This window comes from Gossypium arboreum, chromosome 7 (genome assembly GCF_025698485.1).
Source record: "Gossypium arboreum isolate Shixiya-1 chromosome 7, ASM2569848v2, whole genome shotgun sequence".
In the NCBI taxonomy this organism is placed as follows: domain Eukaryota; kingdom Viridiplantae; phylum Streptophyta; class Magnoliopsida; order Malvales; family Malvaceae; genus Gossypium; species Gossypium arboreum.
The window spans coordinates 13,033,157-13,105,245 of NC_069076.1; the positions used below are offsets into that span (position 1 = coordinate 13,033,157).

Here is a 72,089-nt window from a genome sequence, read left to right on the forward strand (position 1 = left end):
AGTCATCCGCGAATAATCAAAATGAAGGGGCGAAACAAGCCTTCTTCACCATGATGAACGAGTGGGTCGCGCAATATGCCCGAACCAAACCGGCTGTCCAACCATTCCCGAATTTAAATACTCCGCCCCAAGAGTCCGCAATGCCTCCGATTCTCGATCCTGTAAGGCTAAGCAAACCACCAGAGACTTGATTAGGAAGCGGGGCCGAGGAGTTCAAGGCCATAGTCATGATGATGCTTTGAAAGAGCCGATTCGCTCGATAACACCATTCGAGTGTTAGATGAACTGCCATGCACACCGATGAATGTCTTAAGTGTGCTATATCCTTGTTAGAGACTCGACTTACTATTGGTGGAGGACTTTAATTTCCATAGTCCCAAATGAACGAGTTACTTGGGATTTCTTTCAATCCAATTTCAAAGAAATACATTAGTCAACGGTTCATCGATCGAAGCGTAAGGAGTTCTTGGAACTCAAGCAAGGCCGTATGATCAGATCTCGAATCTGAACATGAGTTTGTAAGACTTAGTCGGTATGCTCGGGAGTGTGTGGCTGATGAGGTTGCTATGTGCAAAAGATTTGAAGAAGGATTGAATGAAGATTTGAAGTCGCTAGTGGGTATTTTGGAGATAAAGAAGTTTGTAACACTAGTCGAACGAGCTCGCAAGGCGGAAGAACTTGGAAAGGAAAAGAAGAAGGCTGAATTTGAAGCAAGAGATTATCGTAAAAGATCGTGAGTAAAGCTCCATTCTCGGCGGTAAAGAAGTTCAGGGAGGACACTAATAAGTCGAGGGCGACTGCGGGAATTTCCATCAGAGCCCGATCATTGACGGACTCCCGAGATACATCGGTAGCTAGTGTGGGCAATAATCGTCAAGAGAGACCTGAATGCCCCCAATGTGGAAGACGACACCTAGGTGAATGTTGGGGTAAGTCTGTTAACAAGACTCATACGGATGTGGTTCAAGGACCACTTCATTAGAGATTGCACGGAGCTAGATGAGAAGAATAATATGCAAGGTGCAAGATCTAGTGGGGCGACGGCTAGAGGTAGACCCCCAAGGATTTCAGGAGGTAGGGGTGGTAATCAGAGAGGAGCCACTGATACGGCTGTTCGATCCGAGACCCGTGCTCCTGCTAGAGCATATGCCATCCGCGCATGAGATGAGGCATCCTCCCCCGACGTTATCACTGGTACTTTTACTCTCTTTGATACTAGTGTGATTGCATTGATTGACCCCGCTCTACTCATTCATATGTATGTGAAACTTTAGCATCCAAGAAGACTCTACCGTTGAGTCTCTCGAGTTCAATTCAGTGTCAAACCCTTTGGGTCAATACGTACTTGTTGATAAAGTGTGCAAGAGATGCCCCTAATAATTCGAGAATCTGTTTTCCGCCGATCCGATGCTTCTACCATTTGATGAATTCGATGTTATTCTTGGTATGGATTGGTGACCGTACATGATGCAATGGTGGATCGCAAAAGGAAAACCATTGATTTGAGGAGTGCAAATAATGAGGTAGTCCGAGTCGAGTCTACTGATTTAAAAGGAGTGCCAGCGATAATATCTTCTATGACCGCTCGGAGATATGTGAAAAAGGGGTGTGAAACATACCTTGCGTTTGTGTTTGAAAGTAAATTGAAAGTAAAGAGACGAAAAAGAAACTCGAATCGGTACCAGTGGTTTGTGAGTATTCAGATGTTTTTCCGGAGGAGTTACCGGGATTGCCACCGGTTCGAGAAGTGGAATTCAGCATCGAAGTTGTACCGGGTACTACGCCGATCTCAATAGCTCCGTATCGTATGGCATTAACGGAGTTAAAGGAATTGAAGGTTCAATTGCAAGAATTGACGGATAGAGGTTTCGCTCGACCGAGTTTTTCTCCATGGGCGACTTTGTATTGTTTGTGAAAAAGAAGGACGGAAGCATGAGGTTGTGCATCGACTATCGTCAACTCAATAAAGTGACGATAAAGAATAAATATCCATTGCCACGAATTGACGATTTGTTTGATCAATTAAAGGGAGCCTCGGTGTTTTCAAAGATAGATTTGAGGTTGGGGTACTATCAGTTGAGGGTCCGAGAATCGGACATACCCAAAACCGCTTTTAGAACAAGGTACGGTCACTCTGAATTCTTGGTGATGCCGTTTGGGCTCACTAATGCCCTGGTGTTTATGGATTTAATGAATAGAATTTTCAGGCCATACTTGGATCGGTTCGTAGTTGTATTTATCGATGACATTTTGGTCTTTTCGAGATGAAATCGAACATGATGAACACTGAGGCTAGTGTTGCAAATCTTACGAGATAAGCGATTATATGCAAAGTTCAAGAAATGTGAATTTTGGTTGAAAGAGGTTAGCTTTTTGGGGCACGTGGTGTCCGCATCGGGTGTCAGGGTGGACCCGAACAAAATTTCAACCATAGTCGATTGGAAACCACCAAGGAATGTTACCGAAGTTAGGAGCTTTTTGGGGCTTGCCGGATACTATCGACGATTTGTGAAAGGTTTTTCGATGATAGTCTGCCGATGACAAAACTACTTCAAAAGATGTTAAGTTCGAGTGGTCGAAACGTTGTCAAGAAAGTTTCGATCGACTAAAACCTGTTTAACCGAGGCCCCAGGTACTAGTACAAATGAGTCCGATAAAGAGTTTGTCATATACAGTGACGCATCCTTACTTGGGTTAGGTTGTGTGTTGATGCAAGAAGGTCGAGTTGTGGCTTACGCGTCGAGACAACTAAAGCCGCATGAGAGAAAATATCCGACTCATGACCTTGAACTAGCCGCCATAGTGTTCGCCTTGAAGCTATGGCGGCATTACTTGTTTGGAGAAAGGTGTCACATTTATTCGGACCACAAGAGTCTAAAATATTTGATGACTCAAAGTGATTTAAACCTGCGACAAATACGTTGGCTTGAGTTGTTGAAATACTATGAACTCATCATTGATTATCACCCGGGAAAGGCCAACGTGGTGGCCGATGCTTTAAGTCGTAAAGCACTGTTTGCTTTGAGAGCGATGGATGCTCACCTATCCATTTCACCCGAGAAGGTGCTAGTAGTCGAATTAGAGGCCAAACCATTGTTGATTCATCAAATACTTAAGTCTCAGAAGGTCGACGCAGAATTGGTCGCTAAGCGAGCCGAATGTGTTTCGAATGAAGAATCGGAATTTCAGATTGACGACAATGATTGCTTGACGTTCAAGGGTCAATTATGTATTCCAAGGAATTCGGAACTTGTTTCGATGATTTTGAGCGAGGCTCACAGTAGTCAAATCTCAATCCACCCGGGGAGTACGAAGATGTACAACGATTTGAAACGTCAGTTTTGGTGGCATGGTATGAAACGAGACATCTCCAACTTTGTTTCGAGATGTTTAATATGTCAACAAGTGAAAGCGGAACATCAAGTGCCTTCAGGATTACTTCAGCCGATCACGATACCCGAGTGGAAATGGGATGGAGTCACCATGGACTTTGTATCCGGACTGCCATTGTCAGCGAGTAAAAAGGATGCAGTTTGGGTCGTGGTAGATAGATTGACTAAGTCGGCTCACTTTGTCCCCGTACGTACGGATTTTTCAATGGACAAACTAGCCGAATTGTACGTTTCTTAGATTGTGAGATTGCACGGGGTGCCTATTTCCATCGTGTCGGATAGAGATCTGAGATTTACCTCGCGATTTTGGAAAAAGTTGCAAGAAGCTTTGGGTACCAAGTTGCATTTCAAAGACCGCCTTTCACCCCAAACCGATGGTCAATCCGAGCGGATAATTCGGATACTTGAGGATATGTTGAGATGTTGCATCCTCGAGTTCGATGGTTCACGGAGGCGGTATTTGCCGTTGATTGAATTCGCTTACAACAACAACTTTCAATCAAGTATTAAGATGGCACCCTACGAGGCTTTGTACGGTCGTAAATGCCGTACACCATTGTTTTGGTGAGCTCGGTGAAAGCAAAATTTTCGGTGGATTTGATTAGAGATCTTTGAATGAAAAGTGAAAGTAATCCGTGAAAGTCCGAAAATAGCCTCCGATCGTCAAAAGTCGTACGCGGATCTGAAGCGTAAAGACATCGAGCATCAGGTGGGAGATAAAGTGTTTCTCAAGGTTTCACCTTGGAAAAAGATACTCAGATTCGGCCGTAAGGGCAAGTTGAGCCCGAGGTTCATTGGGCCATATGAGATATCTGAAGCGAGTCGGTCCAAATGGCATATCGTCGATTTTGCCCCGAACTCGAAAAGATTCACGATGTCTTTCATGTTTCGATGCTTGACGCTATAGATCTGATCCATCGCACGTGATTAGTCCATCGAGGTTGAAATTCAAGCCAATATGAGTTATGAGGAAGAACCGATTCGTATCCCGCACGTGAAGTGAAAGAGTTGCGAAACAAGCGGGTTCCGCTAGTGAAAGTGTTATGGCTCAAACACGGGATAGAAGAAGCTACTTGGGAAACAGAGAACTCTATGAAAGAGCGATACCCAACCCTATTTACCGGTAAGATTTTCGGGGACGAAAATTTCTTAAGTGGGGGAGAGTTGTGACATCCCAAAATTGGCCTTAGTCGGGAAGTGGTTTCGGGACCGCTAAACCGAGTCACCGACATGCTCAAACGTAATATTTATTGTCTAGAATATGGGAAAATGCATGTGTGAATTTTGAATTCTTTGATTTAGTTAATTTGATTGTGAATTGAAAGAAAAAGGACTCATGTGAAAGGATTTAAAAATATGTAGCTAATTTTAAGAGGTTAATAAAGGAATGAAGCAAAATAAATGGAGTTGCATGTCAAATACTCCATTTATTTTGGATGAGTGGCCGACCATGTCTAGATTATGGGCAAGGGACATGTTTCCAACATGTTTAGTTAGTGCATTATGTAGAAAGAATTAAGAAATGAAAAAAAAAAAAAAAAATGAGCATGGATGCCCCCATGGTGCCGTAGCTAGAGAGAAAGATAGAAAAAAAAGTTGTCATTCATCCTTTCTTTGAGCAAAGACTAAGAAAGAAAAACAAAAAATTGTTCATCTTTTCCCTCCTTCCATTGGCGAAATTCCTAAGAGGAAGAAGAGATTTTGCTTCATTTTCTTTGTTTAGAAGAGATCTAGAAGGAGATTTGGCTAAACTTGCATCAAGATTAAGGTATGTATGAGGTTGTGTCATGAGATTCATGCATGTTTTAGTTGCTAACTTGATGTTCATGTTAGCCATGGTTCAAATCCTTGTTATGCCATGGAAATGGTGTTTGGCCAAGGTGGATTTTGTGTTAATGCCATTGCATGTTAAATATGAAGCTTGTTAATGGTATATGTGATGGGGATTGATGGCTCTTGGACTTTCTTTTTAGTATTTTTGAGTAAGACATTAAGTTCTTTGCTTAATCATGACCAAAATGATGGTGTTGTGATGTATTCGGTCATGGTATATCCACAAGTATGATTCATGCATGTTGCATGGTAGGTAAGATTTGAGCTTTGGATATGTGTTTATATTTGGATATAAACAACTTAAGATTCGCCCTTGCACCTACATGAATATGTGTTTGCACATGATGAATTGGTATGACATATATACTATTTCAAGGTGTATATTTGCTTGTGATGATGTTTTCGATTATGTAGTAAATGAGAGATGTGCATTGAGCTACAATATGTAATCGTTAGTTAGTAAATGCATGCTGTTTTTTTGTGTGTGGTATTAAGTGTAAAATTGGCCTCAACATAGACATGCATATTCGCCAAATGAAGTAGATTGGTGTGCATGTTTTCGGTTAGAGGCAACCGTATTGAAGCCTTATCTTGGCTTAGATAATTGACTAAATGGGTAATAAGTGAGGATGGTTGCGAATATACAAACATACATATGCATGTGTAATTGAATTATGAATGTTTAGCAAGATGGTTAAACTAGTTAATTTATTGATTAAGCTCAAGGAGTTAAAGAAGGAGAATCAAGCAAGGGAAAGACGAAGGTCATCGAGTAGCCGACTTGGACTGTTTTACCCAACACAAAGTAAGTCATTAAGCGTATATTTGGTGTTGATTTAAATGATCATAATATATATACAAATGTGTTTAAATGAGTTGATGTGTAAATGGAAATGTATGTGTATGGAATGATGCCATTGTTGAATGTATAAAGGCAGCAAAATACATAAGGTATGGGTCTCGGCACTAAGTGTGCGGGTATAAATGGACACGGTGACAAGATTGGCTCTAAGTGTGCGGGTTTAAAATTGTACAGCACTAAGTGTGCGAGTTTGATTATATAGCACTAAGTGTGCGAGTTGAATACATAGCACTAAGTGTGCGGATTCACTATATGCTCTTGCATTACAATTGGCACTGAGTGTGCGACGTTATCGAACTAATCCCGGACAGCGGATCGGGTAAGTACCTTGAGCTCGTGACGAATAGGCAATATGTTCATGCTCGGGGTTGAGCTTGGTAAGCTTTAAATCTATGTGATGATTGAAATTGTATGATTGTGCTGGAAATGAGTTAGTGTGTGAAAATGCCTCAAATATCTTGTTGTGTAGAATATGAAATGTGGATGTATGACTTGGTATGAGATTGAACCGAAAGGTCCGAGGAATTATGGTATAGATTCGATATGGATGAGTACCTAGCCTCGTTTATTGTTTCATGTTGTAGTAACTTTATCAATGGATTGATGAATGCTTATGACTTCTTGAGTTATAAACTCACTCGGTGTTTTCTTGTCACCCATTTTAGGTCTCTCGGACTCGTATTGTTTGCGTGATCGGAACCGTCGTTGAAGTCATCACACCGGCTGGAAATCTTTTGGTATTATCTTCGTTGTTGAAGAACATTTGGCATGTATAGGCTATTATGTTTTGTTGAACTGTGGGTTGTAAACTTTAAGCCATGTGAAAATGGCCTATGTGGTCGTCGAGTGGGATGCTAGAACCTATAGCCACGAGTCTTAGAAACTTTAATTTTGATAAGGTGGCCATAATTTGTGTCATGTATGATGGATGATTAAGGCCAAGGAAAGATTCATGAAATTGGCATAGTCTACTGCAGTAACTGTTGCGGACAGCAGCAGTGAGATGAGATTGAAAATCACTAAAAATAGTAGAAGTAGAATTAAATAGTGAATAAATTATGAAATTGAACCTTGATGAATCTATTTTTATATGGACGAAACGAAACGACCATATGAGCAGTATACTGAGAGATATTAAAGTTCTCGTGAGACAGGGCCAGAACGGTTTCTGGGTCCCCTGTCGCGACTTTGAAAATTTACTATAAATTATCCAGAAAGAATTAGAAGTCATCCCTTATATGTGCAGATTCCATTTTGAGTCTAGTTTCATTAGAAACAATCGGCACCAGTATTAAATCCCTGTACAAAGAGATATTCAAGTTGTAACGCGCAAAGGTCAGTGTAGTCGACCCCTGTAACATGGGTGATTTTAACTAATAAACTGTACCAATTGGCCCAACCAAAAATTCTAGAAATAAATCCATGGATGGATATATGAGTCTAAATTTAGGGAAAATTTACGGAATCAGTTTCTGAGTTTTGGAACTCAAGATATGATTTTTAAGGCGACAGTGACGCAGTTTTCCAGCCTGTCTGGAAAGGCCAATTTGGTTGGTACTTTGAGAGGATTTGGCCCGTTAACCCCTCGTGTCCGACACCGGCGACGGTCACGGGTTCGGGGTGTTACAATTTTATTGGTATCAAAGCTATGGTTTAGTCGGTTCTAGGACTACCATAGAGCGTGTGAGTCTAGCTATGCATGCCAAATTGTTAGTGCTTAATAATGTGATGACTTCTGACGGTTGAATTTTCTTTTGTTTGTTTTGATTAGCAATGGAACCCGGGATAGAGAAACCCTTGGCGGATGACGTCGAAAGTGTAGCGGCTGCTCCGCGCAAGGGACACCGCCTGTTGAGCCTCGGTCATCCGCGAATAATCAAAATGAAGGGCGAACAAGCCTTCTTCACCATGATGAACGAGTGGGTCGCGTAATATGCCCGAACCAACCCGGCTGTCCAACCATTCTGAATTTAAATACTCCGCCCCAAGAGTCCGCAATGCCTCCGGTTCTTCGATCCTGTAAGGCTAAGCAAACCACCAGACTTGATTAGGAAGCGCGGGCCGAGGAGTTCAAGGCCATAGTCACCGATGATCTTTGAAAGAGTGAATTACGCTCGATAACACCATTCGAGTGTTAGATGAACTCATGCACACCGATGAATGTCTTAAGTGTGCTATATCCTTGTTATGAGACTCGACTTACTATTGGTGGAGGACTTTAATTTCCATAGTCCCAAATGAGCGAGTTACTTGGGATTTCTTTCAATCCAATTTGAAAGAAATACATTAGTCAACGGTTCATCGATCGAAGCGTAAGGAGTTCTTGGAACTCAAGCAAGGCCGTATGATCAGATCTGAATCTGAACATGAGTTCGTAAGACTTAGTCGGTATGCTCGGGAGTGTGTGGCTGATGAGGTTGCTATGTGCAAAAGATTTGAAGAAGGATTGAATGAAGATTTGAAGTCGCTAGTGGGTATTTTGGAGATAAAGAAGTTTGTAACACTAGTCGAATGAGCACGCAAGGCGGAAGAACTTGGAAAGGAAAAGAAGAAGGCTGAATTTGAAGCAAGAGATTATCGTAAAAGATCGTGAGTAAAGCTCCATTCTCGTGGTAAAGAAGTTCGGGAGGACACTAATAAGTCGAGGCGATGCGGGAATTTCCATCGAGCCGATCATTGACGGACTCGAGCTATATCGGTAGCTAGTGTGAGCAATAATCGTCAAGAGAGACCAATGCCCCAATGTGGAAGACGACACCTAGGTGAATGTTGGGGTAAGTCTGTTAACCTGCTTTATTACGGATGTGGTTCAAGGACCACTTCATTAGAGATTGCACGAGCTAGATGAGAAGAATAAGATGCAAGGTGCAAGATCTAGTGGGCGACGGCTAGAGGTAGACCCCGAGGATTTCGGGAGGTAGGGGTGGTAATCGAGAGGAGCCACCGATCTGGTGTTCGATCCGAGACCCGTGCTCTGCTAGAGCTTATGCCATCCAGACACGAGAGGAGGCATCCTCCCCGACGTTATCACCGGTACTTTTACTCTCTTTGATACTAGTGTGATTGCATTGATTGACCCCGCTCTACTCATTCATATGTATGTGAAACTTTAGCATCCAAGAAGACTCTACCGTTGAGTCTCTCGAGTTCGTAATTCGAGTGTCAAACCCTTTGGGTCAATACGTACTGTTGATAAAGTGTGCAAGAGATGCCCCTAATAATTCGAGAATCTGTTTTCCTACCGATCGATGCTTCTACCATTTGATGAATTCGATGTTATTCTTGGTATGGATTGGCTGACCGTACATGATGCAGTGGTGGACTGCAAAAGGAAAACCATTGATTTGAGGAGTGCAAATAATGAGGTAGTCCGAGTCGAGTCTACTGATATAAAAGGAGTGCCAGCGATAATATCTTCTATGACCGCTCGGAGATATGTGAAAAAGGGGTGTGAAACATACCTTGCGTATGTGTTTGAATGTAAAGAGACGAAAAAGAAACTCGAATCGGTACCAGTGGTTTGTGAGTATTCAGATGTTTTTCCGGAGGAGTTACCGGGATTGCCACCGGTTCGAGAAGTGGAATTCGGCACCGAAGTTGTACCGGGTACTACGCCGATCTCAATAGCTCCGTATCGTATGGCATTAACGGAGTTAAAGGAATTGAAGGTTCAATTGCAAGAATTGACGGATAGAGGTTTCGCTCGACCGAGTTTTTCTCCATGGGGCGCACCAGTATTGTTTGTGAAAAGAAGGGCGGAAGCATGAGGTTGTGCATCGACTATCGTCAACTCAATAAAGTGACGATAAAGAATAAATATCCATTGCCACGAATTGACGATTTGTTTGATCAATTAAAGGAGCCTCGGTGTTTTCAAAGATAGATTTGAGGTCGGGTACTATCGGTTGAGGTCCGAGAATCGGACATACCCAAAACCGCTTTTAGAACAAGGTACGGTCACTACTGAATTCTTGGTGATGCCGTTTGGGCTCACTAATGCCCTGCGGTGTTTATGGATTTAATGAATAGAATTTTCAGGCCATACTTGGATTGGTTCGTAGTTGTATTTATCGATGACATTTTGGTCTATTCGAGAGATGAAACCGAACATCTTTGAACACCGAGGCTAGTGTTGCAAATCTTACGAGATAAGCGATTATCGCAAAGTTCATAAAATGTGAATTTTGGTTGAAAGAGGTTAACTTTTAGGGCACGTGGTGTCGCGACGGTGTCGTGGTGGACCCAACAAAATTTCAGCCATAGTCGATTGGAAACCACCAAGGAATGTTACCGGTTAGGAGCTTTTGGGGCTTGCGGATACTATCGACGATTTGTGAAAGGTTTTTCGGTGATAGCTGCCGATGACAAAACTACTTCAAAAGATGTTAAGTTCGAGTGGTCGAACGCTTGTCAAGAAAGTTTCGATCGACTAAAACCTGTTTAACCGAGGCCCCTACTAGTACAAATTGAGTCCGTTAAAGAGTTTGTCATATCTGATGACGCATCCTTACTTGGGTTAGGTTGTGTGTTGATGCAAGAAGGTCGAGTTGTGGCTTACGCGTCGAGACAACTAAAGCCGCATGAGAGAAACTATCCGACTCATGACCTTGAACTAGCCGCCATAGTGTTCGCCTTGAAGATATGGCGGCATTACTTGTTTGGAGAGAGGTGTCACATTTATTCGGACCACAAGAGTCTAAAATATTTGATGACTCAGAGAGATTTAAACCTGCGACAAAGACGTTGGCTTGAGTTGTTGAAAGACTATGAACTCATCATTGATTATCACCCGGGAAAGGCCAACGTGGTGGCCGATGCTTTAAGTCGTAAAGCACTGTTTGCTTTGAGAGCGATGGATGCTCACCTATCCATTTCACCCGAGAAGGTGCTAGTAGTCGAATTAGAGGCCAAACCATTGTTGATTCATCAAATACTTAAGTCTCAGAAGGTCGACGCAGAATTGGTCGCTAAGCGAGCCGAATGTGTTTCGAATGAAGAATCAGAATTTCAGATTGACGATAATGATTGCTTGACGTTCAAGGGTCGATTATGTATTCCAAGGAATTCGGAACTTGTTTCGATGATTTTGAGCGAGGCTCACAGTAGTCAAATGTCAATCCACCCGGGGAGTACGAAGATGTACAACAATTTGAAACGTCGGTTTTGGTGGCATGGTATGAAACGAGACATCTCCAACTTTGTTTCGAGATGTTTAATATGTCAACAAGTGAAACCGGAACATCAAGTGCCTTGAGATTACTTGACCGATCACGATACCCGAGTGGAAATGGGATCGAGTCACCATGGACTTTGTATCCGACCGCCATTGTCGTGAGTAAGAAGGATGCGATTTGGGTCGTGGTAGATAGATTGACTAAGTCGGCTCACTTTGTCCCGTGCGTCGGATTTTTCAATGGACAAACTAGCGAATTGTATGCGTTTCTTAGATTGTGAGATTGCACGGGGTGCCTATTTCCATCGTGTCGGATAGAGATCCGAGATTTACCTCGCGATTTTGGAAAAAGTTGCAAGAAGCTTTGGGTACCAAGTTGCATTTCAGCACCGCCTTTCACCCCCAAACCGATGGTCAATCCGAGCGGATAATTCAGATACTTGAGGATATGTTGAGATGTTACATCCTCGAGTTCGATGGTTCACGGAGCGGTATTTGCCGTTGATTGAATTCGCTTACAACAACAGCTTTCAATCAAGTATTAAGATGGCACCCTACGAGGCTTTGTACGATCGTAAATGCCGTACACCATTGTTTTGGACTGAGCTCGGTGAAAGCAAAATTTTCGGGGTGGATTTGATTAGAGATCTTTGAGCAGAAAGTGAAAGTAATCCGTGAAAGTCTCAAAATAGCCTCCGATCGTCGAAGTCGTGCAGCGGATCTGAGCGTAAAGACATCGAGCATCGTGGGAGATAAAGTGTTTCTCAAGGTTTCACCTTGGAAAAAGATACTTAGATTCGGCCGTAAGGGCAAGTTGAGCCCGAGGTTCATTGGGCCATATGAGATATCCGAGCGAGTCAGCCCAGTGGCATATCGTCTGATTTTGCCCCCTGAACTCGAAAAGATTCACGATGTTTTTCATGTTTCGATGCTTCGACGCTATAGATCTGATCCATCACACGTGATTAGTCCATCAGAGGTTGAAATTCAAGCCAATATGAGTTATGAGGAAGAACCGATTCGTATCCTAGCACGTGAAGTGAAAGAGTTACGAAACAAGCGGGTTCCGCTAGTGAAAGTGTTATGGCTCAAACACGGGATAGAAGAAGCTACTTGGGAAACAGAGAACTCTATGAAAGAGCGATACCCAACCCTATTTACCGGTAAGATTTTCAGGGACGAAACTTTCTTAAGTGGGGGAGAGTTGTGACATCCCAAAATTGGCCTTAGTCGGGAAGTGGTTTCGGGACCGCTAAACCGAGTCACCGACATGCTCGAACGTAATATTTATTGTCTAGAATATGGGAAAATGCATGTGTGAATTTTGAATTCTTTGATTTAGTTAATTTGATTGTGAATTGAAAGGAAAAGGACTCATGTGAAAGGATTTAAAAATATGTAGCTAATTTTAAGAGGTTAATAAAGGAATGAAGCAAAATAAATGGAATTGCATGTCAAATACTCCATTTATTTTGGATGAGTGGCTGGCCATGTCTAGATTATGGGCAAGGGACATGTTTCCAACATGTTTAGTTAGTGCATTATGTAGAAAGAATTAAGAAATGAAAAAAAAAAAAAATGAGCATGGATGCCCCCCATGGTGCCGTAGCTAGAGAGAAAGAAAGAAAAAAAGTTGTCATTCATCCTTTCTTTGAGCAAAGACTAAGAAAGAAAAACAAAAAATTGTTCATCTTTTCCCTCCTTCCTTTGGCGAAATTCCTAAGAGGAAGAAGAGATTTTAGCTTCATTTTCTTTGTTTAGAAGAGATCTAGAAGGAGATTTGGCTAAACTTGCATCAAGATTAAGGTATGTATGAGGTTGTGTCATGAGATTCATGCATGTTTTAGTTGCTAACTTGATGTTCATGTTAGCCATGGTTCAAATCCTTGTTATGCCATGGAAATGGTGTTTGGCCAAGGTGGATTTTGTGTTAATGCCATTGCATGTTAAATATGAAGCTTGTTAATGGTATATGTGATGGGGGATTGATGGCTCTTGGACTTTCTTTTTAGTATTTTTGAGTAAGACATTAAGTTCTTTGCTTAATCATGACCAAAATGATGGTGTTGTGATGTATTCGGTCATGGTATATCCACAAGTATGATTCATGCATGTTGCATGGTAGGTAAGATTTGAGCTTTGGATATGTGTTTATATTTGGATATAAACAACTTAAGATTCGGCCCTTGCACCTACATGAATATGTGTTTGCACATGATGAATTGGTATGACATATGCTCTTGCATTACAATTGGCACTGAGTGTGCGACGTTATCGAGCTAATCCCGGACAGCGGATCGGGTAAGTACCTTGAGCTCGTGACGAATAGGCAATATGTTCATGCTCGGGGTTGAGCTTGGTAAGCTTTAAATCTATGTGATGATTGAAATTGTATGATTGTGCTGGAAATGAGTTAGTGTGTGAAAATGCCTCAAATATCTTGTTGTGTAGAATATGAAATGTGGATGTATGACTTGGTATGAGATTGAACCGAAAGGTCTGAGGAATTATGGTATAGATTCGATATGGTTAAGTACCTATAGCCACGAGTCTTAGAAACTTTAATTTTGATAAGGTGGCCGTAATTTGTGTCATGTATGATGGATGATTAAGGCCAAGGAAAGATTCATGAAATTGGCATAGTCTACTGCAGTAACTGTTGCGGACAGCAGCAGTGAGATGAGATTGAAAAATCACTAAAAATAGTAGAAGTAGAATTAAATAGTGAATAAATTATGAAATAGAACCTTGATGAATCTATTTTTATATGGACGAAACAAAACGACCATATGAGCAGTATACTGAGAGATATTTAAGTTCTCGTGAGACAGGGCCAGAACGGTTTCTGGGTCCCCTGTCGCGAATTTGAAAATTTATTATAAATTATAAAGAAAGAATTAGAAGTCATGCCTTATATGTGAAGATTCCGTTTTGAGTCTAGTTTGATTAGAAACAATCGGCACCAGTATTAAAGCCCTGTACAGAGAGATATTCAAGTTGTAACGCGCGAAGGTCAGTGTAGTCGACCCCTGTAACATGGGTGACTTTAACTAATAAATTTTACCAATTGGCCTGACCAAAAATTCTAGAAATAAATCCATGGATGGATATATGAGTCTAAATTCAGGGAAAATTTACGGAATCAGTTTCCGAGTTTTGGAACTCGAGATATGATTTTTAAGGCGACAGTGACGCAGTTTTCCAGCCTGTCTGGAAAGGCCAAATTGGTTGGTACTTTGAGAGGATTTGGCCCGTTAACCCCTCGTGTCCGACACCGGCTACGGTCACGGGTTCGAGGTGTTACACCCATAATCTCAATGTCATCAAGTATCAAAGACTTATTCCAAATCATGCCAATTTCATAGTATTCACCAATTACTATATACATCATGACCCATAACTATAAGGTCATTACAAAATCATTCTCATAAACGTGACTTACTTATTTGCATCCTTACCAAAGGTGCATCATAGACCGAATCATTTCTCACGATTTTTTTGTACATACCTGTAATACTTCATGACATAATCATTCCTTATCATAGCTTTGTTATAATCTTTAAATTTCCCGTTGAACCACTTGGAATACTAAAGGATACTCGGGGAAATTCGTACACACAGTAAGATGCCAATGTCATATCCCAGATATGGTCTTAAATGGGTTCACACATATCGATGCCAATGCCATGTCCCAGACATGGTCTTACATGGGATCACACATATCGATGCCAATGTCATGTCTCAAACATGGTCTTACATGGAATCTCATATTGAAACTTTATCGAATGTCATCGAGATATCGTGAATCCATTTCTTAAAGAAAAATACATGTACATATCCATTTCATGCAATATTTAAACATTAGACATATAATAATAACAACACGTTGCATTGTTTTCATACAACTTACTTCGACACCAAATTGGTAAAAGAGGCCTAAACATCAATTTCTCATTTTTCCTCGTTCTAAGCCCGAATCTCATTTTTCATCATCTATAACATCACATTTAACTTATTAAAACAATATACTAATCAAATTAGTCGAATGACACATTTTTGGCAAACAATTTTGCCTCTATACTATGCCAAAATTACCAAATTGCCTCTAGGCTCGTAAAATGATTTTTATCACATTTTCTTACTCATTAATCCTAGACAAATCATTTTCATAACTATATCAACTCACAAATTCAATTATTTCACACATTTACACTTATTTTACAACTTTGCAATAAAACCCTTTTTAGGTGTTTTCAAGCAAATTTCCTTCATAAAAGTTGTTTACAACTTATCTAAGACACATATTCTTCCACAAAAACTCAGAAAACAACACATATGCTTTCATGGAAACCATAGACTCTTAATCATTTTGTAAAATAATCCCCTCATTTGAAAGCTCATGCTTTAGGGGTTCCAAAAATGCAAAAATTATCAAGAAAGACATTAAAAATCACTTACTAGCATGAGAGTTTCTTTGCTGAAATTTTCCAGCTTCAAAAACCTGTATTTGCTGCTTATTTCGTGGAGGAGAAGAGAAAAAGTGATAGCCTTTTTCTTTTTGATTTGTTAAAAATAAAACTAGTCAAAATTGGTGACCAAATTTAACCTAATTTTGACTTTTCAACAATTTTGTCTCCCATGGCAAGCCATGCTTTATTTAACAGTCTTATTGCACTTTGAAAGCCCCCAATTTTAATTATCTAGCTATTAGACACATTTAGGTACTAAAATACAACTTTTACATTTTACGCGATTTAGTCCTTTTTCGAAATTAAGCTAGATATCGCTAAAATAAAATTTCCAAAATTTTCATGCACCTTTATGAACATTGATCACGTGATTCGTAACAAGTAATAAATATTTATAACGAAGATCAAACCTAAACTAACTATTATCATGACAAAAAGGCAAGCGCACCTATCGAAAATAGTATAGTAATGGCAAGACCGGGATATCGTACCCAAGGGAACCAAAAGTACTAGTAATAACTATCTTTTTATTATCTAGCCTAGGAATAAAAGGGTTTTTTTATTAAACTAATTATCTAAACTAATTAACTAATTTAATTAAAACAAAGAGAAAATTTGAAAAAAGACTTGAAGAAAAGCAATTGATAAAGACGACACCCAAGGAGGAATCCACCTAGATTTCACTTGTTATCTGACTCTGAACCGGACGATTTATTCACTTGACTTGATCCGTGAGAGTCTCTAACCTATGTTATTATCCCTTTTGAAACTAATAACGTCTAACCATCAGTTGAATTAATAAAAATTTCTACCTTAATTAAAACCCCTAGGGAAGCAGTAAATCACTCTATGGACTCCCATATTAGGTTTCACCCTAATCCGGTAAAATCTCGTAACCCTATTTCTAGGCGTTCGATCAAATCCGCTTAATTATGTCAAATCTACTCATAGGCAGGGTCTATTCCTCCTCTGCATAAGCACATCAAATCATGAATTAATACCCGGAATATTAACTTAAGCATTAAGAACACATAATTAAGAACAAATCAAGTTTTATCATGCAGTTCAGATAATAATAACAAGATCCATTATAGGTTTTATCCCCTTTAGGTATCTAAGGGGTTTAGTTCATAATAAAATAAGAGTACATCTCAAAAGTATAAAAATAATAAAACATGAAGAAAACTCTAAAACCCCTGAAGGAATTCTGAAAGAGATCTTCAGTCTTGGAGTAGCTCCGGCTTTTGTGATGGATCGTCTAGCTTCCTTCAAGTAATTCCTGGCATGTGGTTCTGTATTCCAGAAAAGTTCTAGAAGAGGCCCCCCTCTATGGGTCATACTTAGGGTGTTTATATAGGCTTTGGATTGGTATTCTTCCTCCCTAAGTACCCTTTTCCATGTAAAATATAACTCTTTGAAAAAGGGACACGCCAGTGTGCCATGGCCATGTGACGTGATTACCAGGCTGTGTTCGATCCGTTAAATTGCCATGGCCATGTGGGCTCAATGGCCAGGCCTTGTGAATCGTGTAAACCTTGGTCGACACCCCCGAAGGCCACGGCCGTGTGAGATGCCTGTGTGGCAAGGCTTAGGTCGTGTGATCTTCTCGATTTGGTCTGTTTTGTCCCTTTTTAGCTCGTTTTTGGCTCCTTTTGACTATTGGTGCTCTCCTGAGTACAAAACATGAAATAACCGGATTAAGAGCACCAAAATCCACAAATCTAGTAGTAAACATCCATAAATATGCTAACTATTTGGGGTAAAACTATGTATAATTTGGTGTTTATCAAACATGCTATATCACATAAAATAACATCAAAATAATTTTCTCCGGCCTCAGAATAGTGGTTCCGAAACCACTGTTTCGACCAGTCCCAAAATTGGGCTATTACAAGCAGGGGCTGAATTAAGTATTGTTAGACCTGCAATTGCTGCAAATAATTTTTACCTAAAACTTAACACTATACAAATTATTCAACAGTTTGTTCAGTTTGATGGTTTGTAGGATGAAGACCCAAATACTCATTTGGTCAACTTCTTAGAGTTCTGTTATACTTTCAAAATAAATGGCGTTTCTGATGATGCCATTCGCCTTCGGTTATTTCCCTTTTCATTGAAGAATAAAGCTAAACAGTGGTTGAACTCGTTACCACGAGGTTCCATCACTACTTGGGAACAGATTATCAAGAAGTTTCTACTAAAGTACTTTCCATCGGCTAAGATAGCCAAATTGAGGAATGATATCTCTTCCTTTGTACAGATAGATTTAGATACTTTATACGACGCATGGGAGAGGTATAAGGACTTATTGAGAAGGTGCCCTCACCATGGGTTACCTTTACGGCTATAGGTTCAAACTTTTTACAACGGTTTGAACCCCTCAACTATGTAGTTAATCGATGCAGCCACCAGTGGAACCCTAAGTAACAAAACACCTAAGGAAGCTTATGAATTTATTGAAGAGATGTCACTGAATAACTATCAGTGGCAAGTCATGAGGGTAAAGCCTAATAAAGCAGCGGTGTTTTCAACCTCAACACGGTCATTATGTTATCAAACCAGGTAGAGCTTTTAAATAAAAAGATTGATCGTTTATGTGTCTCTATGCAAGTACATCTGGTGATGCAGTGTAACACAAGTAGAGGGGGAATGAACAATACAGAATGCCTAGCTTACGACCCTAGCACTACTAACGAACAAGTCAGCTATATGTCTAACAATTCTAGTCCTCAGAATAACCCCTATAGTAATACTTACAATGCAGGTTGGAGGAACCATCCCAATTTCTCTTAGGGTGGTCAAGGCAATCAAATACCACAACCCCCTCCAAGCTTTCAACCACCTTACCAACAGGAAAAGAAGCCGAACCTTGAAGAGATGCTAACAAAATTCATCTCGGTGTCAAAAACACGTTTCCAAAACACTAAAACAGTGCTTAAAAATTAGCAAGAATCGATTCAAGGTCTCGAGACTCAAATAGGTCAGCTTGCTAAGCTGATCTCAGAAAGATTACATGGTAGCTTGCCTAGCAACACCGAGACTAACCCAGGAGAGCAGCTTCATGCGATTACTGTTCAATATGAAGAAGGGTTAGATGAGTCCGAACCAGAACCGAGGCAAGAAACTATGGTAAGTCAAGATAAGGTGGATGAAAGCCAAAACAAACAAAGACCGGTAAGCAGAGAATATACACCTCGCATGCCATACCTAAAGCTACCAAGAAAGACGTACAAACGAAAAATTTGGTAAATTTCTTAACATTTTAAAAAGTTACATATTAACTTACCGTTTATTGAAGCTTTTTCACAGATGCCCAACTTGGTTAAATTTTTAAAGGAGCTTTTGGCAAACAAATGGAAGTTAGATGATTCGTCGCATGTGAAGTTGAATACAGTTTGCTCGGCCATTTTGCAGAATATACTACCTAGTAAATTGAAAGATCCAGTGAGTTTTACTATTCTTTATTTAATCGATAGTTTTGCTGTTAATAATGCTTTGGCTGACTTAGGGGCAAGTATTAACGTCATGCCCTATAAAATGTTTAAGCAATGAGGTCTTGGGAAGCCCAAACAAACTAGGATGAGTATTCAATTGGAAGATAAAACTATTAGATTTCCAAGGGGTATCATTGAAGATGTACTAGTAAAAATTGATGAATTAATATTCCCAGTAAATTTTGTTGTTTTAGACATAGAAGAGGACGGTGACGTTCTTTTAATATTAGGGCGACCCTTTTTAGCAACTGCCAGAACTATCATAAATGTTGGTACAAGTGAACTAATGCTTCGTGCAGGTGATGAAATGGTTACTCTTCAGGCTCGTGATTTGATTAAAATGTCAAGTAATGAAGATGACCTTATAAATCCGGTTAATAAGGCTAATCATGTAGTCCGATCCCCTTTGCAGGAAACACTTTCAAGAAACATAAATGAGCTACATCCTAGTTCATGCATTAACAATGGAGCCATCCATGAACGACGAATGCTACAGATAGATGAACTAGACGAATGGCAGACTTATGACAAGGAGGTGCAGAAGCAACACCATGTCGAGTCTAATAAGAGAACCAATCAATTCAAGGTTGGGGACCAAGTCTGGTTAGATAAAATGGACTCTCAAATTACCACCACAGAACTCAACGTTAACAGAGTGACTCCTTTTACGATACTCAAAGTCTTTCCATACAGTACAGTCGAGGTGACCCATTCGCATTTTGGCACTTTTAAGGTAAACAGTACTCGACTTAAACCTTATTTAAATAAAGGAATTGACAGCGAGAAAGAGGAGTTTCGAATCTGTGATCCACCGTGACCATGAGAATACGAGGTAAGTCTAGCTTAGACTTTAAATAAGCGCTTCACGAAAAGCAAACTGAGTACTAACCCCATTAATTTTCTTATTTTTTACTTCATATTATGCAGGTTTTTTGATTCACATGGCCTGGACACACAGCCGTGTCCTAGGCCGTGTGGCTTAACATAAGGCAATAATGACATACACGGCCGTGCGATATGGCCATGTGACCCACATGGCCGTGACACACGGACGTGTCTATGGCCGTGTGGACTTTGGGAGTTAGTTTTTAAATTACAAGAAAATTGACAGAGAGGTACACAGCCTGGTGACATGGCCGTGTAAGCCACATAGCCTGGACAGACGGGAGTGTCCTAGGACATGTGAGCCCTGAAGCTTAAATCCCCAAAAATCGACAGAGACACGAGCTTAAAAAGGCCACACGGGCGTGTGACATGGCCATGTATACCACACGGCCTGGACACACGGGTGTGTCCTAGGCCATGTGAAAACTAGAGCTAAATTTTTTGAATTTTAAACAAGTCAGAGAGCTCCACAGGCAAGGCACACGGTCGTATGTTTAGACACACAGGTGTGGGAGAAGCAAACGTGTAAACCACACGGCCCAGACATACGAGTGTGTCCGAGGCCGTGTGACGAGCGGGCTTCTAATTCCTCGATGAACACGGGCTGGAAGTTGAGCCACACGGGCGTGTGACATGGTCGTGTGACATGGTCGTGTGGCCCAACACGGACCGTTACACAATTGTGCCCCTTTTTAACCCACAAACCCTAATATTCTATTTCTTGTCTTCTTCTCCAAACCTCTCCCAAACACCAGTCGCCTCTGACCTAGCCCCTACATTTTTGGCCACTGTATCCCCTTTGCCCTCTTAGCTGTTTTTTTCTTCCCCACGACGCACAACCCCCCATCCCCACCAACCCCCTTTTCCCAAACACCCTCTACTCTCCCCTCTTCCTTCTCCTTTCTTACCCCCCAAACCCGTACTAGCCACAACTCACCCTACATTCCCTTCGCACCGTCCATCCCTGTTCTGTCTGACCACCACCACCGCACATTCAACCTTTTCCACTAACCACCACCATACCACTGTCGATTTCTTCCACCGCACATTCCCTTTCCAATTATTATTATTATTATTATTATTATTATTATTATTATTATTATTATTATTATTATTATTATTATTATTATTATTATTATTATTGTTGTTGTTGTTGTTGTTGTTGTTGTTGTCATTATTAGTCTTTTTAGTTATTTTTATTCTATTAATTTTACTGTTATTGATTCTTTATTGTCGTTTCTTTGTTAGTTCTTGATATTTTAGACATCTCTATTAATTGTGTTACTCTAAAGCTACTTAGCAGTATTGCTCATGTCTCTTGTTTTAGTAATTTGATTTTTTTTTTATTTTATCATTACGATTCTGGTTCTTCCTGTTCATTATTAGGTTATTGGTTTAGTACTAACATTTTGTTTTATCATGTTAAAAGCATGTTATTTTTATTGTTCAAGTTTAACTTAGCTATTGGTACACCCTCGCCTATTCCCTTTATGACAATTCGACATTTTAATCGCTCTTTTTTAGGTACACCATAACAAACACACGAGGCAAATCTAAGGTTGCTGTCCCCACTTCGAAAAAGTGGAAAGGCCTCGATGGAACCTCATCCCAAGCACATCTGCTGAGGCTCGCCACCCTTTTCTTTGATTTTCAGCAGGCCCTCAAGAGGAACTATACTAGCTTCATCGAGTACGACCCCTCGGTATGGGTCACTGCATTGATTAGGCTGCATTAGAGTAGGTCCGTTTGGCTGATGATGTGCGCGCAATTATTACCACAGCCCCGTGGGATAGGTTCTTCACCATCATCAAGCCCACCTACTCGAAGCTCACCTTAGAGTTAGCGCCACATTTTTGGTCCAGCAAGTCATGTGGGTCCATGATGAGCCAGGCACCATCACCTTTTTCCTTGGAAGGTTAGTGCGACACATGAGTGTCCCAGAGTTCGGTGCTACTTTGGGACTTTACACAGAGGGGTTCATGACCACCGAGGACTTTCTCCACCTTCACCGACATATTCATTACTCGCCCTCGCGATGTTGGGTTAAACTCACAGGCGGCCTGACTAACTATGATGCGAGTCGCTCAAAGGCAACACACCTCTCTCCAGCCCTATAGTATATTCACGCCCTCCTAGCTCACACTTTGACAGGTCAGAGAGAGAGCACAGGTGCGGTTAGTACTTGTGACGCCTATTTCCTGTGAAGCATGACTACCAGACATATGTTTGATTTAGCATATTTCATCGCACTCGCGTGCCATAATCAGACTGAACGCCATAAGAAGGGCCCCATCTTTCTCGACCCTTATGTGACTCATCTCGCTCGACACTTTTTTTTACTCGACACATCGGAGAAATCCTCAACACTTACCTTAGTCAGTCAGATGTCCCCTCAAGGCATCTCAAGCATGATACATATGAGGATGATTGAGCGGCAACGTTGAGTGGACTCTCCTCAGTATAGACTAGTCCAATCTAACATTCACCATGACACAGAAGACTTCACTGATGATGTTTCTCCCTATCACAAAGACCCACCACAGCCTCCACTATCGAGTCACCGACATGTTCCCTCCACTGCTAGCTCTCGAGGAGTGTCCTATGAAGAGTTCATGAGTTTCTATCAGTACTGTACTGAGCGGTTTGATAGTCTTGATGTGACTTTGCAGCAGATCTGTCAGCATTTACATATTACTCCTCCACGCCGATGATGTACACATCTGATGATGAGGACCATTGAGTCCATTTATCTTTATATTTATATTTATTTCTATTTCTATTTCTATTTCTATTTCTATTTCTATTTCTATTTCTATTTCTATTTCTATTTCTATTTCTATTTCTATTTCTATTTTTATTTTTATTTTTATTTTTATTTTTATTTTGTTTTCCTATTTTGAACTTTATTTTAATTATTATGGTTGTTTCTTAATGAGTAACCCTTTAATCTTCTTGAAATTGTGTCTATTTTCTTATCGTTGATCAGAATTTTGCTCTACCCCTACATTTATCTACAATTCTTCTTTTCACTATTCCGGGAGATTCATCTACCATTCAGGGCAGTTTCAGTTATCTCCCTACCTTTTGATATTTTGTTTGTATTATGATTTATATTTGTTTGTACATTGAGGACAATGTACATATTAAGCATAGGGAGGTTATTTATACGATTATTTGAAAATCCCTCAATTATGCCTTGTGTTTAAGTAATTTTCTCATATTACTTTTAGAATGAACTCGTATTAATTTGTGATTTTCATTGATATGTTTTAGATTAAATTCATAGACACTTGTGCATTAATGGTTTAAACTTTAAGACACTAGATAATCAAGCATGATAAGTCTATTTTCAGAATTAAAATTTTTAGGATGTTTCCCTAAATTGAGGTATTACCTTAAAGTTTGAAAATTTGCAAGATTGACATCAAAAGCCATAATTTTTGTGAGATTTTGAGCCTATAGAGCATACTTTTTTTCATGCTTACTTTATTATTGGTAATGAGTGCGTCAATATTGAATTGTTATTCTAGAACTTGCTTTGATTATACATGTCAAGACCACATCTTTGATTTGATATACTGAGATGATAAAGGCGCCTAGGTTTTAACTCACTTACCCCACAAAAAGCCTACCTTTACAAACTAACCCTTAGTGAACCCTTTTGAGCCTAACAAACTGTTTCTTAATTTATTTTTAATATTAAACCATACATTAGACTTTTTGATTCGTTGAGAAATTTACCTATTTTATTGACTCCCTTTTTGTCCAGATTTGATTTGGTTAAATGCCTAACTATGTTCTTTTATTTTAGTTGTATAATTTTACCTTATTATTCATTCATTCATTTAAAAAAAGAGCTGAAAAAAAATACATACATGTTGATTATTATTAGTTCTTTGTCTTGATCTTAAGTAGTTAATTTCATATTCTGAGAAGAAGCTATTGTTTATCTTTAATAAATTCGATTGATGTAAGTATTTAGTGTTAGTTTATTTTTCTAGTTAGGAAATTGGTCAATTCGATCTCGATTCTAACCTTCTTTTTCAGCCTTTATCCACACCATTAACCCAAACCCTGTTACAACCCTTTAAAGACCTTTTGATTTGTGTATCATCTCATTTATAGTGGTAGAGATTTGATTTTCATGCAAGCTTATGGTAATAATTTTTCATGTTTGACTTTTGAGTGCTTAAATTTTGAACCTTAAACAGTTTGAGTGATTTGAGTGAATCTTTAGTGAGGATGTCAATTATTGTTGATTTTTGAATTAAAGGTAATTATTTAGATAAGGGGGAATACATATGTTTTCATGCTTTAAAATGCTAGACTTTGATTGTTTGTGCATTTAGTGCTCTTTTAGTTGAATTATCAATGTATGATTATTAGTGAAATTATGATAAAACAATATTAATGAGAATTTAGGATTGGGAGAGTTTAATTTTAATTGTGAGTTGAGGATTGTGCTTGAGGACAAGCAAATGCTTAAGTGTGGGGATACTTGATAAACCATAAAAGTAACACATTTTAATCCTATACTTAGCATATTTTTGGATGGTTTATCATGTAATTTAGTGAATTAGATGCTCTTAATCCCTTAATTTAATGTTTTATACTCAGGTGAGCATAGGAGAACAAAAGGAGCATAAAATGGATAAAAGAGGCTGATTGAAAGATCCACACGGCCAAGACGAATTCCACACAAGCTGAACACATGCCCGAGTGAACCACACGGGCTGTCCACACGCCCATGTGGTAGCCCGTGTCGATATCACTCCCTGTTTCCCAAATACACGAAAAAAGCCAAATTGTAGGGTTTCTGAGCATTCTAAAGTCTATAGAAACACACTAGAAGAGGACCTAAAGGGACACACAGAGCAGAAAGCAGAAATTACTTAAAGGAAGCCGTTGGAATCATCTTAGAAGCAGATGCACTTCAAGATTGTAGATCTCCATTCAAATTTCTCTCGAAGTTTATTTGGTTTTTTTATGTCTTGTAGTTTTTCTAAATTTGAGATGTTTTCCTTTTACATTATGAACTAAACTCCCTAAATACCTAGGGAGGATGAAACCTAAGATGGATCTTATAATTTAATTATCTAAATTACACGATAAATACTTGTTCTTGTTCTTAATTATGTGTTTTTAATCCTTGTTTTAATATTTTCAGGATATTATTCGAAGTTTGATGTGCTTATTCAGTGGAGCAAAAGTCCCTATTTAAGAGTAGATCTAGCATAATTAAGTGGAGTTGCATGCAATCCTAGAAATAGGATGACATAAATCTACCAGATTAGAGACAAATCTAATAGGGAATCCATAGATAGAGTTAATGTGACGATAAGAGTTTTAATTAGAAAGAGATTTCAATTAATAAACCTAGAGTCAGTTGTTCTTAGTCTCGAAAGAGATATTAACATAATTTAGGGATTTCTACGGATCAAGACAAGCAAATAAATCGTTTGATTTAGAGTTAGAATAATAAGTGAAGTCTAGGTGGATTCTTTCCTGGGTATTGTCCTCATTATAAGTTTTCTTCAAGTATTTTTCATATTTTGCTCTTTTTCATGTTCAATAGTTAATTAGTTAGTTAATTTTAGATTGAAACAAATCCCTTATATTTTAGGCTAAATAATGGAAAGATAGTTAATACTAGTACTTTTAGTCCTTGTGGATACGATATTCTGGACTCACCGTAGCTATACTACCATTAGATAGGTGTGCTTGCCTTAGTCGTGATTGTAGTCTAGTTTAGTGATTCATAAAACGATCATCATTATAAAACAGAATCAAACACACACACAGAGTACGATTTTGTAGCTTAGTAAGTCATAAGCAAATAAACAACCCAAATGATATCATCAAGTCAAATAAACTAAACCAAATTACATTATCACTTCCACGCTTAGTCTCAACAAATTTCATAAATAATACATTTACATTCACAATTTTTACCTTGGCCGAATGCTCACAATATCAAATTAGCCAATTATCATTCAACTTTCAAAGCCAATATGTCATTACATAACCTAATATACATATACTCGTATACACAATGTAACAGCCCGATTTAGGGCCTAGTCGAAATAGTGGTCTAGGGATCTGAGTAAATTATTTTATAATTATTTAGATGTTATAGCATGTTTTTAAGAGTGCATGAAAAATTTTGTGAGTTAATTGTGACGTTTCTAAGCCCAATTGTGAAAAAGGACTAAATCGCATAAAATGCAAAAGAACTATTTTGATAGCTAAAAGTTCCAAATAACTAGAGAACCTAAATTGGGGGTCTTTAAAGGGAAATTAGACCCATTATGGAGGCATGGTCGGCCATGGGAGACAAACTTGGTCAAAAAGGCCAAGTTTGGTGGGTTTGGTGGCTAAATTGATTAAAATAGAAATAAAATAAGAGAAAGATGATATCACCTTCTCATCTTCTTCTCTACCACCAAAATTTTCAGCAAAGAAATGGGATTTTAAGAGCTTGAAATTTTAGGAACTTTCACACTTCACAAGTAAGTGATTTTAACGGTTTTTCTTGAATATTTTTGTACTTTTGAGACCCTTGTAGCATGAGCTTTCAAATTAGGATACTAGTTCGCAAAATGATTAAAGGTGTAGGGCTTTGCCATGAAAGGGTTTGTAATGTTTGCTGAGTTTTTATGCAAGAAAATAAGTCTTCGGTGTGTTATGAACAACTTTTGTGAAAGATGTTAAAATGAAAACACTTCAAAGGACTATACTATATAAGTTCTAAAATAGATGTTAAGTATGTGAAATAGTGGGAATTTGGAGTTGTTATAAGAGTAAAAAGGGTTCGGCTAGGCTTAAGATATGATGAAATTCGATAAAAATTGATTTTCGAGCCTAGGGGTAAAATGGTCATTTTGTTAAAGTCTGGGCCAAAATGGTCATTTTACTAAAGATATGAATTTTCGATTTCTTAATTTATTTAGTGACTATATAAGTGCATTTTTTGATTAGAGATCAAGAATCACCAAATCCAAACTTAAGCCAAGGGAAAGCCAAGCAAATCGATTAAATCGAATTGTCGCCACATTTTCCAATCCAAGGTAAGTTGTATGTAAATAATACAACTACAATGTTAACTTATGTGTTGAGTTGTAGTTGAATTTAATATAGCATGAATTGCTTGACTGTGGAATTGGGAAAGCATGATGGTAATAGAGACATTAGAGTTCCCATTTGAACCTAGGAAACAAATCGGATATTCATGCCATGACGTTTGGGTCACTTGTGTGAGCTAGTATAAGACATGTCTGGGACACGCATCGGCCACATTGTGAGAGCCAGTGTAAGACTATGTCTGGGACATGGCATCGGCATTGAGACGAGTGCTAGTGTAAGACATGTCTAGGACATACATCGGCCTCGAGACGTAAGCCAGTGGAAGACATGTCTAGGACATGCACCGGCTATGAGATGTGTCAGTGTAAGACCATGTCTGGGACATAGCATCGACACAGATATGCTAAAGCTTGTGTAAGACCATGTCTGGGACATGGCATCGGCACCTGCACCCATGTTTGAGGCTAAATGATTATCCGATAATGTTCCAAATGGTTCAACAGTGAATGTATGATTTCAAGTTAACAAGGAAAGTATAACTGTGTTGTGAGTGGTACAGGTACCTATATGTTATGTATGAAATATGAGCTTAATTATATGCTATGTGAGGTTTATTGAATATTGATAAGTAAGTTTGGCGTATGCCACTTGTATATTTTGATATTTGTTGATGGATGATAAAGTTATGCTGTATATTTATTTATGTGCAACTTACTAAGCTTTATGATTACTCCCTCTCCTTTTCATTTTCTTATAGCTCAAGGATCAACGGGAATCAGAGATATCAATCACACTATCAATCGAAGCATTCAGTATAGTTTGATTTATATTTTTGAATATGGCATGTATAGGGAACTAGACTTGTGTTTTGTGTCATTTTCAATTTGGCCAAACGTGTTGGCTTGGGATAAATCTCTCATTTTGTATTAAGCCTCGAATGATGGTTAATATTCATTTTGATTTATATACAAGGATGTTATCTTCATAAATGGGTAAAATACACACATGGAATGCGGTTTATTGTGGCTGATTTGTTTGCATGAGTTAGCCTTGTATTGGCTTTGGTTGCTAATGTGTATGTTGTGTAAGTAAGGGTGGCAAAGAGGCTTGGTAAATAACCTTAAATTGTCCACACGAGTAAACACATGGAAGTGTGTCTAGGCTATGTGTGACACACGGTTTGCCTTATGGACGTGTGGTCTGGCCATGTGTCCCCTGTACATGGAAATTTCAAGTCAGTATGCATGGTAATAAACACAACACACGGGCAGAGACACAGGCGTGTTTCTCAGTCGTGTGAGGGACACGACCTAGCACACGAGTGTGTGCCTTGGCCGTGTGTCATTTTGGGGATGTTGACATTAGAAACAGAATGTCCATGTTTTTGTACATGGGCTAGGACACGGGCATGTCATGGCTATATGAATGACACGGGCCAAGCACACGAGCATGTGCCAAGCCGTGTGAAAACCCTTGTAGGTGTGCATTTAGAATAAATTCCACACGAGTGTGTCCCTATATTGCTTAGGCCGTGTGAGCCACATAGGCCATCACATGACCATGTTGAAATGGCCACACGGGCTTGTTACCCTTTCACATGGGCGTGTGCCTTGTTTCAAAGTCAAATTTTCTATAGATGGTTTAAGGACCGGGTTGATCCCCAACAGTTTTCAATGGTCGATTTCGGGATCGTAGGCTCATAACAAGTAGTTTAAAGTAGAAATTGAAAAAGTTTTAAGTTGAACCGAGTCTTGGTGACTTGTGGACATTTGGGAGCATGAGATCTAGTTAGGTAATGCCTCGTATTCCGCTCTGACGTGGGCTACAGGTATGGGGTGTTACACACAAGCTCATGAATCATAATATAACATCATATACATATACTACTTATTTGGCCGAATATACCTAGTCATAATTACACGTAACCAAGAACCAATTCCATAATATTCATATCATTTAATCATAAAGCCAAATACTCTCACCATATTCACATACATTCTTTCATTACTTCATACAAGACTTACAACAAGTATCAAGTAACTTACTTAACTTATTTCAAGTAGGAAATAAACTAATTCATACCTGATCATTTTAGCTCAATTTACACATTCATTCACAGTTAACATTGCCTAATGAACCATTCGGAATTGGATAGGACACTCAGATAATCACACATATATCGTACAATGCCAACATCCCAGATGTGGTCTTACATGTAATTACATCGATGCCACTTTCCCAGACAGGGTCTTACTTGCACACATATATCAGAGTCAGATATCGACGCCATGGTCTTACTCACACATCACATATCAAAATCTTATGGTCTTACTCGCACATCACATATCGGAATCCTATGTCATGACATATGTATCCTAGCTATTCCTAAGGTTCATACGGGGCTTCCGGACGTCGTAACTCGGTCGAAACGAATCGAAAATAAAGTATCCAAGCTTGTATACATACGACTATTGTAAATATAAATTTGCATATTTCATTTCAGCATATGTAATTTGCATTTAATTAAAATTAAGTACGTCTATTTGCTTATAAACTTACCTCGGACGATGTAAAACTGAACGAGACGACTAGTCGACAACTTTCATTTTCCCCCAATCCAAATCTGATTTCTTTGGTTCTTTATCTAAACATATTCAAATTAAACTCATTCAAACATACTTTCATTCAATTTAGTCCAAAAACACATAAATGGGAAAATTACCATTTTACCCCTAATATTTTACACTTTTTACAATTTAGTCCCTATTGCACAAAACACAAAATATGAAAAATTTCAATATACCCATGTTTGGTCGAATGTTCCTAGTGTCCATACAAGTCCATATATTTCATTTATTTCACATTTTAGTCTCTCAATTTATTATTTTTGCAATTTAGTCTTAATTACTCAAAATCATCAAAAACTCCAATACAAAACATGTTAATCCAAAACATATCTTTCATATTTCATCATCAAACGAAAAAAATCACAAGCTTTCAACAATTTCATAACTCAAAATATTCATCAAAATCAAAAATTCAAGCATGGGTCTTGTAGATAACTTAACAACGATCTCAAAAACGTAAAAATTATCAAAAACCGAGTAAAAATGAAACTTGAATCAAGCTTGGAAGGTGGTCGAACCTAGGTTTCTTTTAATTTTCTTCTTATTTTGTTATTTCGGCAAGAACATGATAATATAAAACCATATTATAAATTTTTATGTTGTATTATACATATATTATTAACCATTTTACATTTTTACCTTTTAATAATAAATAAACATAACACATATTCTAAGGTCATTGCCGTACACACCATATTCCCAAGGTCTAATTACATCTTAGGTACTTCAAATTAATAAAATAATAGCAATTCGGCCTTTATACAAATAACCATCAAATTTTCATTTTACGCGATTAAGTCCTTTTATTTAATCGGGCACTCAAACAACAAAATTAGTATTATGATTATTATGATGTGTTTTGAATGGCTATAGAAATTGGTCATTTTGAGTAAGTAAAGGTATATGTTTATTTGAGAAAATAGTAAGTTTTGGTTATGAGATTGAATGATGTAAGTTGAAGTATTGAAACATATGCTTTGGTATAATTTTGGTTTACTTTTGGTATGATTTGGTTGATGAATTGAATATGGAAATTGTTGATAATGTAATGATATAAATAATGTATGTTTTGGTATTGAAATTGGCTGAAATTATGATGCAAATGTGCTTGGTTTGATGATTATAGTTTTGACCAAAAATCGGTGGCAAATTGACTTTTCAGATGGCCTATTTTTGTCCACACAGGAAGAGACACGGGCTTGTGTCTCAGCTGTGTGCGACACACGGTCATGTTGCACAGCCGTGTGTCCCCTGGGTTACCCTACGATTTTAAGTCAAGCTTGAGCATAGCCAAGGCACACGGGAATGTGGCTAGCTGTGTGACCCAAGTCAATTTCGACCATGGCCAAGGCACACGGACGTGTCTTGTGGCCGTGTGAACAAGTCAGTATGTATGCCCTGTTTTGACATGGCTTAGACACATGGGCATGTCTAAAGCCGTGTGAGGCACACGGCCTGTTCACATGGGCGTGTAACCTGTACAACTTTGAAAAATGCCTAAGTTTTGAAAAATTTTGTATGAGATCAGTTTAGTCCCGACCCCTTTATAAAGTATGTTAAGGTCTCGATGACCTATGTAAGGGACATTGTATTGATATTTGATCTTCAATACTATGATGTTTGTGAAATGAACATTAAATGTTTCAATATGTCTGATAACGCCTTTAAACCTTGTCCGATGACGGGTACGGGTTAGGGGTGTTACATATATTCACTTAATTAAACATATTAAGCACATCATCTCATATGAGGGCCAACAAACATGGATGAATATACATTACAATCGAAACTTTGATTTATGCATGTCATTACAATCATATAAAACTATCCGAACAATTTAACACATTTACTTAAGTTATACGAGCTTGCCAATCGTAATCATTCAAATAATTATACATGAACATTCTTTCTACCTGTATTTTTAGTAAGTTATCTAAACACATGCATTCACTTGAACAAATCAACCATATACACCATGGGATTGTCAATCCATCATATTGATAAACTGTAATTTACAAATATTTTTACCCTATGCTTAACACATTTTATGGATGATTTCCTATTAGAATTAGTGAATTTGATGCTCCTAATGCTTTAATTTCATGTTTTATACTTAGGATAGCATAAGAGAGCAAAAGGGATAAGAAACGGGCCAAAAATGGAGAAAATGAGCCAAAATACGAAATCAACACGGCCTGGACCTCCTCACACAGGCAAACCACACGGCCGTGTCAATTTGGCAGTTTCGAAGCACAATTTACACGGGAGTGTCCCTGCTGAGCCCAAGTTGAGTCCAATTTAGAAAAGGCTAATTTTGAGGGCTCTTAGGCATTCCAAAGCCTATAAATACACCCTAGAGAATGAGGAAAAGGGAGACAGAGAAGAGAGAGTAAGGAATTACTCCAAGGAAGCCGATTGATCCATCTCAGAAGTCGGATTCATCATCAAGACTAAAGATCTCTCCTCAATTCCCCCTTCAGGAGTTTTGGGTTTTCTTTATGTTTTGTATTCTTTATCATTCTAAAATGTTGTCTTATTTAGTTATGAACTAAAACCCCTAAATACCTAAAAGGAATGAAACCTAAGACGAATCTTGTTATTATTTTCTGAATTGTATGATAAATATTTAACTTGTTCTTAATTATGTGTTCTTAATTCTTGTGTTGATATCCCAGGATACTGATTCAAGATATGCTTTTACTCAGAGGAGGAATAGACCCTGTTTAAGAGTACATCTGTTATAATTAAGCGGAGTTGATTGCATGCCTAGACATAGGGTGACAAGATTTTGCCGGATTAGGATGAAACCTAATAGTGGGATCCATAGATCGAGTTAATGCAACCCTAGGGTGTTAATTAGAGAAAGGTCTCAATTTTTCAGTCTAGGGATTAGACGTTATTAATCTTGAATAGGGATAAAACATAACTTAGGGATCTCTACAGAACAAGTTAAATGAATAAATCGTCCGATTCGGAGCCAAAATAACAAGTACAGTCTAGGTGGATTTTTCCTTAGGTATTGTCTTAATTCAATCGATTTTCCCAAAAGCAATTCCCCAATTTCATTCTCTGTGAGTTCTTAGTTTAGATAATTAGTTAATTAAAACAAAACCTCTTTATTTTTAGGTTAGATAATAAAAAGACAGTCATTACTAGTACTTTTAGTTCCTTTGGGTTCGACAATCCGGTCTTGCTAAAACTATACTATTGTTCGATAGGTACACTTGCCTACATCATGATAATAGTTAGTTTCAAGAACGATTAATTATAAATATTTAAAACCTATCACGAAATCACGCGATCAAGTTTTTGGCGCCGTTGCTGGGGAACTAAGATATTAGGAACGCTCAATTTTTATTACTTTAGCCATTTATTTTTCTTGCAATTTAATTTAATTTTATTATTACTTATTAATTTATTTTTCCTTCTCTTGGCAGGTTTTTATAGTTTATGACTAGAAGAAACCCGTCAGGACCACTACTTTTTGACGAAGAAATCAATTGCACAATTCGTAAAAACCAAAGAGAAATAAGGTGAAGCTTAAGATACACAGAGAACGAGCAAGGGGATGATACTCAACCCCCAACCGAAGAGATGGCTGAGAACCAAGACAATCAGCTACCTTCTATAATTGCGGTTAATCAAAATCCTACTCCAGGCACTATGTATGATTATGCTAAACCTTCTTTAACAGGAACTGAATCGAGCATAGTTAGACCTGCTATGGTTGCAAATACCTTTGAACTGAAACCTAACACTATTCAAATGATACAGCAACTTGTTCAGTTTGATGGTTTGCAGGATGAGGATCCCAACGCTCATTTAGCCAACTTCTTAGAACTATGCGATACATTTAAAATCAATGGCATTTCTGATGATGCCATACGTCTTCGATTGTTTCCCTTTTCATTAAGGAACAAAGCTAAACAGTGGTTGAACTCGTTACCACGAGGGTCAATTACTACTAGGGAACAAATGATCGAAAAATTTTTACTAAAATATTTTCTGCCGGCTAAAACGGCTAAATTACGTAACGATATCTCTTCTTTTGTGCAGATGGATTTAGAAACACTCTACGATGCATGGGAGAGATACAAGGACTTACTGAGAAGGTGCCCTCACCATGGGTTACCACTTTGGCTCCAAGTTCAAACATTCCATAATGGTCTGCATCCTTTGACTCGGCAAATGGTTGACGCAGCTACTGGCGGAACCATCAACAATAAAACACCTGAAGATGCTTATGAGTTCATAGAAGAGATGTTACTGAATAACTATTAGTGGCAAGTCATGAGGACAAAGCCAACGAAAATAGTCACCGTTTATAACGTTGATTCGGTCACCATGCTCTCTAATCAGGTAGAACTCTTGAATAAGAAAAATGATGGTTTTCTTAGTTCTTCACAGGTTCACCCAGTGATGCAGTGCGAAGCAAGTGGAGGTGGAACAAGCCATTCAGAATACCAACCTTACGGCCACAACATGGATAACGAGCAATTAAATTACATGGGTAATAATCCTCGACCTCAAACCAATCCATCTAGTAACACTTATGATGCAGGTTGGAGGAATCATCCCAATTTCTCGTGGGGCGGTCAAAGAAATCAAAGACCACAACATCCTACGGGTTTTCAGCAACCACCCTACCAACAGGAAAATAAGCCGAACCTTGAAGAGATGCTCTCAAAGTTTATATCGGTGTCAGAAACCCTTTTTTAGAACATCGAGACAGTACTTAAAAATCAACAAGCGTCGATCCAAGGGCTCGAAACTCAGATAGGTCAGCTTTCCAAACTAATCTCTGAACGACCACGAGGTAGTTTGCCAAGTAATACTAAACCCAACCCAAGGGAACAGCTCAACACGATTAATGTTAAAGATGAAGAAGGATTTGTGGAGCCTGAACCAGAACCGAGGCAAGAAACTGTGTTAAGCAAAGGTCAAGGTGAGGTAGATCAAAATACAAACAAATCAGTGAATGTCGAATATAAACCTCGTGTGCCATACCCCAACGCAACAAGGAAAGACCGCTCAGATGAAAAATTTGGTAGATTCCTTAAACTCTTAAAAAAATTACATATTAACTTACAGTTTATTGAGGCCCTATCGCAGATGCCAAACGCAATGAAATTTTTAAAAGAGCTTTTAGGAAATAAGCAGAAGTTGGACGAGGTGTCGCATGTGGAGCTAAACGCAGTGTACTTAGCTATTCTGAAAAATAAGCTACCGAACAAACTAAAAGAGCCAGGGAGTTTTACGATTACTTGCTTAATTGGTAGCTTAGATGTTAATAATGCATTAGCTAATTTAGGGGCTAGTATCAACGTCATGCTTTATAAAAGCAACTAGGTCTCAGGAAACCCAAACAGACTAGGATGAGCATTCAATTAGCAGATAAAACTATAAGATTCCCTAGGGGTATTATTGAAGATGCGCTAATTAAAATCGATAAATTCATATTTCCCGTTGACTTCATTGTTCTAGACATAGAGGAGGATAGCAACACTCCTTTAATTCTAGGAACGCCCATTTTAGAAACTACTAAAATGGTTATTGATGTTGGCACAGGTGAACTCACACTCCGTGTGGGAGATGAAACAATCACCCTTCAAGTTCGCAATTCTGGCAACCCATCGGGAATTGAAGGTGATCGTTTAACCCATTCTCCTAAAACTGACAGTATGGTACAACCTACTTTATAGGAAATGAGTTTGAAGGAAGCGCACGAGTCATTCTCAAGCAATAGTAAAGGACCTGTTCATGAAGATCGAAGATTACAAATCGAGGAGCTAGATGAATGGTGGACGCATAAACCAAGAACACCTGAAAAACTGAATCTACGATAGAACGAGCTCAATACCTTTCTAAATCAACTTAAGGTTGGAGATAGAGTCTTATTCGCTGTCGCAGATCCCCACATTGTCGCTACCGCACCAAATGAAGAAATCCCTCTTACAGTACTCAACATTTTCCCATTCGGTACAGTCGAGGTGAGTCATCCCAAGTTCGACACTTTTAAGGTAAACAACACACGTTTAAAACCTTATTTTGATGAGATTGATAGCAAGAATAAGGAGTATAAACTCCTCAAACCACCATGATCATTCAACGGAGAGGTAAGTCGATCATAGACTATAAATAAACGGTTCTCGGGAGGTAACCTGAGCACTAACTATATTAAATTCTTTAAAATTTAGTATTCGACATCTAACTTACTAACAGAACACTTGAATATAGGTTTTCCACAGAGACACGGCCAAGCACAAGGGCGTGCTTATGGCCGTGTGAAAACAGGGCAACGGTTCCCCCAAACACGGGCTATGATAAAATGCCACGGCTGTACGACATGGCCGTGGTCGAGCCTGCCAAAACAACACGGGCGTACGACACGCCCGTGGCTAGCACCCGTGATCGAACCTGTTAGATTGACATGGACGTAGGTCTTTAGACACTGGCATGAGAGAAGCGAACAATGCCAGACACGGCTGTGCAACACGGCCATATGCACCCACACACCCAAGGAACACGGGTGTGTATTAAATGTCAGTCGCGCCCAATTTTAAAATTCACGAATCACACAGGCTGAAATTGGGGAACACAGGCGTGTTCCCTAGCCGTGTGCCCCAAGATCTATAAATACCCTACACTATTCACTTTCTTCCCCATTCAAAAACCCTAAACCTAGCCGCTGTAAGTCCACACGCCCTCCCTGCCATGCACGTGCGCCGCTTCCCACTCCATTTTTTATGCTCAATCTCTCTCCCCTAGCGTTTGTTTACTCCTTTCACTTCTATTTTACTTATTTCTAATGCTTAGTATCAACATAATCTTCATATCTTTTGAACTATTTTTCATTTTTCTCATTATTCTATCATTTAATTTGCATTCTTAGGTTAGTCATGACATTACTATGCTTATTCTCATGCTATTACCATGCCAATGTCTATCATTTAATTTACATTCCTAAGATTAGTTATCATACATTTCGTGTTAAATTGAGATTAGGAAAATACCCATTACATTTCTATTCTCATTCTCATTGTTATTATGGTTGAGTTTGCTTTATATCAGTAGTCTTGGCTGAAATAAGTTAGTTCAAATTCATGACTTTTTACTTCTTCGAATTAATTTACTTATTATCATTATTCGTTTATCTATTCTTATTATTCTTTATATTACAAGCTTTTAATGTTGTCTTCACGAGGAAAGAAGGCCGTTGTCCCTGCTTCAAAGAAGAGGAAGGAGCGTCATCCTCCGCGGGTCCAACCACGGAAATTAGTCACCCTCTCCTTCAGTTTCCCCGAGGGCCTCAAGAAGAACTTTTCCAAATCCTTCGGGCCTAACCTTTAATTGCGGGCCGCTGCATCGATTGGGCTACCGTAGAACAAGTTTAGTTGGCTGATATGATTCGGGCCCTCTTAACCACCGACCCTTGAGAGCTGTTCTTTGGGATCATCGAACCAACATACCACGAGCTCACGATGGAACTATGCTCAACGTTTCATCTTCAGACCGTAATGACGAACTACGATGATCCCTGCACGGTCTAGTTTCGTCTAGGCGGGTTAGTCTGCCAACTCAGCATCCCAGAGTTCGGTGCTACACTGGGTTTATATACGGAGAAATTCATGGAGGAGAATGACTTAGATACTCTCAACCGCCATATCCATCGTTCTCCTTCACGGTGCTGGAATGTACTAGTACCAGGTGGGGCCACCTACAATCCCAGTCGCTCCAAGACATCAGCTCTCCCTCCCTCCCTGAGGTACGTACACGCCATTTTGGGTCACACCATTACAGGGAGGCGAGAGAGTACTGGCGTCGTTAACACTCACGATGCCTACTTTTTATGGTGTATGTCACACGGTCATGTCATCGACCTTGCCTATTTTATCGCCCTCGCGATTCAGCACCAGACGGAGCGGCATAGGAAGGGGGTCATCTCCATTAGCCCCTATGTTACTCGGTTGGCTTGACACTTCGGGCTCCTCAACTCCGCGGCCCAAGAATCATCCCTTACCCTCATCGGCCCGATGTCTCCACAAGGCATCTCGAGCATGCTTAGCATGAGGATGATCGAGAGGCACCGAGGAACCTACCCTCCCCAATACCGTCTCGCCCAATCTACCGAGGAGGAGGCCTACAAGGACATTCCTGATGATGTCCCCCCACAACACAAGGACCCACGACTCAGCCACCACCACCCTCTCGTCTAGTTCATGCGGCGGCTTTATATGCTGACATCTCTGAGCGCCTCACTCGATTCGAGTCGCAGTGTTTTCAACAATTTGACAACATTGATATTACTCTATAGCAGATTTGTCAGCACCTCCACATCTCATTGCCAATCCCACCTCACGAACCATCCAGCGATGAAGATGTTTAAAAACATTTATTTATTATTTTATGTTTTTAATTTTTATTAAAACTATTTTTTATTTTTATTTTTAATTTTAGTAGATTTTAGAATTTTATTTTTAATTATCAATTTTGGTTATCTCTTTATGAGTAATTAATTTTCCTTATATCTCCTAAAAAGTTCCTTATTTTATCACAGTTATATAGAGCTCTTAAGCTCATCTTGGCATAGGAACTAAAAACTCCACCGGGAAAGGTTCTCCATGACTGCCATGTCCTGATCGACCACGACCATAGCTACCACTAGATATAATATTCTTTTGGCGCAGGACTTATGGACTAATGAACCTCTACGACAGCCAGAGTATCCTCATCCACTCTTGAACCAATTACTCTCCAAAACTCCAGTTCGAGGAATTCATCATACAGGAAGTTTCACTTCTCCCCCTATCTTATTTTTATACTCTAGTATCTACCTTTGTACATTGAGGGCAATGTACATCTTAGTTGTGGGGGGGATATTTATTTCATTATCAGAAAAATCCCTGAATAACTGCCTTGTTCTCTAAAAAAGCTCTCATATCATATTTAGGATAAATTTTGATTTATTTATGATTTTTGTTGATATATATTGAATTAAAACATAGGAATTTATGCACTAATTGTTTAAACCTCAAGACATTAGAGAATCAAGCAGGATAAGTTGATTTTTAAGAATTTAAAATCTTAGGTTATTTACCTAAAGTTTAGGTATTACTTTGAGTTAGAATTCACAAGTTTTAAACATTAAAAAGCCATAATTTTGGTGAGATTTTTGAGACTTTTGAGACTTTTGAGCATCTATTAATTCTTTCATGCTCACCTTTATTATTGCTTTGAGTGCGTCAGTATTGAACTGCTATTCTAGAACTTGCTTGATTATGCATGTCGAGACCATACCATTTGATTTGATATGTCAAAATGATTAAGGCACTTAGGATTAACCCACTCATGCCATGAAAAGCCTACCTCCATGATTAACCCCTAGTAAACCCCCTTGAGCATAACAAAGCCATTCCTTGAATTACCCATAATATTAACCCTTAACCCATTATTGTTGAAATCCCTTAAATTAATCCCTATTTTTTTGTCGAGATTTGAGTTGAATAAATTGATTATCTATGTTTTGTTCTTAATAGTTAGTCTATGTTATTTAACTTGTTCTTCAAAAAAAAAACTATATATACATATTAGTAATTCCATATTCTGAGAAGAAACTCTGTTGTACGCAAGTGATGATTAACTCCTTTTCTAGTTAGGCAATTTTTCAAGTCAATCTCGATTCTAACCCTTTCTTTCAGCTTGCGACCACACCCCCTAACCAACCCTCATTACAACCCTCTAAAGACCTTCTGATTGATGTATCATCTTAAATTACAGTGATGGAGATTTGATTTTCATACAAGCCTATGGTAATGACTTTTCATTATTGACTATTGAGTGTTTCATTTATTATCCTTAAACACCTCGAGTGATTGAATCTTTAGTGAGGATGTGAAACTTTGTGATATTCTGAATCGAAGATAATTACTTAGATGAGGGGAGACACCTAAGTTTTTGGAATAAATGCTCAACTTCGAATGTTTGAAACTTTTATGTTCTTTTAGTTGAATTCTCAATGTATGATTACCTACGGATTAATTTGAGATATTATCGATAGAAATTATAAGTTGAGAAGAATTTATTTTGATTGTGAGTTGAGAATTTTGCTTGAGGACAAGTAAATGCTTAAGTGTGGGGGTATTTGATAAACCGTAATTTATACATATTTTTACCCCATGTTTAACGCATTTTATGGATGATTTCCTATTAGAATTGGTGAATTCGATGCTCCTAATGCTTTAATTTCATGTTTTATACTCAGGAGAGCATAAGAGAGCAAAAGGGATGAGTAATGGGCCAAAAACCGAGAAAATGGGCCAAAATACAAAATCAACACGGCCTGGACCTCCTCACATGGGCAAACCACATGGCCATGTCAATTTGGCAGTTTCAAAGCACGATTCACACAGGCGTGTCACACGGGCGTGCCCCTGTCGAGCCCAAATAGAGTCCAATTTAGAAAAGGCTAATTTTGAGGGTTCTTAGGCATTCCAAAGCCTATAAATACACCCTAGAGGAGGAGGAAAAGGGAGACGAAGAAGAGGGAGTAAGGAATTACTCTAAAGAAGCCGATGATCCATCTCAAAAGCCGAATTCATCATCAAGACTGAAGATCCCGCCTCAATTCCCCCTTCAGGAGTTTTGGGTTTTCTTTATGTTTTGTATTCTTTACTATTCTGAGATGTTTTCTTATTTAGTTATGAACTAAAACCCCTAAATACCTAAGAGGAATGAAACCTAAGACGAATCTTGTTATTATTTTCTGAACTGTATGTTAAATATTTAACGTGTTCTTAATTATGTGTTATTAATTCTTGTGTTGATATCCTAGGATACTAATTCAAGATAAGCTCTTACTTAGAGGAGGAATAGACCCTGTTTAAGAGTACATTTGTCATAATTAAGCGGAGTTGATTGCGCGCCTAGACATAGGGTGACAAGATATTGCCGAATTAGGGTGAAACCTAATAGGGGGATCCATAGATCGAGTTAATGCAACACTAGGGTGTTAATTAGAGAAAGGTCTCCATTATTCAATCTAAGGATTAGACGTTATTAGTCTTGAATAGGGATAATAACATAACTTAGGGATCTCTACGGAACAAGTTAAATGAATAAATCGTCCGATTCAGAGCCAGAATAATAAGTACAGTCTAGGTGGATTTATTCTTAGGTATTGTCTTAATTCAATCGATTTTCCCAAAAATCAATTCCCCAATTTCATTCTCTATGAGTTCTTTGTTTAGATAATTAGTTAATTAAAACAAAACCTCTTTATTTTTAGGTTAGATAATAAAAAGACAGTCATTACTAGTACTTTTAGTTCCTTTGGGTTCGACAATTCGATCTTGCTAAAACTATACTACTGTTCGATAGGTACACTTGCCTACATCGCAATAATAGTTAGTTTCAAGAATGATTAATTATAAATATTTAAAACCTATCACAAAACCACGCGATCACATATATAAGCTCATTATGCCATGTACACAGTCTATTTCATATTTTTTTATATCACAAATATTTACATGATCATTTCACGAATTCTTATTTGTACTTTTCCGAGTTTTAACTCCTCATAACTGCACTTTATTAGAATACTTTAGTATCACTATCTACGTGTTCGGTATAGCTTGATTGGAGAGTACCTTTATCTAAACAAGATAGTTCTTATTCGCGACAGGAGACATCACACTATTACCAATTTGTGGCATCTATAGCTAGGCTCTTACACGTGCTAGGTTAGTTCGAGAATCGACTAAACCATAGCTCTAATATCACTAAATGTAACACCCCTTACTCGTCTCCTACGCTGGAGCAGGGTACAAGGCAATTACCAGACTTAATCATTCACAAACATGTAAAAACCGAACCATAAAATTTCATTCATATCAAAACTTTTCATACACATGCATAATGTCCCGTACACGGGCCTACGAAGCCTTAAACATGCATTGAAAATAGTTAGGGACTAAACCTAAAACTTTAGAAAGTTTTGGGAAAACTTAGAAAAATTTTCCATGACATGAGGTCATACGCCCATCTTGGCACAGGGACACGCCCATGTGCATTCGACACGCCCGTGTCCTCAGGCCGTGTAACTCTATGACAATGACGTCAGCGAATAATTTGGACCACACGGCCAAGCCACATGCTTGTGTGCTAAGGCCGTGTCCCCCACACGGTTGAGACATACGACCGTGTCTCAGCTCGTGTGGCCAACACTTAGTCTATTTTCAAAGCCTTTAAGTTACCCTTAATCCTTCACATCTTTATTTCCATATTACACATTTAATTCATGGCCTTGAGCATTTAGATTGGTCATAAAACATTCATCATACACATATTTCATAACACCAACCATATATGGCCAACAAGTATAATCACATCATAAGCATTAGAACATAGTATAGATAAATAGGTTCACAACCATAATCAATATGAGCCACCCTTCATGGCCATATACAAATAACTCAATATAGGCCAATACATTTGGCTAGTCATGTTAACACATATCAAAAAAACAAAGTCCCTATACATGCCACTCACTTGAAGGTTCTTAATATATATATATATATCAATATTCAATGGTGATGGCTTGATAGTGTGGTGCTGCCTTCGACGATCTCCAAACCCGAGCTAACCTGTCAACACTAAAGAAAAGGAAAGGAAAGGAGTAAACTTTATAGCTTAGTAATTACATATGAAATTAATAAGCAATTTATCAACTTGCTTATCAAGGTAATACAACCATATTTACACTTTTACTCATGTTTAGGTCAAGTTGTTTTCTCAAGTCACAGTCATTAAATTATTTATATCTTGAGCTATGAACTCCAAATTAAGATTCGCTAATTTTCCCTGAAACTAAACTCACATATCTTCTTACCATAAAATTTTCAGAATTTTTCGTCTAGTCAATAAGTTCAATTTAGTCTTTAAATTCACCCTTGTTTCGTTTTCTGATAGTTCCAACCCCTCTTCACTAAAAATTAATTATCTCCTCATACGGGATTCAGATGATGTTCCCTTTTGTTTCTTTTGAAAATATACTCATTAAGGATTCTAAGCATATAAATTATAACCTATAATTATTTTTTTATAATTTTTAATGATTTTCCCGAATCAGAACAGGGGATTTTGAAATCATTTTTACTTTGTCACACAACAATTCAAATATCTCATAATATGAACTTTGCTTACACCATTTCTTCTATATGAAACTAGACATAATAATATTTAATTTCATGTTTTATTCAGCCTCTAATTCGATTTCCACATTTTTTGGTGGATTTTCAAAGTCAGACTGTTGCTGCTATCCAAAACTGTTTCAATGCTAATTTTTACCCTTTATAATTATCTTTAAATAGGCTTTTATGCCAATCAATTTCTCTTTTCATATTCATTAGGCCACAAGGTGAAGGGATAAGCATATCATGTCCCAATTTAATTCGACCTAAAAGCCTCATTCATAATCATCCATCAAATTTACCACATAATTACACACCATAGGTATCGGCCTAATATTTACAAGGTCGTCACAAAGTCATTCTCATGGGTATGACTTACTCATTTACATTCTTACCAAAAGTCCAGTATGCATCGAGCTCATCACTCATGAATTTTTAGTACATACCTATACCCTTTCAACATGGTCATAAACATAGCTTACTCATTTTCATAGCTAGAACTTACTCGTATCATTTCTACTATCAAGGCAACATAATTAGACTCATATCTCATAAGTTCGAATAAAAACTTGCACCACTCACAACATGATTATATCATTCCATATCATTATCATAAGCCTTAAAATAACCCGTGAATCCTTTTGGGGTACTAATGGATATCCGATAAGTCACACACAAGAAGGTGAATTGCTGATGCCATGTCTCAAACATTGTCTTACACTGGCTCTCATGTTGTGGCCAATGCCATGTCCCAGACATAGTCTTACACTAGCACACATATCACTACCGATGCCATGTCCAACATGGTTCTACACTGGCCCACAATCACCCCGATGCCATGTCCAACATGGTCTTACACTGGCTCACATGTCACCCAAATGTCATGGCATGGATATCCAATCAATTCCTAGGTTAAACCGGGAATTTACCACATTAATTTTCATCATACATTATTCAACCATATTATGTAAAAATCATTCATTCAACATATGATAATGATAAGGTTACCTTACTTACGTACAACTTACTCGCTTCAATGGAATATCATATTCCATCAAATTTCCAATGTATTCAACCATCACATAAATGTTATTAACATTTGGCATCACTTTCTCATACTCAATATCATCATCATAGTAAGATAGATTTCAAGTCTATTAACAATAACATGGATAACACGCTTATTTAGTCACATGGACTTACCTCAAATGCAAAAACGGCTAATTATTCCCTTTTTGTCCTAAACCATGTACTTTCTCGATTTAAGCCCGAATCTCGATTTTCCTTTATCTAAAATAATAAAATTTACTCATTTAATCATTACATTAAATTAAGCATTCCAAAATTCATACTTTGACAAAATGACTATTTTTCCCCTAAATTTTCATAAAAATTACAATTTTGCCCCTACGCTCGTAAAACGATTTTTATCAAATTTTCTCATCAGCCAAGCCTAGCCCAACCTTTATTAATCTTGTAGAAACTCATAATTCCAATTATTTCACACAATTCTCATCCACTTTTAAAGCTTTACAAAATGGTCCATATTAGGTGTTTTCATGAAAATCCTTTCACAAAATTTGTTTATTTAACAACCAAGGTTCATTTTATTCCATAAAAATTCAAAAAAAAATGAATACTCTCATGGAAAAACCCTAGACTTTCAACCATTTTGCAAAATAGTCCCCTCATTAGCTAGATTATGCTATAAAGGTCCCAAAAGTACAAAAATTATCAAGAAAGGCCATCAAAATCACTTACTTGTAAGGGATATAAGTTGCTGATATTTTGAAGCTCCAAAACCCTTATTTTTGCTGGTATTTTTGGTGGAAAAGAAGGAAGGAAAAAGATGAAGTCCTTTGTTTTATTTTAATCTTATTTCTAGTCAAAATAGGTCACCAACTTCACCTAATTTTGACTTTTCTATTTCCTTTATCTCTATGGCCGGCCAAGCCTTTCTTAAAGGTCTATCTACTCTTTAAATACCCCCAATTATGGTTCTCTAGCTATTTAGCACACTTAGCTAGCAAAACAAACCTTTTTCCCTTTATGCGATTTAGTCCTTTTTCTCAATTAAACTCACAAACACTAAAATTAGTTCACCAAAATTTCTATGTATCCATATAATCATGCTATAACGCCAAAATAATATTAAAAATAATTTCTCCAGCCTCAGAATAGTGGTTCTGAAACCACTATTTTGAATAGGCCCAAAATCGAGCTGTTACATACATGGCAAACCATTACATGGCAGACTCTCCTGCAAACAGTTCAACAATAGACTGTCCTGCGGACTCCTATACTGCGGAATGTCCTACGAACTCCGATATTGTGGAATGTCCTGTGGACTCCTCTACTACTGAATGTTAAACTAAAATGCATTTAATCTTATGCCTTGTTCAAAATAACATCTATGTGGATACAACAGCATTACATGTATACATATCTAGAAATGGACTTGTGTCCCATTCATTTACAAATGTCAAAAGACAAACATAAATAACTTCAAACTTGACAAGTTTGCATAATCATATCTGTAACACCCTATACCCGATCCGGATACCGAATGTTACAAAACTTAAACACTAAGTAAAAATTTTACAACAAGCGTAAAGCCATTTTAAAACATACTTCTTATTCTTTTTTTTTACTATTCTTAAAACAAAAGATTAATAAAAGAGAATGTTTAATAATTACATCAGATTTTTGGAAACAACATATGACATTTCAACTTAAAATTTTGTTAAAGGCAAACTTCTTCATGGCATAGAGTACTAAGCGCCATGTTCCTATGGTGTCCTCTGTATGCATAATATCACAACTCAAACTGCCAACTTGGCGCAATCTTGGCTTGGTCCCTCCTGACGCGCCTACTCTTTAATCAAAACCTACATCCCAAAGAGTCACTTTTAAATTCAAACAAACTTAGTGAATTTTAATCAGGTTACATTTGAACATTTATTATTGAATTCCTTAACTTGAAGATTCTAGTTTTCCTTTCAGTCTTTGGTGGATACTTTTCTAATATCGGCGCTTACATATACGCCAATTCACTCATTAGGCAGATTACAGATTTCACCACTCAATACGGATCTCATTTCCTCTTCAAAAAATGGATGCATTACTCAGAAAGATATTCATTTAGAATCTACCTTCAACTAATTCTTACACAAATAGATGTCGTACACTTTACCCTGGATGGTGTACTCATAGATATTTTTCTTGACGGATACTTATACTAACTAATCTTTTAAGATAAACTTCATATGAATCCTACCTTTGGTAGATTCTTATTCTAAATTTGGAAATTATTAAGAAACAAGTCAGATCATATCTTAAATCAACCCAAACCACAACTTATTCTGATGGATGAACATTCTAAGTTATCCCAGGAAATCAAAGACAATCATGTTACATATCATGAGAACGTCAAAGTTTGGTGGACAACATAGACTCCCGATAACCTCTATATATAGCATGAAATATTTAGATTTGATGGATACCATAGAATTTAGATAACTTCCTTACATAGCATAGACAAACTCAGATCCAGTTAACACTTAGACCACCTATAATTAAAATACGCCAAGTTCTTTATACTGACGAGCTACTATGGCAGATTCACTCTTTAGAAACACTACTGAGAAATCTTTCAAGAAATACCCCTAGGGCAAATTCAAATTTCACCACAAGGCTATCCAAACAAGGATATTTTCAAACTTACCCAGATCACTGCCATAAAGTCAACTAACAGAAAAGTCTCAAAGCGTACCCAGATCTCGCGACAAATCTAGTTAACAAGATTTCACCTCAAGGGTGTTATAGAATACACCAAAAAGGCATCACAGAATTGATCTTATCGTATTGATTTTCTGAGAAGTGCCACGGCCATGGTCTTTCCACATGTCTACCATACTGGCCTCTTCTCGTGTTTATTGTCCCGACAGATCTTATGTTTCTGGTTCCAGCGGACTACATTCTTGCCATAATGGCCTTCGTGTTTACTATTCTGATGGACTTCACTAAAAACACCATGAGGTCCATTATCATATCACATATTTTCCCGACACTCCGCCAAACCCCTGATCTCCAACAACTTAGTCGTGCATTCTCATTTAACACAAAACACACTTACATAGAATTCATTTATACTCCTAACAGATTCATGCTCTCAAATACCTAATTTCACATACACACATACCACACATCATCTTATTTATGTTGCACATCATATACCTCATTTGTAAACATGGAGACACTTTATGATACTTCACACACACATATACTTATCAATTATCTAAGAAGATGTCAAAATAAGAATAACCATTGTAAATAAACATGTATAAGGTAGGTTAAAGACTCGCATGAACCTCACGTTTACTTAAGCTTAAAGTTCCTGTTCTGATAGTCCTACCCGAACCAGCAGCACCAACTGCTTAAAAGATCATGGAACTTCCATTAAAACTCCATTTATAGACAATTTACCAATATATCAATTTCATGTGACCCTATTACAGGGCCTTTCACTCATATTCTACTGTTCTTGTACCTTATAACATCCTTATTCTTCATAAATCTCAACATAAAAAGTTATAGAACTTACCAGGAGATTGAAACATCATTGATAAAACCAAAAATCTTAGCTTTCAGTCCTAAAGAATAAGAAGTTAGGATGAAGAACCAGAACGTAGAGCAGAAGGAAAAAATGACCATCTAAAATGTTCCCTTCCTATTATATTTATTTAGTTTCCCCTTCAGTAGGTCTTGACAAATGTCAAATACATACTAAAATTGTCCTTTAAATGCCTACCAAAACCGGGAAAAATATAAAAAGGAAATCTGGATGCAAATATTGTTTGACAAGTCAAGTCCATTCAGTTATCTCTTAACCAATCTCATTGCAGGACCAACTTGCACAGTGTTCGAGCAAACTGAGTGTACCATACCCATAGCGATAACTAGCATGTGGCGTGGTCTTAAAGACACTTTAGTCTTATACAGCTTTCTCATATACTTAGTAGGCACTTCCAACTCAGCCAAAACTCTAAGGCGTACTCTCTATTTGTCGTACTCTTTATTCAATTGAAGAATACCCCAAGATGAAATCCTTAAATACTTCTATAGGCAGATACTTTATGTACCAAACTAGTTTTCTAGAAGTCTATAAAATGGTGAACTATGCTACCATAGTGCGCCAAAATAAGAAACATGCATGCCTACTAGCCCTTTTCATGGATCCGCCGATGTTGGAGTGTGACAATATCCACATATATTCATACCATGACCCAATCTAAATAAATTAAAGTCTACCAAATCTCTAGGCAGATAGTGTGAGCTTCTTGGGATCCAATCGATACAACCTGAACGTATAAAATTTATAGGAAATGAAACAATGTCGGACTTAGTATTAAGAAAACTTAGTAAGCTCATACAAGATCAATCATTATCTTACCTCATACAGAATTTAAATGTAAATCTAATGTGTTATCAATTTACCTATCAAATCAACATCATTTTCAACATATTAAGTGTGAACACTTTATGTACATACAATATATCAAGTATGCAACATAATATGTTAACACTTTCATATCTGATTCATTCCCATTCCTCTCACTGGCGTGGACTCAAAATTTAACAAATCTTCCATTACCTCTTATTCCATAATTCATAAATTTCACACCTCGCATGTTTTATGATACCCGATGAAACATCGTAAAAGAACTCAAAACACATGTACACTTTACATTAGAGGCTCATCCGAGCTAATCATATACAAAGGTGTCAGGTTACCCATTTAGGCTAAACTTTATCGACACAATAATATCCTAGCCAGGATTGTATATACATATAAGGTTATCAATCCAGGCTAAACCTTTAAAACGACATCAGATTATCAGTCTAGGCTAAATCTATGTCACATGCATCTTCGAGTCCACAAAAAATGTTGGATCTCAGAGTCATCTAGAAATAACATGTAACCTTGTGTATGAGTCTTTTACTAAGTTATCGGGAATATTTCATTTTATAACGTCGTCATAATTCCTTTGTATCATAATTAAATATCTCCTTTCTGTACTCAATAAACCAAATTTGACTTACCAAATTTTCAATTATACAATTAAAGAACAAAAAAAATTAAACAATGTTTATATCGTATGAACTTACCTGGCGGAATAGTAACATGCATGGAAGAGTTTATCCAACGATTTCCCCTTCTCGCGATCTTCTCTCGGTGGGTTCAAATATTGATCTATATCATAATTTAATTCAACTTTGTCATTCATCTGTTTATTATACATATAGGTCAATTCTATTCCATTAATCGTATTGTTCATTAACCTTATATTTTAATCCTTATACTTAAACTAACAATTCTTACTTTATATAGATGGTCCTTTTCACCACTACACTTCTCATGTAACCATTTAGCAATAAAACTCCAAGCATGCATCCATGGCCACACTTTGAAACTTTAACCGTTTTGAAAAGGACACACGGGTTAATTTATCTAAGTTACAATAATCACAAAATGTAAAGTTTATGAGAAACAGACCACAATTTGCTTAGCAAGAAAGGTCGAAAGCTAAGGAAATTCTTGAAGCTTTCCTTTCCTCCTACAGTGGTGAAGTTTTAGTGGAGAAGATGAGAATGAAAATCATTATCTTTTTTCTTTCCACTTAAATGCCTACTCGCACAATTATCATATTATTATTTTACTAATATTTTAACATATGTTACATCCAAATTTATGCATCAACCGTACACTAATATTAAAAGTGGATAATTGCCATATAAAACCTTTTAACTCATAGAGGTCAAGGACGACTAACTTTTACCATCTTTACGATTTAGTCCCTATACTAAAATTAATTATCTAGTCAATTGAATTACCAAGCAAAGATTTCATATAAAAATATAATAGACTAGTAAATATTAAATATTAAAACTTACAGACTCAATCATTGATAAACAGGGTTTTGAAACCACCGTTTCTAGTTCCACTAAAATTTTGTTACATTTACCCACTATATGCATGCTACGGCTTAGAAGAATAACTCACATTGGCTCAAAAGATTTTGGCTTAGTCCCTCTCCAGCATCTTGTATAGTCCATCTTACTAGAAAAGCACAACAAGAAGCTAGGTAAGTTTGAATAGACCTCGTTAGTTATTAAAATAACATACCCAATCTTGATATCATTATAATATGGTATGACTTCAATGGCTTGGTCTCATGTTTGACATCACTTGCATGAGGGTGGACCATGTGTCATCATGATGCATTCTTGACATCATTCGCCTTAGCGCAACTTGCAAATTGGCACATTTAACACATTGAAACGATTCTCCATTTTTATCATTTATGCATTAGTATATCTTGTAGCATGGTTCCTCTTACACATATACATTGATTCTATACAAGACAGCTCGTTATCAATGCTTAGCAGTCAATCATGTGCAGAGTACCTTGACAGAATAATACTATTGTGAACTAACACTTAGTGGTTGGTCCCTGAAGACTCAAGCATAAAATTTCATGTTTTGAGGACTTTTACATGTGGACCCACACATGGTAATTTATACATACGGATTCAAACTTGGCGGGTTCATACCTCTGGATTTCTACTTGCGGATCCCTATTTAGTGGACATGCTCTCACGGACCCACACCTGTGGACTCACATGTACAGATTCATACATGTGAACTCATTCTTGGCAGACTTAAATTTGTGGGATAATGCCTTGGTGAACTTATACTTGAGGATTCATATTCATCGATTAGTTCTTGTGGACTCTTGCTTGAAGAATAGTCCCTGCAGACTCCTGCTTAAAGAATAATCATTACAAACTCTTGCTTGAAATATAGTCCATATGGACTCTTTCTTGAAAGATAGTTTATGTGCACTCTTTCTTGAAGAATAGTCCTTACTGACTCTTGCTTGAAAGATAGTCCATGCGAACTCTTGTATGGCAGAGACCTACATATAGCCTTGGCATGGAAACTTGAGGACATACTCAACAGATCGAAATAACTTGAAACATGGGGACAAGTCTTACAGACTATCATAAATTGTGTATGTCCATGCCCATGGGACTTGCATACATACATGATGCTTAAAGCCTTAGACTCCACGAAGTCTCATACTTGAGAAGAACCCTCGTAGGGTCATCACATGCTTGTGCGCATATATCCTTGTATAGTCCATCTGAACTTTCGTAAAGCCAAATAACATGCATATACATTCTCCGTACCCTCCAACCAAACTTCTGCAAAGCCAATTAACATGTGCTACAAAGTGCACAATACGACATCTCCTTATTCATTTATCCATCATTACATCCCTCCATACTCTGCATATCATTCATTTTCACCAAAATAACACATATCAAGCTTTCAACAATATAACATAATCAATAGTACTTTACCCAATAATAACTTATCAATACAACAAGCTTATGCTTACAATCGGGCATGCATTTGATGTGATAGCCCTAAAGTGACCCTAGTAGGAAAGCGGTTTCGGGACCGCTAAACCGAGTCACTAAATTATTTGAATATGATATTTATTGTCTAAAATAAATGTGTGAAAATTCTAAGCTTCGATTTAGTAAATTGCATGTGAATTTAGTCAATAGGACTTATGTGTGACATTTTTGAAATGTGATAGATCAAAACATAAGGACCTATTAGTGCATGTTGAAAAAGGGGAGACTTGCATGTCAATTCCCCCCCATCTAGTAGTGGCCGGCCATGACATTAGGGTGGACAAAGGATGATGGGCAAAACATGTCATAGACATGTTGTGTTGGTGCATCATGGGAGGAAACAATAAAATAAAGTTAGTAATAAAGAAATGGAAAAAAAAAGAAAGGAGAAAGAAAATGATGAAAACAAAAGAAAAAAAAATGTGTCCATCCTTTTTTCATTCTTCTTGACCGAAAATTCAAAAGAAAGAAGGGAGGAAATGTTGAAGAGATTCGGCCATGCTTGTAGCTAGGTGAAGGTAAGTTTGATGTTGTGCCATGAGATTCATGCATGTTTTTTGTTAGCTTGAGTTCTAACTAGCCCATGGTTCAAATCTTTACTATGTCATGGAGATGATATTCGCTAAGGTGGATTTGTGTTGATGTTATTTGCATGCTAAAGGTGAAGCTTGTAATGATGCATGTGATGGTGGATTGATGACTCTTGAATCTTCTTTTTAGCATCCTTGAGTGAGACATTAAGTTCCTTGTTCAACCATGACCAAAATTGAAATGGTATGGTGTTGTGATGCATTCGGCCATGGTAGGAAGTAGAAGAGAAATATGTTGTTGTTCACGTTATTGGATGAGAAATGGTAGTAAGGTAAAGTGCAAATGCTAGTGTTTGATTTACTAGTGTATATGCGTGTATTAGCCAAGTTTTGATCTTGAAACAAAATGGTGTTTAGTCAATACAAGTGACCATACTTGTAGAATGTATTAAGTGTTGCAATCGGCCCCAACATAGACATGTATGTTCGGCCACATGAATGAGTACATGAGTTGATGTGTATGTTCGGCCATAGGTAGCCTATTGATGGCTTTAGCTTGACTTAGAAAATTCAGCTAAGGGGGAAATATTAGCTAGTATGTTGAATTCGATTTGTGATTTCGTACATATGTGAACCTAATGTCTAATGTATATATGGGCTAAGTACCTTGAGCTTCTCTTTTGATGTTCGAATGAATTGTATTAAATTGCTTGATGTGATTAAAAATGCGTATGATCATTGTGTATTTGAGCTAAAAGGTGGCCATATGACCTATCAAACTCCTTTTCATATTCGGCCATAAGCTAGCAAAATGAGACTTTAATAAGTTAAATTTGTTTGAATTAGCTCAAGAGCTTAGAGGACCACAGTTGGATAAGGAAAGGAAAAGTGATCGAATAGCCGTTGAAGCCGTTCGACAACATCCGAGGTAAGTTTTGAGTAATGGAACTTGGATTATGATTTGATTAGATCATGTTTTAAACAAATCAAAATCATGCTCTTTGTGTGTGGCTATTGAGCCGAAATTGCAAGTGTGATAAGTGCCTTGTGTTAGAGTTTTGCTAACGAAAATGAAATACTGAATGTGTCATGATTTATTGATAAATGTGCATGGTTATTGAATGATGTCCGGCTAAGTCCCGAAGGCTTTGTGCTAAGTGACTAAATCCGAACTAAGATCCGAAGGCATTTGTGCGAGTTACTAATTCCGGGCTAAGCCCAAGGCATTGTCGAGTTACTAAATCCGGGTTAAGTCCCAAGGCATTGTGCAAGTTACTAAATCCGGGTTAAGTCTCAAGGCATTTGTGCGAGTTACTATAACCGGGCTATGTCCCAAGGCATTTGAGCAGTAGCTATATCCGGTTAAATTCAAGGTACGTGATTCGAAATGATTGATCTTGCTGTAAAATTTCAGTTAATACGCTTGTAAAATCCCAACAATGAGGTATGTTTGAATGTGCTTTGAATTAGTTGAGCCCTTGCAAATAAGTATTCGCGGTTGATAAATGAGCTACCGCCTTTGGCTAAGTTGATCTTCTGTATGAATATAAGGGTTGGTAATGTGAAGTAAGTATGATATTGAGAATTTGTGCATATGAAATTATCTGTTTAGCTACATGAATGCTATACTTTGGTTGTGTCTAAATTCACAACTCAAACTTACTAAGCATTAAATGCTTACTCCGTTTCTTTGATTCTCTGTTTTATAGATTTTGGTTCGTCAGCTATCTGACTCGGGATTTTGAAGTTGAAGTCGCCCACACTATCAAAGCTCCTTTTGGTATACTTTTGGTTGAACTTTGAAATGGCATGTATAGGACTACCCTTCTTGTTATTGGTCACATACCCCTTTGGTTTTGTATAAATTTGGATAGCCATGCGAAAATGGCTTATATACACTTTGGGCATGGTATTATAATCATTTGTATGTTGATCATTAAGAGGTATGGAAATGTTTGGAAACGATTAGCCATTGGGATGGTTAATCATGATCTTATTTTGTGCTATATATGTAAAAGGGCTAGTTGAATCATGGAAACTATGAAATAGGTAAAGCCTACCTTAAAGACAGATGCTGACAGCTGCAGTGACGTGGATATGAAAAATCACTAAAAATAGTAGTAATGGAATTAAATAGTGAATAAATTATTTAAACGAACCTTGACGAGTCTATTTTCATAGAAAAGTAACAAAACGATCATATGAATAGTATGTTAAGAGATATTTAAGTTTTCGTGAGACAGGGCCAGAACGGCTTCTGGAGTCCCTGTTCCGACTTTGGAAATTCATTATAAATTGACCAGAGATAATTAGAAGTCATGCCATATATGTACAGATTCCTTTTCGAGTCTAGTTTCTGTAGAAACAAACGGCATCAGTATTGAAGCCCTGTACAGGGAGATATCCAAGTTGTAATGCGAAAAGGGCAGTGTAGTAGATCCCTGTAACATGGGGGACTCTAACTAATAAACTGTACTAATTAGCCCAACCAAAAATTCTAGAAAAAAATTTGTAGATGCATATATGAGTCTAGTTTCTGGAAAAAATCACAAAACTGATTTTCGAGTTGTGGAGCTCAAGATATGATTTTTAAGGTGACAGTGATACAGTTAGCCGGCTGTCTGGAAATTTTTTTTAAAATGAACTATGCAAGTAAGTGGATTAAGCCCGTCAACCCCTCGTGTCCGACTCCGGAAACGGTCTCGGGTACAGGGTGTTACAGTTTTATTGGTATCAGAGCTACGGTTTAGTCGATTCTAGGACTATCGTAATACGTGTGGGTCTAGCTATACATGCCATTTTGTGATTATTTGATAGTGTGGTGATTTCTGACATTTGCAAATGTGTTTATTTATAGTAATGGATCCCGATCCCGACCGAGCGGTAGTGATGATCTTGAGAGTGTAGCGCTGCTCCCGCACAAGGGACAACAAGACAGACTCTCAACCTATTGCTAACAATCCGAATGATGAGGCTAGGCAAGCTTTTTATAGCGTGATGAATGATTGGTTCAACCAATACATTCGAACTAATACTGGTATTCCACAACCTCCATTCCCGACAAACACAACCCCGCACCTACAATACCTCCGTACTAACCAAATAAGGTCAAATAAGCCCCAGCTGATGAATCCGAAAACATGGGGCTCTTGAATTTAAGGCTACGACAAGAATGATACCGAGCAAGCTGAATTTTGGTTGGACAACACTATCCAGTCTTGGATGAGCTATCTTGCACACCGATGAGTGCCTAAAGTGTACTATCTCCTTGCTACGTGATTACGCCTACTATTGGTGGAATACGTTGACTTCACAGCCTAGAAAGCAAGTAACTTGGGAGTTTTTCCAAACCGAGTTTTGGAAAAAGTATATCGATCGAGATTTATGGATCAAAATGGAAGGAATTTCTTGAACTTAAACAAGGTTCCATGTCGATTCACGACTATGAACGAAAATTTGTGAGGCTTAGCCAGACGCATGAGAATGCATTTCCTCGAAGCGTAATGTGTAAACATTTCGAGGATGGACTAAATGATGATATAAAGTCGTATGTTGGCATCTTGGAAATCCGAGAATTTGTGGTACTTGTTGAGCCACTTGCAAAGCCGAGGAGCTCAAGATGGAGAAAAGAAAAGCGATATGGGAGCAAAGGAGTTTCGTAAGAGGTCTTGGGAAGCCCTTTCAACACCATCGAAGAAATTTAGAGAGGATTTGGGGCGATCTAGAGACACATTGGGTTTTTCTAGACGAGACCGTGATCGACCCCTGTGAGTGCACGAGTCACTTGATCGCCGATGTTGGAAATGATCGTCGAGACGAACGGCCCGATTGCGGTAAATGGCACTTTCGGGAGTCTGTAGATTCCATGACCGCTCTGTTACAAGTCGGGTCACCGACCACTTTATCAAAGATTGCCCGAGATTGTCCGAATGTAATGTAAATCGAGTGGGAAACCGGTGCTACCACCGCCGGGGTAGACCATCTAGGAATACGGGCAATGCTAGTGGCGGTCGAGAGGATCTAGATATGCTACCACGGATCTCGAGGCTCGTGCTCTGCTAGGGCTTATGCCATCGCCGCACGCCGAGGATGCTTCCTCGCCGGATGTTATTATCGGTACTTTTACTCTCTTTGATACTAATGTGATTGCTTTGATTGACCACGGTTCTACTCATTCTTATATATGCGAAACCTTAGCATCCAATGAAGACTTTACCTATTGAGTCTCTGAGTTCGTAATTCGGTGTCAAATCCCTTGGGTCATTACATGCTTGTCAACAAAATGTGTAAGAAATGTCCCTAGTACTTGAGGTTCTGTTTTCCGTGGACTTGATGTCATTGCCGTTTGATGAATTTGATGTTATCCTCGATTTAGATTGGTTGACCGTGCATGATGCGGTTGTGAATTGCAAAAGCAAGACTATTGATTTGAGATGCTAAATAACGAGATAATCCGGGTTGAGTCTACGGACTTAAAGGGGTTGCCACCGTAATATCAGCAATGTTGGCCCAGAAATATGTAAGAAAGGGGTGCGAAGCATACCTTGCGTGTAAGAAAGGGGTGCGAAGCATACCTTGCGTATGTACTTGATGACAAGGAATTGGAAAAGAAACCCGAATCTGTGCCGGTGGTTTGTGAATACCGGATGTTTTTCCCAAGAATTACCGGGTTTACCACTGTTCGGGAAGTAGAGTTTGGTATTGAGCTTGTACACGGACTACGCCAATTTCGATAGCTCCGTGTCGTATGGCACCAACCGAGTTAAAAGAATTGAAAGCTCGATTGCAAGAGTTAACGGATAGAGGTTTCGCTCGACCAAGTTTCTCACCTTGGGGTGCACCAAGATTGTTTGTAAAAAGAAGGACGGAACCATGAGGATGTGCATTGACTATCGTCACCGAATAAAGTGACGATAAAGAATAAATATCCGTTATCACGCATTGATAATTTGTTTGATCAACAAAAGGGAGCCTCGGTGTTTTCAAAGATAGATTTGAGATCGGGTATTACCGATTCTTGGTTCGAGATTCGGATATACCTAAAACGCTTTGAATCGAGATACGGCCACTCGAGTCCTTAGTGATGCCGTTTGGGCTCACTAATGCCCTGCGGTATTTATGGATTTGATGAATCGGATCTTGAACGATTTAGACCGGTTCGTAGTTGTGTTCATTGACGACATCTTGGTCTATTCAAGAGATGAGACCGAACATCTTTGAGCACCGAGATTAGTATTGCAAATTTTATGGGATAAGAAATTATATGCTAAGTTCAAGAAGTGTGAGTTCGGTTAAGAGAAGTTAGCTTTTTGGGTCATGTGGTATCCGCGATCGGGTATTCGAGTTGACGAGCAAAATTTCAGCCATACTTAACTGGAAGCCTCAGAAATATTACTGAGGTTCGAGCTTTTTGGGACTTGCCGATTACTACCGACGATTTGTAAAGGTTTCTCGATGATAGCCACACCCATGACGAAGCTACTTCAAAAGATGTTAAGTTCAAATGGACGGAAAAATGTCGAAAAGTTTTGATCAATCAAAACTTATTTGATTGAAGCTCCAATTTTAGTGCATTAAATCGGGCAAAGAGTTTGTCATCTATAGTGACGCCTCCCTACTTGGGTTAGGTTGTGTCTTGATGCAAGAAGGTCGAGTTGTGGCCTATGCGTCGAGACAATTAAAGCCACATGAGAAAAATTATCCGACTCATGATCTCGAATTAGCTGCCATCGTATTCGCCTTGAAAATATGGTGACATTACTTATTTGGTGAGAAGAGCCATGTATTTTCGGATCACAAAAGTCTCAAATATTTGATGACTCAAAGAGACTTGAATCTGCGACAAAGACATTGGCTCGAGTTGTTAAAAGATTATGAGCTTGTCATTGATTATCACCCGGGAAAGGCTAATGTGGTTGCGGACGCCTTAAGCCGGAAATCACTGTTTGCTTTACGAGCGATGAATGTACACTTGTCTGTTCTACCCAACAATGTGTTAGTAGCCGAATTAAAGGCCAAACCATTATTAATTCATCAAATTCGTGAAGCTCAGAAAGTCGACGATGAGTTGGTTGCAAAACGGGCTGAATGTGTTCCGAATATGGAATCGGAGTTTCAAATTGATGATGACGATTGTTTGAGGTACAGAAATCGGTTGTGTGTTCCAAGAAATTCAGAACTCATTTCGATGATTCTGAACGAAGCTCATTGTAGCCGAATGTCAATTCACCCGGGGAGTACGAAAATGTACCATGACCTAAGACGTCAGTTTTGGTGGCATGGTATGAAACGAGACATTTCCGATTTTGTTTCGAAGTGTTTAATATGTCAGCAAGTGAAGGCGGAACATCAAGTGCCTACGGGTTTACTCCAACCGATCATGATACCTGAATGGAAATGGGATCGAGTAACGATGGAGTTGCCAGTGTCGGCAAGTAAGAAAGATGCGATTTGGGTCGTTGTTGATGGATTGACTAAGTCGGCTCACTTTATCCCCGTACACACGGATTTTTCAATGGATAAATTAGCTGAATTATATGTTTCTCAGATTGTGAGATTACACGGGGTACCTATTTCTATCGTGTCGGATAGAGATCCGAGATTCACCTCACGATTTTGGAAGAAATTGCAAGAAGCTTTGGGTACCAAGCTGCATTTTAGCATTGCTTTTCATCCACAAACCGATGGCCAATCCGAGCGGATAATTCAGATACTTGAGGATATGTTGAGACGTTGCATCCTCGAGTTTAGTGGTTCATGGGAACGGTATTTACCTTTGATTGAATTCGCTTACAACAATAGTTTTCAGTCAAGTATTAAGATGGCACCTTACGAGGCTTTTTATGGTCGAAAATGCCGTACGCCATTGTTTTGGACCGAGCTCGGTGAAAGTAAAATTTTTGGAGTTGATTTGATTAAAGATGCTTAACGGAAAGTAAAGGTAATCCGTGAAAGTCCAAGGCGTACCACAGATCGTCGAAATCGTATGCGGATTTGAAACGAAAAGACATTGAATATCAGGTGGGAGATAAAGTGTTTCTTAAAGTTTCGCCTTGGAAAAAGATACTCAGATTTGGCCGTAAGGGCAAGTTGAGCCCGAGATTCATTGGGCCGTACGAAATCTCCGAACGAGTTGGTCCAGTTGCGTATAGATTGATTTTGCCCCCTGAACTTGAAAAGATTCACGACGTCTTTCATGTTTCGATGCTTCGACATTATAGATCCGATCCGTCACACGTGATTAATCCATCAGAAGTTGAAATTCAATCTGACTTGAGTTATGAAGAAGAACCGATCCGTATCCTAGCTCGTGAAGTGAAAGAGTTGCGAAACAAAAGGGTTCCGTTAGTAAAAGTGTTATGGCTCAAACACGGAGTCGAAGAAGCTACTTTGGAAACCGAGAATGCCATGAAAGAATGATACCCAAACTTATTTACCGGTAAGATTTTCGGGGACGAAAATTTCTTAAGTGGGGGAGAGTTGTGACAGTCCTAAAGTGACCCTAGTAGGAAAGCGGTTTCGGGACCGCTAAACCAAGTCACTAAATAATTTGAATATGATATTTATTGTCTAAAATAAATGTGTGAAAATTCTAAGCTTCGATTTAGTAAATTGCATGTGAATTTAGTCAATAGGACTTATGTGTGACACTTTTGAAATGTGATAGATCAAAACATAAGGACCTATTAGTGCATGTTGAAAAAGGGGGGACTTGCATGTCAATTTCCCCCCCATCTAGTAGTGGCCGGCCATGACATTAGGGTGGACAAAGGATGATGGGCAAAACATGTCATAGACATGTTGTGTTGGTGCATCATGGGAGGAAACAATAAAATAAAGTTAGTAATAAAGAAATGGAAAAAAAAAAAGAAAGGAGAAAGAAAATGATGAAAACAAAAGAAAAAAAAATGTGTCCATCCTTTTTCATTCTTATTGACCGAAAATTCAAAAGAAAGAAGGAGGAAATGTTGAAGAGATTCGCCATGCTTGTAGCTAGGTGAAGGTAAGTTTGATGTTGTGCCATGAGATTCATGCATGTTCTTTTGTTAGCTTGAGTTCTAACTAGCCCATGGTTCAAATCTTTACTATGTCATGGAGATGATATTCGGCTAAGGTGGATTTGTGTTGATGTTATTTGCATGCTAAAAGTGAAGCTTGTAATGATGCATGTGATGGTGGATTGATGACTCTTGAATCTCCTTTTTAGCATCCTTGAGTGAGACATTAAGTTCCTTGTTCAACCATGACCAAAATTGAAATGGTATGGTGCTGTGATGCATTCGGCCATGGTAGGAAGTAGAAGAGAAATATGTTGTTGTTCACGTTATTGGATGAGAAATGGTAGTTAGGTGAAGTGCAAATGCTAGTGTTTGATTTACTAGTGTATATGTGTGTATTAGCCAAGTTTTGAACTTGAAACAAAATGGTGTTTAGTCAATACAAGTGACCATACTTGTAGAATGTATTAAGTGTTGCAATCGGCCCCAACATAGACATGTATGTTCGGCCACATGAATGAGTACATGAGTTGATGTGTATGTTCGGCCATAGGTAGCCTATTGATGGCTTTTGCTTGACTTAGAAAATTCGGCGAAGGGGGAAATATTAGCTAGTATGTTGAATTCGATTCGTGATTTCGTACATATGTGACCCTAATGTCTAATGTATATATGGGCTAAGTACCTTGAGCTTCTCTTTTGATGTTCGAATGAATTGTATTAAATTGCTTGATGTGATTAAAAATGCGTATGATCATTGTGTATTTGAGCTAAAAGGTGGCCATATGACCTATCAAACTCCTTGTCATATTCGCCATAAGCTAGCAAAATGAGACTTTAATAAGTTAAATTTGTTTGAATTAGCTCAAGAGCTTAGAGGACCACAGCTTGGATAAGGGAAAGGAAAAGTGATCGAATAGTCAAGAAGCCGCTCGACAACATCCGAGGTAAGTTTTGAGTAATGGAACTTGGATTATGATTTGATTAGATCATGTTTTAAACAAATCAAAATCATGCTCTTTGTGTGTGGCTATTGAGCCGAAATTGCAAGTGTGATAAGTGCCTTGTGTTAGAGTTTTGCTAACGAAAATGAAATACTGAATGTGTCATGATTTATTGATAAATGTGCATGGTTATTCGAATGATGTCCTGCTAAGTCCCAAGGCTTTGTGCTAAGTGACTAAATCCGACTAAGATCCAAGGCATTTGTGCGAGTTACTAATTTCGGGCTAAGCCCGAAGGCATTGTGCGAGTTACTAAATCCGGGTTAAGTCCCGAAGGCATTGTGTGAGTTACTAAATCCGGGTTAAGTCCCGAAGGCATTTGTACGAGTTACTATAACCGGGCTATGTCCCGAAGGCATTTGAACGAGTAGCTATATCCGGTTAAATTCTGAAGGTACGTGATTCGGGAATGATTGATCTTGCTGTAAAAATTTCAGTTAATACGCTTGTAAAATCCCAACAATGAGGTATGTTTCAGTATGTGCTTTGAATTAGTTGAGCCCTTGCAAATAAGTATTCGCCGCTTGGTAAATGAGCTACCGCCTTTGGCTAAGTTGATCTTTCCGTATGAATATAAGGGTTGGTAATGTGAAGTAAGTATGATATTGAGAATTTGTGCATATGAAATTATCTGCTTAGCTACATGAATGCTATACTTTGGTTGTGTCTAAATTCACAACTCAAACTTACTAAGCATTAAATGCTTACTCCGTTTCTTTGATTCTCTGTTTTATAGATTTTGGTTCGTCACCATCGGACTCGGATTTTGAAGTTGAAGTCGCCCACACTATCAAAGCTCCTTTTGGTATACTTTTGGATGAACTTTGAAATGGCATGTATAGGACTACCCTTCTTGTTATTGGTCACATACCCTTTGGTTTTGTATAAATTTGATAGCCATGCGAAAATGGCTTATATACACTTTGGGCATGGTATTATAATCATTTGTATGTTGATCATTAAGAGGTATGGAAATGTTTGGAAACGATTAGCCATTGGGATGGTTAATCATGATCTTATTTTGTGCTATATATGTAAAAGGGCTAGTTGAATCATGGAAACTATGAAATAGGTAAAGCCTACCTTAAAGACAGATGCTGATAGCTGCAGTGACGTGGATGTGAAAAATCACTAAAAATATTAGGAATAGAATTAAATAGTGAATAAATTATGTAAACGAACCTTGACGAGTCTATTTTCATAGGAAAGTAACAAAACGATCATATGAACAGTATGTTAAGAGATATTTAAGTTTTCGTGAGACAGGGCCAGAACGGCTTCTGGAGTCCCTGTTCCGAATTTGGAAATTCATTATAAATTGACCAGAGATAATTAGAAGTCATTCCATATATGTACAGATTCCTTTTCGAGTCTAGTTTCTGTAGAAATAAACGGCATCAGTATTGAAGCCCTGTACAGGGAGATATCCAAGTCGTAATATGAAAAGGTCAGTGTAGTCGATCCCTGTAACATGGGGAACTTTAACTAATAAACTGTACTAATTTACCCAACCAAAAATTCTAGAAAAAAATTTGTAAATGTATATATGAGTCTAGTTTTAGGGAAAAATAACGAAACTAATTTTCGAGTTGTGGAGCTCAAGATATGATTTTTAAGGTGACAGTGATACAGTTAGCCGGCTGTCTGGAAATTTTTTTTAAAATGAACTGTGCAAGTAAGTGGATTAAGCCCGTCAACCCCTCGTGTCCGACTCCGGCAACGGTCTCGGGTACGGGGTGTTACATTTGCACTCCAAACTTATCATGCATCAACATTATGACATAAATCTCACCAAAACAACATATATGCAGAGTAACTAGCGAACAATTTAAAAACCAATATACACCATAACATTGTACTCATCAAACAATTCAACAATACCGTAATTTGAGCTCACAACCAACATGCACCTTATCTCATAGCATACATCTGTAATTATGGTAACTTTCCCACGACAAGGTAACACTTTCCCATAAGCATAACACATAACCTAAACATTACAGTACAAAGCATGCAAGATAAACACTGAAGATTTGAGTTCAGGAATTTATGAAAACATACCTTAAGGTCACATCACCTACTAGCTTAACTTCCCCCTTGACGTTCAGTCCCCATTCGTCTTCACCAGCTAAACAGTAAAAACCATATAGGACCAGCTGTAACACCCCTTACCTGTATCCGAATCCAGGATAGGGTTCGAGGTGTTACCGGACTTAAACATTCACAAATATACAAAATCGGGCCATAAAATTTCAACCAAATTAAAACTTTTCAAATACATGTAAATCGTCCCTTATACAGGCCTTTGAAGCCTAAAACATACATCGGGGTGGTTCGAGACTAAACCGAGGACTTTAGAAAGCTCTGGGAAAACTTAGAGAAATTTTCATGAAACAGGGTCACACGCCCGTGTAGACACAGGGACACTCTCGTGTGTCTTCAACAAGCCCGTGTCCTCTGGCCGTGCGACTTTTTGTTTATGACATCAGCAAAACAAATTGATTCACACAGCCAAGTCACACGCCCGTGTACTAGGTCGTGTCCTCCACACGGCTGAGACACATGGCCGTGTCTCTGCCCATGTAGCCAACACTTAGGCTATTTTCCAAGCCTTATGTTGTCCTTAATTCTCTCCCATACTTATACACATTATAAACACACATTATAACATCAATTTAATGGTTAATCATCCTTTAGTAAAATTCCATTAAAGCATTTACATGTTGTCATACATGTGTTTATTACCTATACTCATGTTGTGACAGCCTTAAAACGACCCTAGTCGAAATGTGGTTTCGGGACCACAAAACCAAGGCATAAAAATAATTTAATATTTATTTTATTGCCTATAATGTGTGTTAACTCATGTGTGATATTTTTATGCTTTGATTTAGAATTATAGATGTGAATTTCACTAGAAAGGACCTAGTAATAAACTTTGAAAGTATGAGGGAAATGTGTGATGACTAATTAAAGGATGCATGCAAAACAATGGACTTGCATGTCAAATTTCCCCCATAGCTAGTGGCCGGCCATGACAAGGATTTATGGGCAAAAATCATGTCATGAAACATGTTTGGTAAATGGGTTATGATGGAAAGAATAAAATAAGGGTATGGAATAAACAATTAATGTTAGTAGATGAGAAACAAAAAAAAAGTGTCCATCTTCCTCCATAGCTTGGCGAATGTCCTAAAGGAAGAAAGAAAAATTTTGTTCATCTCTTTTCACTCTCTTGTTGGCCGAAAATACTAAGGTTAAGGAAGGAGTTTTGCTTCATACTTGGTTTGGAAGAGGATTAGGAAGAGGTTGGCTAAACTTGCATCAAGATTAAGGTATGTTTGAGGTTCATGCATGTTTTAGTTGCTAGCTTAATGTTCTTGTTAGCCCATGGTTCAAATCCTTGTTATGTCATGGGAATGAAATTCGCCAAAGTGAATGTGGTGTTAATGCCATTGCATGTTAAATAACAAGCTTGAAAGTGATACATGTGATGGAGGATTGAAGATTCTTAGATTTTCTTTTAGCATTTTTTTGAATGAGATACTAAGTTCTTTGTTTCACCATGACCAAATTGAAATGGTGTGGTGTTGTGGTATTCGCCATGATATATCCATAAGTATAATTCATGCATGTTGCATGGTAAGTAAGATTTAAGCTTTGGAAATGTGTATATATTTGGGATATAAGCCACTTGAGAATTCGCCCTTGCACCTACATGAATATATGTTTGCACATGATGGATTGGTATGACATATATACTAATTCAAAGTGTATATTTGCTTGTGATGATGTGTTGATTATGAAGTAAATAAGAGATGTGCAATGAATTACGATATGTAATGTGTTAGTAGTAAAATGTATGCTGTTTTTTTTGTGTGGTATTAAGTGTATATTCGCCACATGAGGGGTAATTAGTGTGCATGCATTCGGTTTGAGGCAAGCATATTGATGCCTATTCTTGGCTTAGAAAATTCGCTAAGAGGAATATTAACTAATGTGTTGAGTTCGATTTATGATTTCGTACATATACAACTTTGATGCCTAATGTATATAAGGGCCAAGTACTTTGAACTTCACGTTGATGTTTGAATGTATTGAATTGCTTGTTGTGATGTAAAATGTGCATGACCATTGTGTATTTGAGCTAAAGGATGGCCATATGACCATTTACACTCCTTGTCATATTCGCCATAAGCTATCATGATGAGATTTTAATAAGTTAAATTTGTGTAAATTAGCTCAAGAGCAAAGGGAGCTAAATCCGATAAAGGGAAGGAAAAAGTAGTTGAATAGCCGTCGAAATCGCTTCGACAACATCCAAGGTAAGTCTTCGAGTGATGACCCTACTTGAATTATATCAAAATTATGCTCCTTGTTTGTGTGGCCATTGAGCCGAAATAGTAAAGGTTGATAGATATTTTGTGTTAGAGCTTTAGTAACGAAAATGAACTATGGACGTGTCTTGAATATTGATATATATGTAAGTGAACATTAGAGATATATCCGGCTAAGACCAAGGCATTCGTATGAGTTGATATATCCGGGCTAAGACCAAGGCATTCGATGCGAGTTGATATATCCGGCTAAGACCAAGGCATTCGTGCGAAGTTGATATATCCGGCTAAGACCAAGGCCTTTGTGCAAGTCACCAAATCCGGGTTATGACCAAGGCAATCGTCTGAGTCGCTATATCCGGTTAAATCCGAAAGTATGTGATTCGAAGTGAGCAATCTTGCTGTGAAAATTTCAGCCTATACACTTGTGAAAATTCCAGCAATGAGGTATGTTTGTATGTGCTTGTACTAATTGAATTCTTACAAGTAAGTATGCGCTAAGTTGATAAACGAGCTACCGCCTTGGGCTAAGTTGTTCTTTTGTGTATGAACATAAGGGTCGGTGATGTGAAATAAGTATGAGTATGGGAATGTGAATTAGTAAAGTGGTTTAATTAGCCATGTGAATAAAATACCTTAGTCAAAGCTGATTTCATTGCTTGAGACTTACTAAGCATTAAAATGCTTACCCGTTGCTTTGGCTCTCTGTTTTATAGGTTTCGCTCGTTAGCTATCGGATTCGGGATCAAAGAAGTCAAGTCATCCACACTATCGAAGCCCCATTTTGGTACAAATTTTGGTTGAACTTTGAAATGGCATGTATAGGACCATCCTTTGTTGAAGGTCATGTACCTTCCGGTTTGTGTAAACTTGGATAGCCATGCGAAAATGGCTTATATAATGCTTTTAGCATAGAACTATAATCGTTTGTATGTTGACCCTTATGAGGTATGGAATTATTTTGAAACGATTAGCCATTGGAATGGTTAATCATGATCACGCTTTGTGCTATGTATGTAAAAAGGGCCAATTGAATCATGGAAAGTATGAAATAGGTAAAGCCTACTAAAGGCAGATGCTGACAGCAGCAGTGACGTGGATGTGAAAAATCACTAAAAATAGTAGGAATGGTATTAAATAGCAAATAAATTATGTAAGTGTACCTTGATGAATCTACTTTCATATGGAAGAAACGAAATGGTCATATGAGTTATAAGTTAACAGATTTTAAAGTTCTTGTGAAATAGGGCCAGAACGGTTTCTGGATCCCCTGTTCCAACTTTGGAAAATCATTGTAAATTAACCAGAGATAATTAGGAGTCATTCCATATATGTGTAGATTCCTCTCTGAGTCTAGTTTCTATAGAAACAAACGGCATTAGTATTGAAGCCCTGTACAGGGAGATATCCAATTCGTAACGCACAAAGGTCAGTGTAGTCGATCCCTACAACAGGCGAGACTTTAACTAATAAACTGTACTAATTGGCTCGACCAAAATTCTAGAAAAAATATGTAGATGGACATATGAGTCTAGTTTCAGGAAAAATTTACGGAACTGATTTTCGAGTTGTAAAACTCAAGTTATGAATTTTGGAGCGACTAGTACTCAGATTGGCAGCTTGTCTGAAAATTGTCAATAAGTGGGTTGAAGTTCATTAACACCTCGCGTTCGACTCGCGACGGTCTCGGTTGGGTGTTACAATTTTATTGGTATCAGAGCTACGGTTTAGTCGATTCTAGGACTACCGTAATGCGTTTGGGGTCTAGCTATACATGCCATTTTATGTGATTATATGATAGTGTGGTGATTTCGACGTTTGAACTTGTGTTTATTTATAGTAATGGATCCCGATCCCAACCGAAGCGATAGCTGATGATGTGGAGAGTGTGGCGCTGCTCCAAGACAAGGGACAGCGCCATGGACTCTCAACCTGTTGCTAGCAATCCGAATGACGAGGCTAGACAAGCCTTTTATAGCGTGATGAATGATTGGTTCAACCAATACATTCGAACTAATACTACTGTTCCACAACCTCCATTCCCAACAAACACACACCCAAGACCTACAATGCCTCCGTAATTGACCAAATAAGGTCGAATAAGCCCCAGTTGATAGAATCCGAAAACATGGGGCTACTGAATTTAAAGCTACGGATAGTGATGATGCCGAGCAAGTCAATTTTGGTTGGACAACACGATCCGCACTCGATGAGCTATCTTGTACACCCGATGAATGCCTAAAGTGTACCATCTCCTTGCTACGTGATTACGCCTACTATTGGTGGAGTACTCGACTTCTGTTGTGCCCGCGAACAAGTAACTTGGGAGTTCTTCCAAACCGAGTTTCGGAAAAAGTATATCGATCGAGATTTATGGACCAAAAGCGAAAGGAATTTCTCGAACTTAAACAAGGTTCCATGTCGGTTATCGACTATGAACGAAAATTCGTGAGGCTTAGCCAGACGCGCGAGAATGCATTTCTTGAAGTGTGATGTGTAAACGCTCAAGATGGACTGAATGATGAGATAAAGTCGTATGTTGGCATTTTGGAAATCCGAGAGTTTGTGACTCTCGTCGAGCGAGCGCAAAGCCGAGGAGTTTAGTATGGAGAAAAGGAAAGCGGAAGCGGAGCAAGGGAGTTTCGTAAGAGGTATTCGGGAAGCCCTTCCAACATCATCAAAGAAACTTAGAGATGGCTTAGGCCGATCTAGAGACACTTCGGGCTTTTCTAGACGAGATCGCGATCGACCCCGTGACCACACGAATCACTTCGATCGCCAGAGGTGGGAATGATCGACGAGAGAGGACGGAGTGCCGATTGTGGCAAATGGCATTTTGGAAGTCAGAGATTCCGTGACCGCTCTGTTACAAGTGTGGATCAGTTGACCACTTCATTAAAGATTGCCCGAGGTTGTCCGAATGAATGTAGATCGGAGTGGGAAACCGGTACTACCACCGCCGAGGTAGACCATCCGGAAATACGGGCAAGGCTAGTGGTGGTCGAGAGGATCTAGAGATGTGCGACCAGATCCGAGGCTCGCGCTCCAGCTAGGACTTATGCTATACGCAAGACGCGAGGATGCCTCCTCGCCGAGATGTTATTACTGGTACTTTCACTCTCTTTGATACTAATGTGATTGCTTTGATTGACCTGGTTCTACTCATTCCTATATATGCGAAACCTTAGCATCCAAAGAAGACTTTGCCTATTGAGTCTCTTGAGTTCGTAATTCGGTGTCAAATCCTTTGGGTCGTTATGTGCTGGTCGACAAAGTGTGTAAGAAATGCCCCTAGTAATTGAGGTACTTGCTTTCCCATGGACTTGATGCTTTTGCCGCTCGATGAATTTGATGTTATTCTTGGGTTGGATTGGTTGACCGTGCATGATGCGGTTGTGAATTGCAAAAGCAAGACTATTGATTTGAGATGCAAACAACGAGATGATCCGAGTTGAGTCTACGAACTTGAAGGGGTTGCCACCGTAATATCATCAATGTTGGCCCGTAAATATGTAAGAAAAGGGTGTGAAGCATACCTTGCGTATGTACTTGATGATAAGGAGTTAGGAATAGAACCCAAATCATGCCGTGGTTTGTGAATACCGGACGTTTTCCCCAAGAATTGCCGGTTTGCCACTGTTCGGAGATAGAGTTTGGCATTGAGCTTGTACCGGACCACACCGATTTCGATAGCTCCATATCGTATGGCACCAACGGAATTAAAGGAGTTGAAAGCTCGCTTGCAAGAGTTGATGGATAGAGGTTTTGCTCGCCGAGTTTTTCACCTTGGGGTGCACCGGTTGTTTGTGAAAAGAAGGACGGAACCATGAGGTTGTGCATCGACTATCGTCGACTTAATAAAGTGACAATAAAGAACAAGTATCCGCTACCACGTATCGATGATTTGTTCGATCAACTCGAAGGAGCCTCGGTGTTCTCAAAATAGATTTGAGATCGGGCTATTATCGCCATGAATCCGAGATTCGGACATACCCAAAACCGCCTTGAACGAGATATGGTCACTACGAGTTCTTAGTGATGCCGCTTGGGCTCACTAATGCCCTCGCGGTATTTATGGATTTGATGAATCGGATCTTCGGATCATATTTGGATCGGTTCGTAGTTGTGTTCATCGACGACATCTTGGTCTATTCAAGAGATGAGACCGAACATGCGAGCACCGAGATTAGTGTTGCAAATTTTACGGATAAGCGCTTATATGCTAAGTTTAGCAAGTGTGAGTTCGGTTAAGAGAGGTTAGCTTCTTGGGTCACGTGGTATCTCGCATCGGTATTCGAGTCGACCCAAGCAAAATTTCAGCCATACTTAATCGGAAACCTCCAAGAAATATTATTGAGGTTCGGAGCTTTTTGGGACTTGCTTTACTTACCGACGGTTTGTAAAAGGATTCTCGATGATAGCCACACCCATGACGAAACCGCTTGTAAAGATGTCAAGTTTGAATGGACGGAAAAGTGTCGAAAAGTTTTGACCAATTGAAAACTCATTTGACTAAGCTCCAAGATTAGTACAAATTGAATCGGCAAAGAGTTTGTCATCTATAGTGACGCCTCCCTACTTGGGTTAGGTTGCGTATTGATGCAAGAAGGTCGAGTTGTGGCCTATCGTCGAGACAATTAAAGCCACATGAGAAAAATTATCCGACCCATGATCTCGAATTGGCTGCCATCGTATTCGCCTTAAAGATATGGCGACATTACTTATTTGGTGAGAAGTGCCATGTGTATTCGGATCACAAAAGTCTCAAATATTTGATGACTCAAAGAGACTTAAATCTGCGACAAAGACGTTGGCTCGAGCTGTTAAAGGATTATGAGCTGGTCATTGACTATCACCCGGGAAAGGCTAATGTGGTTGCGGATGCCTTAAGCGGAAATCACCGTTTGCTTTTGACGATGAATGTACACTTGTCTATCCTACCCGACAATGTGTTAGTAGCCAATTAATGTACCAAACCATTGTTGACTCATCAAATTCGTGAAGCTCGTAAAGTTGATGAGGAGTTGCGTGCAAAACGGGTGAGTGTGTTCGAACAAGGAATCGGAGTTTCAAATTGATGATGACGATTGTTTGAGGTTCAGAAGTCGTTTGTGTGTTCCAAAGAATTCGGAACTTATTTCGATAATTCTGAACGAAGCTCATTGTAGCCGAATGGCAATCCACCCGGGGAGTACGAAGATGTACAATGAGTTGAAACGTCGGTTTTGGTGGCATGGTATGAAACGAGACATCTCCGACTTTGTTGCAAGATGTTTAATATGTCAACAAGTGAAAGCGGAGCATCAAGTGCCTTCAGGGTTACTTCAGCCGATCACGATACCCGAGTGGAAATGGGATCGAGTCACAATGGACTTTGTGTCCGGACCGCCGTTGTCGCAAGTAAGAAGGATGCAATTTGGGTTATTATTGATAGACCGACTAAGTCGGCTCACTTTATCCTCGTGCGTATGGATTTTTCATTGGATAAACTAGCTGAATTGTACGCTTTCTCGATTGTGAGATTACACGGGTACCGATTTACTTGTGTCGGATAGAGATCCGAGGTTCACCTCGCGATTTTGGAAGAAATTACAAGAAGCATTGGGCACCAAGTTGCATTTCAAGACCGCTTTCACCCCAAACCGATGGTCAATCCGAGCGATAATTCGGATACTTGAGGATATGTTGAGATGTTGCATCCTCGAGTTCGATGGTTCGTGGAACGGTACCTACCTTTGATTGAATTCGCTTACAACAATAGTTTTCAATCAAGTATTAAGATGGCGCTTTACGAGGCTTTGTACGGGCGTAAATGCCGTACACCATTGTTTTGGACCGAGCTCGGTGAGAACAAAATTTTGGAGTGGATTTGATTAAAGATGCTGAATGTAAAAGTAAAAGTAATCCGTGAAAATCAAGATAGCCTCCGATCGTCGTAAATCGTATGCGGATCTGAAACGAAAGGACATTGAGTATCGGGGGAGATAAAGTGTTTCTTAAAGTTTCGCCGTGGAAAAGATACTCAGATTCGGCCGTAAGGGCAAGTTGAGCCGAGATTCATTGGGCCGCATTTAAATCTCCGAACGAGTTGGCCCGGCCATGTATCGTTTGATCTTGCCCCGAACTTGAAAAGATTCACAACGTCTTCCATGTTTCAATGCTTCGACGCTATAGATCCGATCCGTCGCACGTAATTAGTCCATCGAGGTTGAAATTCAAGCCGATATGAGATATGAAGAAGAACCGATTCGTATCCTAGCTCGTGAAATGAAAGAGTTGCGAAACAAAAGGGTTCCGCTAGTGAAAGTGTTATGGCTCAAACACGGATAGAAGAAGCTACTTGGGAACCCGAGAACTCTATGAAAGAGCAATATCCAAACCTATTTACTCGGTAAGATTTTCGGGACGAAAATTTCTAAAGTGGGGAGAGTTGTGACAACCTTAAAACGACCCTAGTCGAAATGTGGTTTCGGGACCACAAAACCAAGGCATAAAAATAATTTAATATTTATTTTATTGCCTATAATGTGTGTTAACTCATGTGTGATATTTTTATGCTTTGATTTAGAATTATAGATGTGAATTTCACTAGAAAGGACCTAGTAATAAACTTTGAAAGTATGAGGGAAATGTGTGATGACTAATTAAAGGATGCATGCAAAACAATGGACTTGCATGTCAAATTTCCCCATAGCTAGTGGCCGCCATGACAAGGATTTATGGGCA

General features: G+C 38.4%; 2 non-coding genes across 2 annotated transcripts; both read right to left on the minus strand.

The window, feature by feature from the left end:
• Nucleotides 1–17,956: 17,956 nt before the first annotated feature.
• On the minus strand, nt 17,957–18,063 carry LOC128295810 (small nucleolar RNA R71). Its single transcript, XR_008286359.1, has one exon. It is a non-coding gene; the product is annotated as a small nucleolar RNA R71 (small nucleolar RNA).
• A 15,778-nt stretch (nt 18,064–33,841) lies between these two features.
• LOC128295980 (small nucleolar RNA R71) lies at nt 33,842–33,948 on the minus strand. Its single transcript, XR_008286527.1, has one exon. It is a non-coding gene; the product is annotated as a small nucleolar RNA R71 (small nucleolar RNA).
• Nucleotides 33,949–72,089: the final 38,141 nt, after the last annotated feature.